At 35.9% G+C, this 72,089-nt stretch overlaps 2 protein-coding genes and 1 long non-coding RNA gene across 3 annotated transcripts; all 3 read left to right on the forward strand.

Annotated features, from left to right (window-relative positions):
• The first annotated feature begins 38,587 nt into the window (after nucleotides 1-38,587).
• LOC127128607 (uncharacterized) lies at nucleotides 38,588-40,629 on the forward strand. The gene is made up of 2 exons (XR_007805978.1): nucleotides 38,588-38,938; nucleotides 39,513-40,629. It is a non-coding gene; the product is annotated as an uncharacterized LOC127128607 (long non-coding RNA).
• Nucleotides 40,630-45,119: 4,490 nt separating this feature from the next.
• Nucleotides 45,120-47,385, forward strand: LOC127130137 (uncharacterized). Its single transcript, XM_051059201.1, has 2 exons — nucleotides 45,120-45,274; nucleotides 45,781-47,385. Exon 2 carries the CDS (start codon nucleotides 45,823-45,825, stop codon nucleotides 47,218-47,220), a length of 1,398 nt encoding a protein of 465 aa, XP_050915158.1. The 5' UTR covers nucleotides 45,120-45,274; nucleotides 45,781-45,822; the 3' UTR covers nucleotides 47,221-47,385.
• Nucleotides 47,386-51,740: 4,355 nt separating this feature from the next.
• Nucleotides 51,741-53,080, forward strand: LOC127131932 (uncharacterized). The gene has a single exon (XM_051060814.1). It carries the CDS (start codon nucleotides 51,741-51,743, stop codon nucleotides 53,052-53,054), a length of 1,314 nt encoding a protein of 437 aa, XP_050916771.1. The 3' UTR covers nucleotides 53,055-53,080.
• Nucleotides 53,081-72,089: the final 19,009 nt, after the last annotated feature.

Genomic DNA, 72,089 nt, shown 5'->3' on the forward strand with positions numbered 1-72,089 from the left:
GTACTTCAGTGTGTACATTAACCGGGGCAACCCCTTACTCCCTTGTGTATGCTATGGAAGTAGTCCTACCTGTTGAAGTGGAGATTCCTTCTCTAAGAGTTCTGTTGGATGTCAAGTTAGACGAAGCTGAATGGATTCGGACAAGGTTCAATGAGTTGAGTCTTATCGAAGAGAAACGAATGGCAGCCATTTGTCATGGGCAGTTGTATCAGAGTCGGATGAAGAGAGCCTTTGATCGGAGAGTGCGTCCTCGATGTTTCCAAGTTGGGGATTTAGTGTTGAAAAGGATCCTTCCTCCTCAGACAGATCACAGGGGCAAGTGGACTCCTAACTATGATGGACCGTATATTGTCACCAAGGTTTTTGATGGTGGAGCCTTAATGCTTGCAACTATGGATGGTGAAAACTTCACTTCCCCTGTGAACTCAGACGCAATTAAAAAATACTTCGCATAAAACAGACCCGCTGGACAATAAAAAGAATAGTCCAGGCAAAAAATGGGCGTCCCGACGAACCAAGAAAATGAAAAAGTTCGGGCAAAAATTAGAGATTTAAAAATGAAAAGATTGTACACCCGGTAAGTTGAAAACCTGAAAGGGCAACTTAGGCAAAAATGGGTATCCCGGTGGATTGAAAACCCGAAAGGGCGATCCAGGCAAAAGTTAGGGATTAAGCGAATGGCTGCGTTCTAAGTAGTTATGAATATCATCTCGTGTCGATAACCGGAAGCTTCTGAAGGATAGGAAACATTCCAATCACTCTTTTCGGAAAGCTGATCATCTGGAGGATCTTGAAGATGAGCGAATCATAGCAGAATTGGAACCCGATAGAAATCCATTTCACATTGCCATTAGATTAATTTCTATTTTTATCTTTTGTGCGATTACCTCTTTCCAAGGATTGCTTCCTGATGTAAATGCCTATTCAGGGGCCACTCAAATCAATAAAACCATGTTATTCAGTACATCTCTGTGGTCATTTTCATTTTACTGTTTTGTGTGCAAAAATGACGTCCGAATTTTTGATAAACATTGCATCATGAAACATAAGAGCTTTAAAGGTACATGCTTAATAAACATTGAAAATTGCTGTAAATTTTAAGTGCTTTGGATCGTCTACTCAGAACAGGTACACTCAGGGCATTTCCTTAAGGCACCCAGCAGATGATCGCATATGTTTTTCCTCAACAGTTGGAGTTTGGTACCTTATCCCTACAGAGCTGGTCCGAACATTGGGTTCTTCAATCCCCAACAGGTTCTCACTACTGTGATTCCCCAAGTTTGTGTTTCAAGACTGTATATCCCCAGCGGAGTTGACAATGACAGACCGTATCTTCCCAGCATAAGCGGCTGCTCCTCAAAGTTCGACGACCTCGACGCCAGATTCCGTGGTCTCTCTCCTTGAAATAGAATCTCGGTACCGTATCGGTTTGCTTCCCCTGCTGAATCATCTCTCGCAGATCATGGTTGCCAAAACCACTGTCGCTTTCCTTAGCAACAAGTTTTCAGTGCCTTTCTCTCCCCAGTCAGAGTCTTGGTATTTTGTTATTGCCAGAACACCGCGTAGTCGGTCATTTCCCCACAGAGTTCATTGTGCTGTATATCTCCAACAGCATTGCCTGGGTCCAGAAGATTGTGATCATTCCCCAGCGGATTTCCTTGCCTCGGCTTGGCATTCTCCCTAGCATTTCGCATCCCTGCATGTAGAATCATATTGCATGCATCCCCCCAAATCGCGCAGCATTTCCATTTTCAGGGAGCATTACGCCATTGGAAAATTCAAACATATGCATGTAAAGCATAAAACATTCTCGGTATCCCAAGTGATAAGCCAGAAGTTGTTTCCAGTGCTCAGACTGAAGGTTGTTCATGACTTATTATCCCCAGCAGGGGTCGTTGGCCCACGCGCCACCTCAATTATCATTTTCCTTATTTCCGCCGATGTTGACAGGCATGAAAGTTTTTCGGTATTCAGACCGAAGTGGTATTCAGGCCAGTTTTCCGGTATTCAGACCGAAGTGGCATTCAGGCCAACTTTCCGATGTTCAGATCGAAGAAGTTTTCGACGTTCAGGTCGACGCAACTTGTGGCATTCAGGCCAGGTTTCCGGTATTCAGACCGAAGTGGCGTTCAGGCCAATTTTCCGGTGTTCAGACCGAAGTGGCATTCAGGCCAGGTTTTCCGGTATTCATACCGAAGTGGCATTCAGGCCAGTTTTCCGGTATTCAAACCGAAGTGGCATTCAGGCCAGTTTTCCGATGTTCAGATCGAAGAAGTTTCCGACGTTCAAGTCGACGCAACTTGTGGCATTCAGGCCAGTTTTCCGGTATTCAGACCGAAGTGGCATTCATGCCAGTCTCTTGGTGTTCAGACCGATATTAATAATCTCATATCTTCCGATGCTCAGATCGAAGTCATTTCCAGTATTCAGACTGATGAGCGGCATTCAGGCCATAGTTATTTCTGTGTTACCATTTATTTTGGTGTTCGAGTTAACATTCTGTTTCGGTATTCAGACCGACTCTCACCGTACCAGACGAATTCTTCTTTCAAGACCACCTCTTTGCCGGTTCTGACAGGCATTGTTACTTCATTCCAGTGTAAATTTCCAGGTTTATTGTATTCAATCCCTTGATACCTCGAAAGTGCAAAAGCCGTTGCTATCTTCTCTTCGGGTCTCTAGTTGATTGAATAGGGGCAGCTGTAATACCCCAAAATTTACCCCCCTCATTCATGCATTCATTTTTAGGTCATTTAGATTTTCATATTGCATTCCATCATGTCAATCAGAATTAGCTCCAAGAAGCTTGAATGTCATCCAAGACACCTTGTGGGTTCTATCTGGGTGATCAGTCAACACAAGAGAATGACTTGAGTTACTTCCAACATGTTCAAATGGGATCTATTCATCATTCAAAACGCTAATCTCGAAGGAGAAAAAAGCAGAGCCTGAGCTGTCATGCTCGCTAGGCGAGCAGCATGGTTCGCTTAGCGAATCTAAACTGTCATGCTCGCTAGGCGAAGCTCACGCATTTTAAAAATATAACAGAAGAATCTTGGACTTGGACCTCTCTCATTTGAGCCCACAAAGCCACGAAAATCAGGTTATAAATTATGGACTTCCAGCTCCCAAAAAATCCTGACCTAACAGAAGAAGAGAGGTAGTTAGAGAAGAAGTTAACAGAATTCAGAGCAACCTCCGGACACTGAAGGGAACTCATCTGTAAAGAACCAGTTCTACCTCATATAAACCCTAAGATTGCTCTGCAAACCCAACCGGGCAATTCAATTTCATTCGATCTCTCCAATCAGGTTTGCCCTATTCCCGTTACTCTATGCTTTCAATTTGAATTTCCTAAATGTATGAGGCATTATGGTTGAATTTGGAAGATTGGGTATCGTTAGGTTTTGTGTGTGGGTTTAGCTATGCATGAATATGTGGAACAATGCCTTGAATGTTTGATCACCTAATTTCTGAAATCGTACTGTTATCAGAGAAAAATCCAAAACCCACAGGCACTCGCTAGCACCTCGCTAGGCGAGCATGTAGCGAAGCTTCGCTAGCACCTCGCTAAACGAAGCAGTAGCGAGCGTGACAGTAATTGATTTTTTTTGTTTGCTCTAATCTATTTTGAGTCTGTCATGGCATGTTTTCTCCTGATTCCATCCTGTTACTCTAACCTGTTTGTTGAGTTTTTTGTGAGGGCTCACATGACTCTTGAAGAGATAGCTTGCTTGGTATTCCACTTTATTTGTGGGATACCATTTGGAGATTTATTCCGATCACCAGTGCTACAAGACCTCCACGAAGAGGCAATTAACGGATAAAAGGGATTAATAGTCAATCCCCCGTTATTCAGTGTGTCGTTCTTTAAGCTCCCACTACGTGTCGATGCTTCAGAACAAAAGCCCAATATCTTTTGTCCGGTCGGTCAGTGGAGAGGGTTCCACCTTTCTGAATCCCCACTTCTTGTCATGAGCTCACCCTGTCCAGGGTTAAGAGCTATGAGGTCTTATCCTCATTACCCCTTTGATCTGCTCACCCTGACGTTCAATGTCAGTGGTTAAGAGCCCGTTTGATTACCCTTCCATGGCTTGTTTGTTGAGGTTGATGTGACCCCTCTTGACTAAAGCCCTACCCATGTATGTTTGAGCCCCTCGTTGGCGAGTTTACTTTATGCATGTTTGTTTTGTATGGTGTGATCGTCTCCCCATAGGATTGCTAGGCTTCGTATATAGTCTCTCGTTTGCATGTCAATTAAGGTAGCACTGTTCCTTCGTCTAGGACTTCCTTTTTGCATGAGCATTCCTAAAACACAAACAAACTCATTGATTTTTCTTCTCCTAAGAATACGTTTACTCCTTCTACTACAGGCGAGTAAGTCTCCAAAGGTCGAGCATCCGGTAGATTGCGTAGTAACGTCGTTCGCCCAAAACAAACCCCTAGTTAGCCGAACTACGGTTCGCTCTGATTCTCATTCCAGATGAGATACGTAGGCATAAGATGCGATGTCTTAGCGAGCACACTCCCCTCTAACCCATAGGTAGCCGAGCTACGAAGACTCTGATTCTCATATGCAGATGAGATACGTATGCAGTGGATGCGACATCCGTGCGAGTCATTTTCTTTTGACCCCTCTTTTAGTAAATAGTACATTAGATAAACCCACACTCTTTAGACAAGAACAACAAGAGTGGATCCCGTAGAGTACTACGGATGTGTAGGGGTGCTAATACCTTCCCTTCGCATAATCGACTCCCGAACCCAAGATTTGGTTGCAAGACCTTGTCTTTTCCTTTCCTTTTTCCAAGTTTACTTTGAGCGTTTCCTCTCCCTCCTTTGGGATAAATAACGCACGGTGGTGACTCTTCTGTCATTTCTTTCTTCGCCAGTTGTTTTTTCGCAGGTTGCGACAGATAGACATACACTTCTTCAGAAATGTAACCATTCAAAAACACGCTTTTGACGTCCATTTAATATAACTTAATAAAATAATTAACAACAAAGGATACTAGGAGACGAATAGATTCTAACCTCGCGACTGGAGAAAAGGTTTTAATGTAGTCAATCCCTTCTTGTTGACTATAACCTTGTGCCACCAGCCATGCTTTGTTTCTGACAACTTCACCCTTTTCATTTAGCTTGTTTCTTTATATCCATTTAGTTTCAATCACATGGGTTCCCTTGGGTCTTGGTACAAGATCCCAAACATCATTTTTGGAAAACTGATCAAGTTCTTCTTTCATTTCCAAAATCCATTCTTTATCTTGAAGAGTTGTTTCACATGATGTTGGCTCTATCAGAGGTATTATTCCCAAAAGTGTTTCTTCAGAAACTTTGAATAATGATCTTGTTTTGACAGGTTCATCCTTGTTTCCCAGAATCAGATCTTCATAAACATTATGCCTAGTTCTTTGTCTTTTCTGATTGATTGTGCTTTCAGGTACTTATGAAGTTACTCTTTCAACTTCTTCAAAATGATTTGTCTTTTCATCAGAATATGCAAATGTGATCTCCAGATCTGCAATTTTTTTAACTAGCTTTGACTTTTCAGAGTCAAGCTTATCATCAAATATGACATGAATTGATTCTTTCACAATTTGTGTTTCTGTATTAAATACTCTATATCTTTATAACGTTATGAGTATCCCAACATAATACACTTTTGTGCCTTAGAGTCAAACTTGTTCAGTTTTTCTTTAGCGTTCAAAATAAAACAAGAACATCCGAAAGGATGAAATAAGCAATGTTGGGTTTTCTTCCTTTGCATAGTTCATAAGGAGTCTTCTCCGGAATAGGTTTGATAGAGATTATATTCTGAATCTAACATGTTGCATTCACAACTTCTGCCCAGAAGTGCTTAGCCACATTAATCTCATTGATCATGGTTCTTCCTTTCTACAACTCCATTTTGTTGTGGAGTTCTAGGACAGGAGAAATCATGGGATACTCCATTAGAGTCAAAAAGTTATTCAAAAAGTTTTTTTTTTCAAATTTGCCACCATGATCACTTCTGACTCTGATAATCTTAGAGTCAAATTCATTTTTCACTTTTGAACAGAAACTGGTGAGCACAGAATGTGACTCATTCTTGTGCCTTAAGAGTTTCACCCATGTCCAACGATTGTAGTCATCAATAATCACAAGTTCATAGTTCTTACCATTGACTAACGTTGTCTTAACAGGTCCAAAAAGATCAATGTGTAGAAGTTCTAGAGTTTTAGAGGTGGAAACAACATTTTTGGTTTTGAAAGTGGTTTTAGAAAATTTCCCTTTCTGACATGCTTCATAAAGGGAATCTTAAGAAAACTTCAACTTAGGTAGGCCTCTAACTAACTCAAGTTTATTTAGATGAGAAATCCTCTTTAAGCTAATGTGACCCAAGCGTTTATGCCACACCCATTTCTCTTCATTAACAGACATCAAGCATTTTACATTTTTGTTTTTCAAATCTGAAAGTTTTATTTTATAAATGTTGTTTTTCCTCTTTCCAGTGAAAATGACTGTGCCATTTTTCTGATTAACAGCTTCGCACGTTTTTTTATTAAAGATAATATCATAACTGTTATCACTTAATTGACTTATGGATAACAAATTATGCATTAATCCTTCAACATAAAGAACATCAGATATAGAGGGAAGTTATTTGTTACCAACTGTTCCAAATCCTATGATTCTTCCTTTTTTATTAACTCCAAAGCCTACGAAACCAGCATCTTTAAGTTCTAGATTTTGGAACATATGCTTTCTTCTTGTCATGTGTCGCGAGCATCCAGAGTCCAGGTACCATGAATGGTGTTTCAACTCTACTACATAGGATATCTGCAACATACACTACTTTATCTTTTGGTACCCAGAATCTTTTGGGTCCTTTAGGATTAGTTCTACCAGAGTTTCTGAAAACTTTGGGTTTTCTAGCGTTACAGAACTTTCGTGTCTGTGCAGGTGTATAATGGTAAGAGAAAAGAGATTCTAGTTTGTTTTCTATAGTAGATTTCTGATCATCGTCATCAGAATCATAACCAATTCCACCTTTTCTATTATGACTTACACCATAGATCATAAAAGCCATTTTGCTTCTGTCTAGGCTGTTGTTCAGAAATTTTTGAAAAGCTTTTTCATATTTGTATATGATAATGTCAGAAGTATGTGGAGCTTTAGAGAGAGTTTCCTCAAGTTTAGAACACTTTTAGTTGAAAATTATTTTTCTCTTTCAAGAATAAAATTATTTTCTTTGAGTCCAGAAACTTCTTTCTCAAGCTTATCACACTCTTCAACAGTTTCTTCATGGACCTTTTTTAGGTTCTTGAATTTCTGCCGAAGCTTCTATTACAAGCTCAGAGATTCTGACAAATAGGCTTCTAGATCAAAATGAGAAAAGTCATAGAATACCTCTTCAGAGTCAGACTCTGTTTCAGATGAACTTCTAGAGGTAGTTGCCATGAATGCTACGTTTGTTTGCTCCTCTTCAGAATTAGATTCTGAAGCTTCAGATTCAGAATCATCCCATGTTGCCATGAGTCCTTCATTCCTGTAGTGTCCAGACTCTTTGCATTCATAACATGTTACTTACTTGTTGGGTCTGCCTCTAGAGATTGAATCTGGACGACCTCCCTTCTGTTTGGGCCTTCTGAAGTTGTTTTGTCTTTTTTCTCCAGAGTTGTTTGATTCTTCTGGAAAGAAGAGATAATTCTTATTCATCATCAGAATCTTCATTCTCAGAGTTATCAGCTTCTTCCTCTTCAGCTTGAAAGGCTTTGTTCCTTTCTGGCTTTCTTCTTTCTGATCTAGACTTTAGAGCCACATATTTTCTTTTCTTATGAGGTTCATCTTCTTCTAGCTCTATTTCATGACTCCTGAGAGAGCTGATAAGTTCTTCAATACTTATGTTGTTCAGATCCTTGGATAACTTCAGAGCAGTAACCATAGGTCTCTACTTCTTGGGAAGACTTCTAATTATCTTCTTGACATGATCTGCTATAGTATATCCTTTGTCCAGAACCTTGAGTCCTGCAACCAAGGTTTGGAACCTTGAGAACATTACTTCAACAACTTTATCATCTTCCATTTTGAAAGCTTCATACTTCTGGATTAAGGCTAAAGCCTTAGTCTTTTTAACTTGATTATTGCCTTCGTGCTTCATTTTCAAAAAGTTAAAAATTTCTTTGGTTGTTTCCCTGTTGGTTATCTTCTCGTATTCATTGTAGTAAATAGTGTTTAATATAATGGTTCTTGCTTTATGGTGATTCTTGAAATCACGCTTCTGGAGGTCACTCATCTTGCTTCTTGGAATAGAAATACCAAGTTCATAAATGGGTGGCTCGTAACCATTTGTAACCATATCCCAGAGATCAGCATCATAGCCTAGGAAGAACCTTTCAATTATGTCCTTCCAGTAGTAAAAATTTTCTCCATAAAAAACTTGAGGTTTTGTGTTGTAGCTATCTCTTTCATTTGTGTTAGCCATGAAGTTTTTCTCACCCTGGGTCTCTCTACATTGTTAAGCTCTGATACCAATTGAAGGTAGAGAAAAACAATAAAGGGGGGTTTGAATTGTTTTTACAGGAATTAAAAACTTTTACAACACCACACACACAAAATAAATGCTAACAACATAAATAGTTTATCCTAGTTCACTTGAAATTCAAAGCTACTCCAGTCCACCCGACCAAGGTGATTTCGCCTTTAATAAAGACTTAATCCAATAATCTCAACAGATTACAAAAACGCCTAAGAGTTTAACAACCTCATATCCCTCTCAAGTTTACAGACTTAAACAAGTCACTTGAGAAATTACAAACAATTTCAAGAATTACAAGTGTTTGATTTAGATGCTTCTAGGTAAGCAAAATAAACAAACTTTTAAGAACTATGAAACACAACCATACAATATTGAGAAACAACTCTTGTATGAAAGTATTTCTTACAACAATGATAGTGAGAGTATTTGAGTATGAGAATATTATCCTAGCAAGGTTGTTTCGATGTATATCAAGTTTCTTTTTCAGCACGTTGTAAGGGGGGATATATATAGCATTTTGATATGATACCGTTTGAGGGAAATTAATGAATATTTCTTGCCAGCTATGGGAGTTAGATGTATTAACTTTCTTGTACTTTCCATAGCAGTCTTGGAACATAATCAATTGTTTCCTTAAAGAGAATTGAATTGCAAGTTGAATACTTCCAACGTAAGTTTTTGATCAAATGATGGGTTACACATGTATTAAAGTGAGCGTGATCATAGTCTTCAGAGTTAGAGTTTAGATATCTTTTATAGTCTTCAGATATTAGAGCTTGAACTTCAGAGTTCAGATTCTTCAGGTGCTTGCTCCTCAGATGTCTTCTTTTTTAGAGTCAAATCTGATTTCTTTTTGCTGGGTCAGCTTTTCTGGACTACATCAGATGCCAGATATTGGTTTCATCAGATTCATTTTAACTTAGAATCTTGCACACTTAAGAAAATTGTTAGGGTACCTAATTGTTTCATTCTTTGTTATCATCAAAACTTAGAGATATATTCCAGAATCAAGATCTTGTTCTAACCGTGTATACCACCCTTCGACCTGAAACCACTATGGACCTTAGATGTAAAGTCGAGTGCTTTATTGATGATCAAACATTTTCCGTAACTGGATGACCATAAAGATAGTTGATGGGTACTCCACGAAGCATGATGAGGGACATGAGTGACCTAGATGGAATTTTCCCATCCCGCGTAACAGGATAAATGTCTAAGGGCCCAGTATATGCCTTGTGTTCAATATAGACATAAGGGCAAAAGGTGTAATTGTACACACAAGTATTATCCCAAAAATGGATTTCTCATATCACATGAAATTTTCATGTCTTGGGTAGCAGTGATGTGTTGCTAGATACTGCTCACTGTTTATTATGTTAAATACGTGATTTAATATAATTTCCAATGTCGCGAAAACCTACAGGGTCACACACAAAAGGATGGATTGACGAGAGACAGAGTAAATAAGGAACATGATAAGGTACGGTGCACTTAAGTGAATTGTAGAACATCTTAAGGTACGGTGCACTTAAGTTAATTGTAGAACATCGTAAGGTACGGTGCACTTAAGTAGAATACAAAATATGGTAAGGTACCATGCGCTTAAGTAATTTTCCTTATACCATAAGATATGGGCCACATACACTTAAATGGGTTTTTTAGCTTGCAGCCCACACAAAGTGGTTCTATAAATAGAACCCTTGTGCATAAGCATTTCACTATATGAAATTTCATTTCTCTCTCTCTCTCTCTCTCTCTCTCTCTCTCTCTCTCTCTCTCTCTCTCTCTCTCCCTCCCCCCCCTCTCTCTCTCTCTCTCTCTCTCTCTCTCTCTCTCTCTCTCTCTCTCTCTCTCTCTCTCTCTCTCTCTCTCTCTCTCTCTCTCTCTCTCTCTCTCTCTCTCTCTCTCTCTCTCTCTCTCTCTCTCTCTCTCTCTCTCTCTCTCTCTCTCTCGAGTCAAGTACATTCTCTCTCTCTCATCTCGTCTTCTTCTCTTCTCTCTCTCTCTCTCTCTCTCTCTCTCTCTCTCTCATCTCCTCTCTCTCTCTCTCTCTCTCTCTTCTCTCTCTCTGAATCGAGTCAAGTAAGTTTTTGTGAATCACATTTAATTCAGGAGTTATGATTTGATTCAAGGTTTTCCATGAATCAATTCATGATTGTTTTTCAATTTTGTTTTTAGTTCTAGAAACGTAACTCAAGTAATGGAATTTTATGCATCGAGTCACAGGACTTGACTCATGACTTGAGTCACAACTTGAAAATATCACTCTTTTTTGTTGCTTGATTCGATTTGTTGCAGACTGTTGACTTGAATCATTAATGATTTTTTTACACTGACTTTGTGCCTTTTCTCAAGAACATATAAAGTCTTTTCTCTTTTTTTTACTATCAGATCAAAAATCAATTGAGTGATTTTCTATAAAATTCATCTTCTCTCTAAAATACAATAAGCTTCATTTTCTGCATGCAAGTTGATTCATCTAGATAGTGTAATCTTGTGCATGCAGGTTGATTCATCTTATGAGGATTCCATTAGAGTGCTAATATGTGATTGAATATTTCTAGTTAGAGTATCTGGCATGGGGTTATATAAATGAATTCCCAAATAAAAAATAAGTGTCTTCTCTAAAAAGTGTTGGAGTTTTTTGCCGCCTTCCTCTATCAAGTATCCGGTTCAAGGATTTAGAGTAGAGTTTTGAAGAAAATATTGTTGAAGTGAACTTTTAAGATCTTGAAGGTTTTAATATGTTGAAGTTATGATCCATAAGAGGATATTAACTTGAAGTTTGGTTAGTTAAGTTGGAGATCGAAGAAGATCAAGAAAGAAAAATAGATTACCTAGGCATTAAGCATTTTCTTAGTGATTTATTTGATATTCATCTTGTAACCAAACAATTGCGTAACCATAAACCAAAATAGTCGAAGATAGACTTTAATGGATCTCCATCATACACTGGATTAAATGACAAGCAAAGACGGGGACATTGAACCAATATAAAATTCGATGCATCATTTCTCTCTCCTTCTATTTAATTTTTGTATTAGATCTTGCACGTGGTAGATTTAATTATTTTTCTAGTTTGTACGATCTAGACTTTATTTTCTTATTTGTTAAATTTAGGTCTCATTAGATTTAGTTTTCGAATTCATCTTATTGGTGATTAATTTGTACTCTTTGTAATATTATATTGTTTGATAAATTGATATCAAGATATTCTAGTTTCTCCATTTGAATCAAAGAATTTTACCGCGACTCTAACTACTTTGACTCAACAAATGGAAAATTTAGCAAATCAAGTAAACAATTCCAACAACAATGGGAATCAACAAAGATACAAGGGTGGAGAACATTTTAGGGTTCCACAAGGTGGAAAGAATCATCGTGCTGTTATTGCTAAAAATTCGAGTTCCGAAGAAGAATAAGGAAAAGGTAGTTGATCATAGGAATCGACATAAACATAATTATCGAGTAAAGGCTGATATTCCATTATTCTTTAGAACAATGGGAGAGGAAGAGTTATGGATTGGGAGATCGGCGTTGACAGGTTCTTCCACATTATGAGCGTCCTTGAGAACAAGCAAGTTAATATGGTGGAGATTAGACAGAATAGTAATGTTGTTGTCTGGTGAGATAAACGTGTTGCTCATAGGCAGAGGCAAAGGAAGAGGCATGTAAGAACTTTGTGAAGAATGAAATAATTCATGTTTGAGCATTTTTTACCGGAGAATTATGAAAAATTTATTTATAAGATGTATATTGAGTGTGTTAAGGGCAAGAGAATTGTGACTAAATACACAATTGAGTGCCTGCATTTTTCTGAGTGCAATAAATTGGAAGAATCAAAGATCCATAAAGCGGCTCGATACATCAATGGCCTAAAGGGATCCTTGCAAGAGTATATGGGTTTACATACTATATGGACTGTAGCTGAGGCATTCAGACTAGCTTTGAAGGAAAAATTAATGGAAAATCCGCTTGAAATTTCTCATCTTTTAGGTATTCCCCCCAAAATATCTTTGAATCAACAAGAGACAATGAAAAGAGTACAACAACCAAGGATTCCAACCTTGAGAATAAGGGGTCTGGAAACCCTATTGGTGTGCAGAAGAGTAAAGCATCAGACCAGAGGAAGAATAATCCATATGTTAAACCCACAAGAGACACATGTTATCATTATAATGGAAGATGTCATAAACTAAATGTTTCTCCAACAATGAGATTCACTACTATTGAGGAAGAAATGGAAGAGGAAAAGGAAAAATAAGGACATGCAATTAAGAATGGTGAATATATAGGGGTTGAGTTTGCAGATGAGGAATCGAATGAGATGATAAATTTTATGTTGCAGAGAATTTTACTAGCATCCGAAGGTGAAGAACATCACACGAATTTGCTTAAAACACATTGTTATTTCAAGAAAATGGTGTGTCATCTGATTGTGGATAGTGACAACACGGAGAATCTTCTATAACAGAAATTGGTAGATTATTTGAAGTTTTCCATGGAATCCCATGAGAAGCCATACACCCCAGGTTGGCTAAGTATGGCTCCTAAGTTTGAGTAACACTAGTCCGCAGAGTTCTTATCTCCGTCGAAAAACAATACAGAGAAGAGGTACTTTGTGAATTTCATGATATGTATGTGTGTCATATTTCACTTGGTAGGACTTGGCAGTTTTATAATGATATCACTTATCGAGAACGGGATAACGTGATGATGTTTACATGAGGCACACATAAAATTTCTATGGCTCCTGTTTTGCACTTTGATAAAATTTCAGAAGGAAAGAAATCTAGTTTCTTGGCGATGACCCAAAGTGAAAATGAGACTGATGAGGCTGTTAAAGAAATTGGATTTTTCTGCCAAGTGGTCAGTAAAGGGCTGATGGATGTTGTAAAGAAGGAAACAACAATTCCAAAAAAACTGATATGGATTCTAGAGAATTTTACGAAATTGACCGTATATGAGCTACCAAACGATTTGCCTCTTCAGCGAGATAAACCCCAGAAAGTTAAAGCATTCAATACGGGAGACAATGTGATAATTTTTCTGCACAAAGAGAGGTTTCCAGTTGGTACTTACAGCAAGTTGCAGCCAGGCAAGTATGACCCATTCAAATTGACCCAAAAGTGCAATGATACTGCTTATGTGGTAGTTCTCCCGAATTTCATGAATATATTCAATACTTTCAATGTCGCTGGCATTCATGAATATCAAGCAAATGAGACTCTTTATCAAGAAGAGAAATCGGGGTCGAGTTCTTTAGAAGTGGATGAGACTGATCTAGGAAGGTTTTTTAAGCCATCTGAATTTTTTTTAGTCCCAAAAATGACATTTTAATATTTTTCGCAATTCTCTATTTTTTTATTAAAAGCCCATAAGGAGTTATTTTTCTGTATTTAAACACCTTTGGGCGTGACCATGAATATTATCTTTTGATATAATAAAATTCATTATATTTGTTATCCAGTGGATTCCCGAAATTACCTTAGAGGTTTTGCGTTTGCAATTATGTATTCTCTTTGTAATGTGAGAGAAGTAATGTATAGAGTAATAATTAAGGAACACAACTGAAATGTTAGCAATCATTTCTACATTAAAAAATAATAATAATATTTATTTTGAAACAAATATTTTGTTTTTCTAAAACGACATTAATTATAATTATGAGCCGGAATAAGGATTATTAAGAATTAAACAAAAGAAAATATATCATATGGTATCTATAGAGTACGGGCTTAATTTTGTCATATGTGTGTTCTCATTTTAAATTTAGTGATTGCTAATCTTTAGTGTTTCTGACTGTGTCAATTAAAAAAATTGAATATTTTTTATTGAGATTAAAGATAATGTAAAATAGTTTTATACTATCATCTAAAAAAAGTCATTAATCTAACATGGCATCAACGTAATTTTAAAATACAAACGTGATTTAATGGGATACACGCCGCTGATTGATTGACAATGTAAAATTATTTTACACAGTCGATATATTTTATTTTTATTTTTTGGATAACTAAAATTTCATAGTTTAAAAATTTGAAAAAATATACGATAATGATTAATTGAAGGTGTAAATTATCAATGAGTCTTATATATTATTATTATTAAGAATTATACAAAAGGACATCTATAGAGTACGAACTTAATTTTGTCATTTGTGAGAGATACCAACTCTAGTTAAATCTATATTCATAAAAAGAAAATGACAGTTGTAAGAATTATGAGTGTTAAACAATTATTAAATAATGAAATCAAAATACTACATAAATAATAAAGAAAGAAAGAGATGCATTAAATTCTCTGAATGTTTCAAAAACAGAAAACGGTTTTCATCTATAAAGTGTCGATTAATATATATATATATATATGTTAGTATAGTTCACGTCAACCATCGAGAATCCTTCAAGAAAATAATCAAGAATCCACCGATGAAGAAAACAATCAGGAATTGTTGCAAAGAAAAATGGGTAATGGTGAACTCAAGGTAAATCCATTGTTTGCGAGAGGAACATGTATCAAGAAGAAAAAGTTGATTTCCATTAGAGTGGTTGGGAGAAAAATAACAAAATCAGAAGAAGAAGATAAAAAGGTTAATGATCCTGAAGTGAAGAAGAGTGATGAGAAGAAACTAGTTGATATTTATGTTGATGATCAAGAAGTGAAGAGAACTCTATCTAATTGGAGAGTTGTGAAACAAGTTACTCAACGCAAGGTTGAGAAGATCCAAAACATTAGAGAAGTTGCTCGACCGAACCTTGACAAGATTCAAAATACTGCTTGTTTCAATGATAACATTGATGCTATGAATGAATTTTACAAGCTTATTGGATATTCCAGCTGATCGCATTTCACATGTCGTTTCGCATGACTGTATGGGAATGGTTATTGTGATTAGGGTTTCTCAAACTTTGTAATCTTTATGTCTAGCCTAGTATTATATTGTGCTTAGGGTTTCTCCATTATTAGTTTTATTCTGACTCAAACTTTGTATTATATTGTGTTATAATGAAGTTTATATTTTTCTAAAGAATCAAATTTTAATTAAAATATTTGTCTTTTTTAGTTTATTGATCTTTATATATTATTTTTATGATTTTTATTATTCAACTCATAAACTATCGGAATTTTCATTTATGGATAAGATGTTTGATCCAACCATCCAATTCTACTTCCATGAGAAGATGACGAAGCTTAATACATAGTTTTTTTTTCGTTTAAATTTGAAAAAGTATTCATTTGGCCTCTATGAAATTGTTAAAAAGCTATATCCTCAATACTTTTTACATACTTAAAGAAATATCAAATGGCGATTTTTTATTATTATAGAAAGTATTTTTTCAGTAAAGAAAGAAAGAACCGATTAGATTCTTGTATATATAATCTTAGTAAAGTTAAATGTAGGCATTTCATTTTAGTTTTTATTTTTGTTATGGATATCCATCCTAAGCACCCGAAAATTATATTCACATTCAACGACTCTTCGCAAATCGCTCATAATAAATAAAAGTTCGTTATTTCCTTTTTTATATATAGGAAGACGCCATACTAAGGCAACAAATTTCAAATTCAATTTTTTTTACTCTTCTCGCTTACTATTAGTTAGGATTTTCGACAAAGGAAAATGCATCAGCAAACAAGTCAGAATAAAGATATATTGATTTTTTGATGACTTGTGCATAGTGCTAGGTCCCAGATGAAGAGAAATTGAGACTTAGCATTTTTTGGGGAATGTTATGGAGACATCTCGAAGGGACCAAATTCCTTCAAAAATTCTCTAAGCATACGAGAATTATCATCCTGATGATTGCAAAGAATATCAACTGCATTCACATCCAACGACTCTCCATAATTCACTCCTAACAAATAGCGAGTTCATTCTCTCTCTCTCTCTCTCTCTCTCTCTCTCTCTCTCTCTCTCTCTCTCTCTCTCTTTTCCCTTTCTCTCACACACATACACACATACACGCACACACACACACATACACACACACATACACACACACACACACACTTAGAGCCTTCATCCGTAGCAGCTAGCACTGAGACTGAAGGAATTTGTTCGTGTGGACTGAGTAGAGGCGTTATCACCATTCAACGCTCGTAATCACTCCTTAGATCTGCATCAAAGGTTTCAATCGCCACAAGAGGTAACAATTTTAATCACTGATCATGCCCATTTGTAAGGATCACTAAAGGAGCTTTTTTTTATTTCCGCTGCATTTTGGATCGCAATTTTCCTTCAGTGGTATCAGAGTCACTTACGAAACCATGCATCTGATAGTTGTTTATTTTCTGTAATTTCTGTATTAATATGATTAAAAGACATAATGAATTAAATAATAAACAGGTAATCAAATTTGGCATCATGTGTGTATGATTTGGATGATTGATGTTGACTATGCTTCGGAATCCAATGTTAGTATGGTGAAGCAGTGATACATCGATTGTCCATAGGTTACACAAATGAGATCGATCAAGTTATATATATGATATAAGTAATTTTGATGCAAAATATGGTATATATGATATATTGTTTCTATTTTGTTCATTCAAACACTTAATGATTGATATTCCTTTGAGCGATCAATGATGATTTGCTTCAGAATCCGACATTAGTATGGTGATGCAATGACGTGTTGATCAATCATATTGAATTATCAATCGAGGTGTGTTTGACGGTATAAAATTGTTGCATTAGGGTTCATGACGGTACAAGGGTTGTGTTGTCAAAGAGTTATGCGATTAGGGTTGTGACTGCATAAGAGTTATGCTTTAAAGTATCAAATGTTAATGCGAAAAACAACATCGGTTTCAAATGAATTGTTCATTAAAATTTTGCGTCGGGCAGCGGAACCCCCGGCTAACTCTGCGTAGTGTGATCAATCGCCGAAATTTAAATTGGTTTATTTAATTAACACAATTTAAATTAATAATAATAATGTGTTTATTATTATTATCTTGTGGTGATCGGTTATGACCTTAGTTTTCCTTTATTTTGTTTTTGGGATTTTAAAATATGGCATGCGTGTCGTGCCTCTCTTTTAATCTCTTAATGTAACTTCTTTTCTCATCTCACTCCCTCGTATGTAAAACGAGCTTATTTTATTTAATGTAATGTTATGAAGAAAGAGAAGAATACAATATAAAAGGAGGACAACCTTGAAGATATTGCTTGGAGAAGCTTAGATCGTTATTAGGTTAACTTAGGTTCTCTCATTGGCTTGGGAGAATAATTGTGCTAGGGGTCATAACTGTTTCATTTTGTATGTATGTTGACACATGTGAATGTATGTTGATGCATGTGAGAGACGATTTATATGATAAATAAGTCGCTGAGATCAAAATAATTGCAAATTCCCTCAAAATTAAATATTAAGTTTATGCTTTCCAAGTTTTAGCACTCATCAAAACTAGTATCGAATAATGTAGGTTTCGCCTACGCGAGGTGCATGTTCTATATTAGTAAGGTGCAATGGAATAATTGTAATATCCAATTGCTAAAATAATGGGTCAAACTTAACTAAACAAATTATAATAAGATTATATATGTTTAGAAGCAAGAGTTGGAAATTATCCATATGATGTATTGTAATAAGGAGTTATTCACCCAACTAAAATATTCGAGAGTTGTATTAGATACACTTGGAAGGAGTTCCTACCTAAATAACCTAGTTTTGTATAATCCGCCTACGCGGACTTAAAACAAAGTGAAATATGGATCTCGACCCACTAGAAAGTCTTCCAACGGGATTTTCCGAATCAAATGGTGAGGGTCATTTGTTTTGAGTAAAATAGTGGGAGCATATTTAATTAAAGGCCTAATTAAATATGTTATTTAATCGATACTTATATTTTCATATTTTTCATATAGATTACTATGACAACAAACACCTCTAACAATATTTTGCGATCAATCCTTGATAAGGAAAAATTGTCTAGATTGACACCGAAATCTGAGGATTATCCTCAAGCATGATAAAAATCTATATGTCTTGGAGAAACCTGTTCCTGAAGAGGAACCTCCTAGTTATGCACCTAAGGCATAAAGAGATACTTATAAGAAGCATGTTGATGATGCCATTGAAGTTGCTTGCCTCATGCTAGCTACCATGAACTCGGAGTTGCAAAAGCAACATGAGAACATGGCAGCATGCGATATGATCAGACACCTGAAGATGCTCTATCAAGAGAAGGCAAGGAATGAAAGGTTTGAAGTTTCAAAAGCCCTTTTTCAAGGAAAGTTAGCTGAGAGAACCCTTGTAGGTCCCCATGTGCTCAATATGTTTGGGCATGTGGAGAAACTTGAGATGTTGGGTTTTCCCCTCGGAAAGGAACTTGTGACTGATTTAATGTTGCAATCATTGCCAGAGAGATTCAGTCAAGTTGTCCTTAATTTCAACATGAATGATATGGACAAAACTCTTCCTGAACTGCTAGGCATGTTAAGAATTGTTGACCAGAATTTAAAGTCAAAAGAGAAGTCTATTTTGATGATCGGAAATAGAAAGAAACATAACAAAAGGCCCACAAAGCAGGGTGGTAAAGGGAAAGGCAAGGAAGTTGCCAAACCCAAACCCACTGCTCCTGCTTTGAATCACAGTGGAGGCATAACAAAGGACGACACTTGCTTCCATTGCGGTAAGACCAAACACTAGAAGAGAAACTGCCCAAAGTACTTGGAAGATAAGAAGAATGGAGTAGAGACTTCAACTTCAGATTTTTTTTATTGAAATTAATCTATCTACTTCTACATCATGGGTATTAGATATTAGATGGGTTCTCACATTTGTACCAATGTGTAGGGGCTAAAAAGGAGTAGAGATTTGGCAAAAGGTGAAGTTGACCTACGAGTTGGCAATGGAGCAAAGGTTGTTGCTTTAGCCGTAGGAACTTATGTATTGACTTTACCTAGTGGTTTAATAATTCATTTAGAGAATTGTTATTATGTACCTGCAATTAGCATGAATATCATTTCCGTTTCTTGTTTGGACAAGTTTGGTTTTTCATTCATAATAAAGAAAAATTGTTGCTCCATTTATTTTAATGATATATTCTATACTACTGCACAAATGAACAATGGACTATATGTCTTTGATCTTGAAATGCCTATTTATAACATTAATACTAAAAGGATGAAACCTAATGAGTTAAATCCAACTTGCCTTTGGCATTGTCGATTAGGCCACATAAATGAGAAACACATTTCCAAACTCCATAAAGATGGACTCTTGGAATCTTTTTATTATGAATCATATGAGACATGCAAATCTTATGTAATTGGAAAGATGACAAAGTCTCCATTCACAGGAAAAGGTGAAAGAGCTAATGATATTTTAGCCCTCATACATACTGATGTATGCGACTGAACATACTAACCAGAGGAGGTTTTAAGTACTTCATCACATTTACTGATGATTTCAGTAGATATGATTATGTGTATTTAATGAAACACAGATCAGAGTACTCTAAAAAGTTCAAGGAATTCAAGAATGAAGTACAAAACCAAGTAGGTAAGAATATTAAAACTCTTCGATCAGATCAAGGTGGTGAGTATTTAAGCCTAGAGTTTGATGACCATATGAAAGAGTGTGGGATTCTATGCCAACTTACTCCTCCTGGAACACCCCAATGGAACGGTGTATCTGAGAGAAGAAATTGAACCTTGTTAGACATGGTCCGATCCATGATGAGTCACGCCGATCATCCAAACTCCTTTTGGGGACATGCACTATTGACAGCGGCTTACACACTTAACCGTGTTCCATCCAAAAAGGTTGAGAAGACACCTATGAGATATGGAGTGGTAAGAAACCACATATGTATTATATGAAGATTTAGGGTTGCGAAGTTTATGTGAAATGACAAATTTCAACTAAGCTTGAGCCCAAATCTGACAAATGCTTATTTGTGGGGTATCCTAAAGAAACAAGATGGTATTACGTATACAATCCTTCTGAGGGCAAAGTGTTTGTCGCTCAAAATGGAGTCTTCCTAGAAATGGATTTTATTTCCAAAGGAAATAGTGGGAGGAAACTAGAGCTTGAAGAAATTCAAGAATCATAAAGCATTGATACACCTATGGAGGAATTAGAGCAGAAAACACAAGTAGTTGTGGAAGAGCAACCTGCTTAAGTAGAACAAGACCAGCGTAGGTCAAGCAGGATACATCACCTACCTGAGATGAAATCCTGGTATTAGATATGAGATGTCGAAGGTAATGTCACGACACTAATATCTAAACAACAAGTGAAATATAAACAGGATAAAAACAAAGAAACAATAGAAACAACAACACAAGCAATTGTTAACCCAGTTCGGTGCAAACACACCTATGTTTGGGGGCTACCAAGATAGGAAGGAAATCCACTAAACAAAATTAGTTCAAAGACACTCAGTAAACAACTTCAAGTTACAGTCTTTTCACCTAATATCTACCCGTGTGACTTCTATCTAAGAACTCTTAGATATGAGACCATACTCACTCCCCCTCAATCACAGTAGTGATACTAAAACAAATAACACAAAGAAATAAGACACACTTCAAGGACACATACTTGATCTTGCTTAAAATCTTCAATCAAGTAAACAAATACACTCGTACTTCAAAGCTTAGAGTGGACAAATTACAACTCAAGATGACATCTTTGGTTTGCTACCAGTGAGACTACAGTCAGGAGAGGATTCATTAAACCCTAGGTCAGTCATGTCTCCTGCCATCTTTCCAGCATGGAGGATTTTGTCTAAGGTGTCAGATCCACTATTTAGCATTCTGACATACTTTGTCATCTCATCCAGTTTGGAATTCAGGAACACGGCTTCAATCTTCAACTTAGAAATGGTTTCTAAGTGTTCTGTCCTCTCAGCCTCTAGATGGGTTATCAGTTTCTTCTGATTCTCCACTTGTTGACACCCTTCTTCACTTCTGAAACACAACTTCCTATAAGAAGTAGCTAATTCATCAAAGGTTAATTCATCATCACTGGAGTCTTCATCAGGATCCCATCTCCCAGTCAAGGAAGTCATAAGATTGGCAGATTCTCCTTCTGTTTCACTCTCAGAATCATCATCAGACCAAGTAGCAGCAAGACTCTTCTTCTGTTTCTTGAGATAGGTCCCACATTCAGCTCTAATGTGACTATACCCTTCACATTCATGGCACCGAATTCCTTTGCCCTGTTTGGATTTTTCTTCAGATTTTGTTCTTCTTCCAGCATCATTGGGCCTAATGATGTCAAATGAGTTGTTCTTGACATTAGACTTTGACCTCACATCCATCCTCTTCAAGATTTTGTTGAATTGTCTTCCAAGTAACGCTAAATCATTTGCCATATCTTCATTAGTATCTTGACTACTTTCTTCCTTTTTATCTTTAGTGTTTGACACAAAGGTTATGCTTTTGACTTTCTTTTCAGATCCATCACTCATTCCCAACTCGAATGTTTGAAGGGATCCAATTAGCTCATCCACTCTCATCTTGTAGATATCTTAAGATTCTTCTATGGGTGTCACTTTCATGGCAAATCTCTTAGGAAGTGATCTGAGAATTTTCCTCACAAGCTTTTCATCTGACATCTCTTACCCAGGGCTCCTGAGGCATTAGTAATTTCAAGGATATTCATATGGAAGTCATGAATACTTTCATCTTCTTTCATCCTCAAATTCTCAAACTTAGTAGTAAGCAGTTGCAATCTAGACATCTTCACTCTAGAGGTACCTTCATGAGTGGTTTTGAGAATATTCCAAGCATCTTTAGCCACCTCACAATTGTTCACCAGTCTGAAGATGTTCTTATCAACCCCATTGAATATAGCATTCAATGCTTTAGAGTTTCCAAGAGCTAGTTCATCCTCCCCCTTGGTCCATTCTTCCTCATGCTTCTTATTAGTTGTAACTTCTCCATCCTTCATAGTGAAGGAATATTCACAGCCTATTAAAACAGCCTTCCAAGCCTTATTATCCAACGATTTTAGGAAGGCTACCATCCAAGGTTTCCAATAGGTATAGTTAGATCCATCCAGAATTGGTGGTCTGTGCACAGATCCTCCGTCTCTATCCATAGTACCAGAAAGTTACGTCCCAAGATCTCTCCTAGAACCAGAGCAGGATGCCTGCTCTGATACCAATTGAAATTCTGGTATCAAATATGAGATGTCGAAGGTAATGTCACGACACTAATATCTGAACAACAAGTGAAATATAAACAGGATAAAAATAGGGAAACAATAGAAACAGCAACACAAGCAATTGCTAACCCAGTTTGGTGCAAACATACCTACGTATGGGGGCTACCAAGCCAGGAAGGAAATCCACTAAACAGAATTAGTTCAAAGACTCTCAGTAAACAACTTCAAGTTACAGTATTTTCACCTAATCTCTACCCGTGTGACTTCTATCTAAGAACTCTTAGATATGAGACCCTACTCACTCCCCCTCAATCACAGCAGTGATACTAAAACAAATAACACAAAGAAAGAAGACACACTTCAAGGACACATACTTGATCTTGCTTAAAAGCTTTAATCAAGTAAACAAATACACTCGTACGTCAAAGCTTAGAGTGGACAAATTACAACTCAAAACTCAGTCCAATTCACACATCAACCAGATGAATGAATGGATCACAATGCACGAACGCGCAATAGGCTAACAACCCTAATACTCACTGACTTCAACGTTCATATCTTCTCTGTACAATCAAACAGGGTTTACATGGTCCTTAAATAGAAGCTTTCTGAATGGGCCTAGGAAACATGTAACCCTAATCCTATTTAACGCGTATTCCCTAGGAATTAGAAACAAATCATTCCTCTTTGGGAACCAAAATATTTTGGCTTTAAATAGAATTACTCCTTGAATAACGCATGCAATCTCCACATAAGCACACAACGACTTGCATGAAAAGTGAAATAACAAAACACATAACATTCAGACTCAATGTTCTGTATGCACATGTCTTAACATCGGGTCCGACATCTTGAATAAATCCTGCACAACCATATTAAACATCCTGCAGGAAGCTGATATCACATGTCAAGACAACAGGCGTGACATCTTGTGATAACACTAAGTTTTACCAAAGTTGATGCCAACACATAGAACTAACAAACTCCCCCTTTGGGCAAATTTTGGCTAAAACAAACAACATATCATACGATCACAAGAAATCAAGCAAAGTATCAGTTCAATAGCAAAAGTAAACATACACACATTACTAGCAACACTAACAACTAGTAAACACATAAGCGTTGGTACTCAGAACACACCATCTCCCCCTTCAGCTAGACCACAACAAGCAGCAACCTGCTCCACACAGACAGAACACTCAGACAGAGAATCCTCCCCCTGTGCCAAAACCAAAACACACCAAAAAGTTTTCCAAACATACTTCTCCCCCTTTTTAGCCAAAAGAGACCAAAAAGACAAAATAAATGTCTATTTAGTCATTAACCGAAATATCAAAAGTTAAAGGGTTACAAAACCAAGTACATAACCAGCTGTAAGCAGGCTGAGATACAAACCAACAAAACAGCAAAACAGAATTGCCAAAAACAAGAAAATCCACCACACCAAAAAAACATCACATCAATAGGGACCAAAGTCAAAGGAGCTACTCAGTAGAGCTTGAGCTTGCATCTTCATCAGCACCAGAAACAGAATTACCACTTGTGTCATTGTTGTTAGCAGACCTCTCACTAGAGGTGTGGGCTTCAACTTCTTCTTCATGGATGACATTAGCATTTTCAATATTTTCACCTTCAACCTGCTCCAAGCTTGCAATCAAGGCTTCCAACGATTGTTTTCTAGCGGTTTCTACCCTTATCCCTTCACCCAGTTCAGTGTAAGTCTCCTTAAGCTCAGCAATTGTTCCAACTTTTGAGGTTGGCTTTTTCATGGCAGATGTCATGACAATATCCTCACATGACTGCCTTCAAATAGTTTATAGTGCACAGATAGAGCAGGTTTTCTTCTACTAGGTAAGTCAGGATACCAGGGTGTTGATTCAAGATAATTCCACAGATCATTGAGGGAAAGGCAATTGGCAGCTTAACTGCATTAGTAGATGTATGCTTGATGATTTGTTCAAACATAATCTACCATAGTCAAATTTCACTTTGGTTCCAACAGCAAAAATAAACCTCCCAAGGGTATTAGCAATAGTGGAAATATGGTTGGTAGGAACCCAATTTGAAACTCCTATTTTATGCAAGATAGCATACTCGACAGTCAACTTCCCAGCAGGAAGATGCTTTTTAACAGGCCAACCTTTCACCTACCTAGCTGTAATCTCTCTATAGACCTCATTGTCTTTAACTTCTAATTCACTTGCACCCTCAATTTTTCTTCCTAGAAAATTATTAATAACAGTAGGAGGGAATGTTATACACTTACCCCTCACAAACACCTTTCAGAACTTCTTGTTGTTCTTATCAGCAGTATCCTCAAGAATGTTGACAATGAATTCCTTAACTAAACCCTCATAGCATTGAGAGAACCCAACCACCGTCTTCAACAACCCAGCAACCTTTATCAGGTCCATGACCTCCTTGACATCAACAACATCTTTTCCCAACCCCCTTTCCACAGCCACCCTTCTTTGAATCACAAATTTCAACTTGGCAGCTCCATCCTCAAGATGGAAAGAGATGTTATCCAAATGAACAGCAGGAACTTTAACAGGAGACTTCCTACCAGTGGTTTTCTTCACAGGCGAGATGTTAGGGACATCTTCCTCAACAAACTCTTCAGACTCAGAATTTTCTCTGACCTTCCTCTTCTTCACTTTAACCTTGCTCCAAGATTTGGAGGGACCAATACCATCAGTCTTCTTAGATTTTCTAGCTGACATAAGTTCAGCCACAAATCTTCCTTTGCGAGTCTTCATGCGTTTAGCCACACTTGGCTTAAGGTGATGAAGTAAGCTTTCTTCTTGATCATCAGAGCTACCATCCTCTAGATCAATCACATCATGCTTCTCAGAGTGGGAAGCATTGGAAGTTTTAGATGCCACAGATTTTCCTTTTTCAGACACGGTTTTCCCTAGAGAGCACAACCCTTCAGCAACCAAGTCTTTCTTAGAACTGGAGGAATCGTCATCCTTACCACTATGTTGTTCAACCTCAGGAGAGGGGTACATTTGAGAAAGGGGAGTAGAAACTCCCTTCACAAAGCGTCCTTCATTAAGGATTCTAGTGACTAGGTTTCTTATAACACGATCAGTGTGGTGTATATCTTCCTTAGAATTAGTGGCAGGAGTTGAACCAGAAGGAATACTAGAGGAGTTACCTTGTTTGGAACATGCAGAAGCTAAGGCATCAATGGGTTGGTTCAAATCAATGGCCTCGTAGGGAATAATAGAGAGAGGAACAACATCCAGAATCTCATCATCGGGAATGCCCATGGAAGGAGCACTAACCTTTTGAGTAGACTTAGTATTTTTAGAAGCAGATGTGTCTTGATGTTGTGATATTTTGGAGTTTTTCTGGAAAAATTACAGTTGCCCTAGCAGAGGTTTGTGAAGAAGGAGTAGGAAGATGGAAGAGTTGGAGTAGGTAGTGAGGTTATGGGGGTAGCGTGGGAAGACGGAATAGATGGTATTTCCAAAACAAGGTGATGATTTACCATAATGGGGGCGCTTTATTTTAGCCACATAGACACTAATTTGCTTACCTTTTCCTCTCCGTATAAATTGCAACAAGTCTTCATAAATGCAAATCCCTAATTTTCCTCTCAGGACTTCAAACTAATTTGCATCCAAAGCCTTTGTAAAAATATCAGCTAACTACATCTCAGTAGCAACATGCTCTAAGACTACAATCTTATCCTCCACAAGTTCTCTAATAAAATGGTGACGTATATCAATATGTTTGGTCTGCTGTGCTGAATAGGATTCTTTGAGATGTTTATGGCACTCAGGTTGTCACAGTATAATGTCATGACATCTTGTGAGACATTGTATTCAGTCAGCATTTGTTTCATCCACACCAGTTGAGAACAACTACTTCCAGCTACTATGTATTCAGCTTCAGTAGTAGACAGAGAAACACAATTTTGCTTCTTATTGAACCATGATATTAAATTGTTCCCCAAGAAGAAGCATCCTTCTGATGTGCTTTTCCTATCATCAGCACTTCCAGCCTGATCAACATCACAATATCCAGACAACACAGATTCAGATCCATGAGTGTATAGCATCCCATAGTCACAAGTGCCATTGACGTATTTCAGGATCCTTTTCACTTGGTTTATATGGCTCACCTTTGGTTCAGTTTGATATTAGTGTCGTGACATTACCTTCGACATCTCATATTTTACACCTACAACAAAAGCAAAGTCAGGTCTGCTTGCTGTAAGATATAGCATACTCCCTATCATGCTTCTGTAGAGACTTTGATCCACACTGACACCATTTTTATCTTTAGACACTTTCAGATGAGTGGGAGCAGGTGTCCTCTTGTGGCTTGCATTCTCCATGCCAAACTTCTTAATAATATTCTTAGCATATTTACTTTGAGATAGAAAGATATAATCTTCCATCTGCTTGACTTGCAGGCCAAGAAAATACGTTAGTTCCCCAACAAGGCTCATTTCAAATTCAGACTGCATTTGCTCAACAAAATGTTGAACACAATATCATCCACATAGATCTGAGCAACCATGAGCTTTCCTCCTTCATCTTTGACAAATAAAGTCTTATCAATGCCTCCTTTTCTATATCCATTACCAATGAGAAACATTGTGAGTCTCTCATACCAAGCTCTAGGAGCTTGTTTCAACCCATAAAGAGCTTTCCTCAACTTACACACATGCTTTGGAAGATTTGGGTATGTGAATCCCTTTGGTTGTTCAACATATACTTCCTCATTCAAGTAGCCATTTTAGAAGTCATTTTTCACATCCATTTGGAACAGTTTAAACTTCAGAATACATGCCACTCCTAGCAATAATCTAATGGACTCCAGGCGAGCTACATGAGCAAATGTTTCATCAAAGTCAACTCCTTCAACTTGAGTGTATACTTGTGCTACCAATATTGCTTTATTTCTAGTAACCACACATTTTTCATCATATTTATTCTTGTAAACCCACTTTGTTCCAATAACATTTATTCCTTCAGGTCTTGGAACCAATTCCCATACTTCATTTCTCTTGAATTGGCCTAACTCTTCCTGTATGGCATTGATTCAGAATTCATCAGTTAAAGCTTCTTTAACATTCTTAGGCTCAATTTTGGACACACCTCAGGCGTGTGAGATCACTTCCCTTGATCTAGTGGTGACCCCTTTATTTGGGTCTCATATAATGAGATCTTTAGGATGATCCTTCTGAATTCTGATAGAGGGTCCCTTATTAACTTTATCAGCTTCAGGTTCAGCTTGAGTGGACTCACTCTCACTACTTTTATCCAGGAGATCAGTCGGGGCATCATTCAAAAATGTTTCAACATCGTCTGTGACATCAGTCTCTTGATCATCAACAATAACATTGATAGATTCCATCATAACTTTTGTTCTGGAATTAAAAACTCTAAATACTATGTTGTTTGTTGAGTAGCCCAGAAATATTCCTTCATCACTCTTGGGGTCCATTTTCCTTCTTTGTTCACGATCAGCCGGGATATATCATTTACTACCAAACACATAAAAGTATTTGACAATAGGTCTTCTTCCCTTCCAGCCTTCATATAAAGTGGTTGAGGTCCCTTTTCTCAAGGTTACTCTGTTGTGAACATAACAGGCCGTGTTCATAGCTTCGGCCCAGAAGTGGTAAGGCAACTTCTTAGCATGAATCATAACTCTAGTAGATTCTTGGAGAGTTCTATTTTTCCTTTCCACCACACCATTTTGCTGAAGGGTAATGGGAGAAGAGAACTCATGACCAATCCCTTCAGATGAACAGAATTCAGCAAATTTACTGTTCTCAAATTCTTTCCCATGATCACTTCTGATTCTGATAACATGACTTTCTCTTTCTATTTGAAGTCTTTGGCAAAGGTCTTTGAACACATCAAACACATCAGATTTTTCCCTTATAAAATTCACCCAGGTATATCTGGAGAAGTCGTCCACCACAATATAAGCATACCTTTTCCCACCAAGACTTTCCACCTGCATAGGTCCCATCAAGTCCATTTGGAGAAGTTCCAGCACTTCAGATGTGGTGTCATGTTTGATCTTCTGATGTGACATCTTTGTCTGCTTTCCAATCTGACATTCACCATATACTCTTCCTTCTTCAATCTTTAATTTTGGGATTCCTATGACAACTTCAACATATATGATCCTCTTCATTCCTTTAAGATGCAGATGACCCAGTTTTTGATGCCATAATTTCACTTCTTCTTCTTTAGCTAGAACGCATATTGATGAATAGCTAGTTTCTTGAGGAATCCACATATAGCAGTTGTCCTTAGATCTGACTCCTCTCATGATCACCTCATTTTTTTGCATTAGTAATCAAGAATTCAGTTTTTGTGAAGTTCACATATAGACCTTGATCACATAGTTGACTGATGTTAATCAGGTTTGTAGTCAATCCTTTAACAAGTAGCACATTATCAAGCTTAGGAACTCCAGGGAAGTTCAGCTTTCCAATCCCCTTGATTTCACCCTTTGCTCCATCACCAAAAGTTACATAGTTGGTGACATGGGATTGAAGGTCAACCGACAGGTTTTTGCTTCCAGTCATGTGTCTGGAACATCCACTATTAAAGTACCAATCTTCTATGGCTGAGACTCTGAAGGAAGTGTGAGCTATCAAGTTAGTAGCACCAGCCCTAGGAACCCACTATTTTCTGGTAGCAGAGATGTATTGTTTGGGTCTAGGTTGATGAGTAGGACTAGGATAACCATACAACCTAAAGCAGAATGGTTTTATGTGACAAAATTTCCCACAGTAATGACATCTCCATCTTTGGTGTTTTCCTTTATATTGTCTTTCCTTGTGATGTTGAGACACCTGATGTGATATCTTTGGTTTGCTACCAGTGAGACTACAGTCAGGAGAGGATTCATTAAACCCTAGGTCAGTCATGTCTCCTGCCATCTTTCCAGCATGGAGGATTTTGTCTAAGGTGTCAGATCCACTATTTAGCATTCTGACATACTTTGTCATCTCATCCAGTTTGGAATTCAGGAACACGGCTTCAATCTTCAACTTAGAAATGGTTTCTAAGTGTTCTGTCCTCTCAGCCTCTAGATGGGTTATCAGTTTCTTCTGATTCTCCACTTGTTGACACCCTTCTTCACTTCTGAAACACAACTTCCTATAAGAAGTAGCTAATTCATCAAAGGTTAATTCATCATCACTGGAGTCTTCATCAGGATCCCATATCCTAGTCAAGGAAGTCATAAGATTGGCAGATTCTCCTTCTGTTTCACTTTCAGAATCATCATCAGACCAAGTAGCAGCAAGACTCTTCTTCTGTTTCTTGAGATAGGTTCCACATTCAGCTCTAATGTGACTATACCCTTCACATTCATGGCACCGAATTCCTTTGCCCTGTTTGGATTTTTCTTCAGATTTTGTTCTTCTTCCAGCATCATTGGGCCTAATGATGTCAAATGAGTTGTTCTTGACATTAGACTTTGACCTCACATCCATCCTCTTCAAGATTTTGTTGAATTGTCTTCCAAGTAACGCTAAATCATTTGCCATATCTTCATCAGTATCTTGACTACTTTCTTCCTTTTTATCTTTAGTGTTTGACACAAAGGTTAAGCTTTTGACTTTCTTTTTAGATCCATCACTCATTCCCAACTCGAATGTTTGAAGGGATCCAATTAGCTCATCCACTCTCATCTTGTAGATATCTTAAGATTCTTCTATGGGTGTCACTTTCATGGCAAATCTCTTAGGAAGTGATCTGAGAATTTTCCTCACAAGCTTTTCATCTGATATCTCTTACCCAGGGCTCCTGAGGCATTAGCAATTTCAAGGATATTCATATGGAAGTCATGAATACTTTCATCTTCTTTCATCCTCAAATTCTCAAACTTAGTAGTAAGCAGTTGCAATCTAGACATCTTCACTCTAGAGGTACCTTCATGAGTGGTTTTGAGAATATTCCAAGCATCTTTAGCCACCTCACAATTGTTCACCAGTCTGAGGATGTTCTTATCAACCCCATTGAATATATCATTCAATGCTTTAGAGTTTCCAAGAGCTAGTTCATCCCCCCCTTGGTCCATTCTTCCTCATGCTTCTTATTAGTTGTAACTTCTCCATCCTTCATAGTGAAGGAATATTCACAGCCTATTAAAACAGCCTTCCAAGCCTTATTATCCAACGAATTTAGGAAGGCTACCATCCAAGGTTTCCAATAGTCATAGTTAGATCCATCCAGAATTGGTGGTCTGTGCACAGATCCTCCGTCTCTATCCATAGTACCAGAAAGTAACGTCCCAAGATCTCACCTAGAACCAGAGCAGGATGCCTGCTCTGATACCAATTGAAATTCTGGTATCAAATATGAGATGTCGAAGGTAATGTCACGACACTAATATCTGAACAACAAGTGAAATATAAACATGATAAAAACAGGGAAACAATAGAAACAGCAACACAAGCAATTGCTAACCCAGTTTGGTGCAAACACACCTACGTATGGGGGCTACCAAGCCAGGAAGGAAATCCACTAAACATAATTAGTTCAAAGACTCTCAGTAAACAACTTCAAGTTACAGTATTTTCACCTAATCTCTACCCGTGTGACTTCTATCTAAGAACTCTTAGATATGAGACCCTACTCACTCCCCCTCAATCACAGCAGTGATACTAAAACAAATAACACAAAGAAAGAAGACACACTTCAAGGACACATACTTGATCTTGCTTAAAAGCTTTAATCAAGTAAACAAATACACTCGTACGTCAAAGCTTAGAGTGGACAAATTACAACTCAAAACTCAGTCCAATTCACACATCAACCAGATGAATGAATGGATCATAATGCACGAACGCGCAATAGGCTAACAACCCTAATACTCACTGACTTCAACGTTCATATCTTCTCTGTACAATCACACAGGGTTTACATGGTCCTTAAATAGAAGCTTTCTGAATGGGCCTAGGAAACATGTAACCCTAATCCTATTTAACGCGTATTCCCTAGGAACTAGAAACAAATCATTCCTCTTTGGGAACCAAAATATTTTGGCTTTAAATAGAATTACTCCTTGAATAACGCATGCAATCTCCACATAAGCACACAACGACTTGCATGAAAAGTGCAATAACAAAACACATAACATTCAGACTCAATGTTCTGTATGCACATGTCTTAACATCGGGTCCGACATCTTGAATAAATCCTGCACAACCATATTAAACATCCTGCAGGAAGCTGATATCACATGTCAAGACAACAGGCGTGACATCTTGTGATAACACTAAGTTTTCCCAAAGTTGATGCCAACACATAGAACCAACATGAGAGATATGTATATCTCATAACTGATCAAGGTGATGTATTACTAATGGATCAAGATGAGCCTGTGACCTACCAAGAGGACAAAACTGGTCCTGAGCCTGAGAAGTGGCTAGAAGCCATGAAATCTGAAATAGATTCCATGTACACAAACCAAGTTTAGACCTTGGTAGAGCCTCATATAGGAGTTAAACCTATAGGATGCAAGTGGGTCTTCAAAAATAAGATTAACATTGTCCGTAACCAGGTGACTATAAAGACAGTTGATGGGTGCTCCACGAAGCATGCTGAGGGACATGAGTGACCTAGATGGAATTTGCCCATCCTGCATAACAGGATAAATGTCTAAGGGATCAATATTGAACTGGACAAGGATGACACAGTGTATGCCTTGTGTTCAATATAGACATAAGGGGAAAAGGGGTAATTGTAAAGACAAATATTATCACAAAAAGGGCTTTGTCATATCACGTGACATTTTCGTGTCTTGGGCAGCAGTGATGTGTTGCTAGATACTGCTTACTGTTTATTATGTTAAATATGTGATTTAATATAATTGTCAATGTCACAAAAACCTACAGGGTCACACAAAAAAGGATGGATTGTTGAGAGACAGAGTAAATAAGGAATACGATAAGGTATGGTGCACTTAAGTGAATTGTAGAACATCGTAAGGTACTATGCATTTAAGTAGAATACAAAATATGGTAAGATACAGTATTATATACGGGTACAATCGCTTCAATTTGGATAGAAAAATTGAAAAACTACTCTTTCTTTGAAAGTTTCTATACATCTGCCCTTTTTTAAAGAATTTTTTTAGAGGTTTTTTTCTCTTTTCGGATGGTAAAATTTTATCAGAGTATAGAGTATATAGAGTGTCATGCAAATCAGTGTCAAGCAAATCGATGTTTGAATCGAAATCCAAATATTTATGCAACTTCTTCCGTTTTGGATCATAGAGATTAATAGCGGAAAGAGGTTGACAAGAAGTTCTTTCAAAATTCACTATTTCTTCCTCTGTTAGAGGTGTTCCAGAAATGTCCGCGATCGAGTAAATAGCTCTAGGAACGCGAGTTGGAAAATGGAAAGATTTGTACAACTCATATCCGTCATCACCACTTTGCGGAAAAGTATTTGCTATCAATATGTTAGAGACCTCTAACTCGCTTGGTGAAATAGTATCTCTGTCCAAAAAAGCATGTTTTTTTTATGCGCTTAAGTGATTTTCGATATACCATAAGATATGAGCCACATACACTTAAGTGGTATTTTTAGCTTGCAGCCCACACAAGTGGTTTTATAAAGAGAACCCTTATGCAGAAGCATTTCACTAGATGAAATTTCGTTTCTCTCTCTCACTCAAATCCTTCATTCGTAGCAGCTAGCACTGAGACTAAAGGAATTCATTCGTGTGGGCTGAGTAGAGGTGTTGTCACCATTCAACGCTCGTGATCACTCCTTAGATCTGCATCAAAGGTTTCAATCGCTACAAGAGGTGACAATTTCTATCACTGATCATGCCCATTCTTAAGGATCACTAAAGTAAATTTGTTAATTTCCGCTGCATTTTGGATCGCAATTTTCCTTCAATATGGGCTTATGTTGAGTAATTGAGGATAAGGTAGGCATTATGGAAAAATATTAAGGTTAAGATGGGGATAATCTAATGAGGGAATTAGGTTTTTGGATAAAAAAGATAAGTGTGAGAGGATAGAGGTTACAGTATGTGTTTTTGGGAGTTGGAGCAAAAGAGGCAAAAGTAGCATTAGAAACTTAGAGCACCAAGAAATTCAGATTTCCTTTTGTTGCTAGGAGAACCAAGGTAAGGGGGGAGATTACTTCTTTAATGGGTGTTTAAGTAGAAGTGGTAGAAGGAGGAGTCCTCGACCTCCAATAGAATTGGGTGTTCTAATACTTGATTATGAAGTTGTTGTTATAATCGTTGTTGTATGATGAATTTGGTGTGAATTTAGTTGCTATCATATGTGCATAAATTATGTTTTGATGAGTTAGAATATGTTTATCAATGTTGAGAGTTTAGAAGGTTTATGGGATTGATGAAGTTATAAAATATATGATTTAATCAATTCCAATATGTGATAAATCGTAAATTTGATGTTTTAATTATTCGATAAGTGTTAAGTTTCGAATTCTGAGATCGATACTTTTTACAAAATCGAAATCGGAGCTCCGGAAGGGATTTAGTGGTGAAAAGGGAATTTTTATGGTTTTTAGGTTCATGGTGGTCGCCATGGGGCCGTGGAGGACGTCATGGCATGGTGGTGGAGGCCGTCACTGAGGTCATTGTGGCCAGGCAGATTTGTGTTCCAATATGGTTTCGGGCATAACTTTTGATATGTAAGTCTAAATCAAGTGCCATTTGAAGCGTTATAAATCTAATGCTTAGAGATATAATATGATAGTGATAGGTGAATTGCTCGAGTATTATTAATATGCCTACTGTGTGGCAGGGCCGACCCTGTGCAAGTGCAGCATGTGCTGCAGCACAGGGTCCCAAATATTAGAGGGGCCCAAAATTTAAAATTTTCATTTTTTTTCATAAATATTAATAAAAATAAATAAAATATTATTAAAAAAACTCAATAATTAAAAAAAATGTTATGATAAAAACTCAATACATACAAAAATCAAGATTGATCAAAACTCAAAATAACTATAATTAAATTTATTTTTAATTAATACATAATTGTATTTTTGATATATTTTTTTAATTATTATAATTGTATTTTTAAAAAAGTTTGGGCCTATTTTTGTAATTAGAACCGGGCCTCCGATATGATTGGGTCGGCCCTGCTGTGTGGATGAATTTTTTTCATGTGTTCAGCTAATGAATTATTGACATATCCCGGTGATTTTGGTCATAACTTTCATTCCGTAAGTCCGATTTAGATGTCGTTCGAAACATTGGAAAGATAACACGTAGAAATACATAGTAGTAGAGAGAGTTAGGATGATTAAACAATGATTATGTATGTACTGTTGTGGTATTATTGATGTTGTTATGAACCATTTAGTGAAACATTGAGTTTTTGTTATTGATAAATTGATGTGGTAAATTTTTAATATAATTGCAGGCTATTTGATTATTGTGTTTTGCTGACAATATGGGTTGTGATGTATGGTTTCGATATGAAACTATCATGTTATTTTTGTACAGGAAATTATGCGATTCGATGTGATAACCTATGTGTTGTTACAATTATTGTGAAATGGTGGATCATTTGAATTGTTTGTTCACTTGTGATTGTGATAATCCAGAAGGGTGGATTATGTTGTGCATGGTTGTAGTTGTGTGATCGATTATGGATCACGACATGAATAATGACAAGTGTGTCAGTTGCATTTTTTTCCATGCCATGCATTCATAAATTATTGAGTTGGTGGAGATAAGTTTAAGTTCGAAGAGGAACGTTAAACTTATCCAGAACTTCGAAGAGGGAGTTCGGGATTCCGAATGGGGAATCAGGTTTGTATGATGAACCATTGATAAATAATTGGTACCACATGCATTGGGTCAATTTATGGAGTCTCATTGCATTTTCATTATATCATTTGGTGTTTAACTGTGATGAGAATGTGGATTGTGAGTGATTATGGTGTATTGTGCATGAATACTAGCCTTAGCATGTTATACACCGATTAATTATATTAATTTATTTCTCACCCCCTTTTGTTTGTTGTGTATGTACTCCTTTGGAGTATAAAAAATTAGGTACCTGAGTAGTTAACGGTGCATAATATGTTGTTATCGATCGAGTCTTCTAGTAGAGTCGCTCTGATACATAACATCAGGGTTGTTTTATCTATGAGGTTGTTTTACCTATGTGTTTTTCATGTTATGCATCTTTAAATAATAAGGATTGTTGTTTTAAACTACTATTATTTGGATGTTTGGGTGAGGCTTTAGATGTCGAACAAAAATTATTTTTAGTTCCGCTGTAACAATGTGATTCATATGAGTTTAAGTAAACTTTTAAACTTCAGATTATATGGATGTGAAATCCTACTTGATTTAATTATTTATATTTTATTTATTTATTTGAATCGAGAAGTAGGGTGTTACACAGACACTGGGTGAAGCTCAAAGAAATAGTGTATTTGGCCCAAAGAGAAAGTATATCACATGGGGTGAATGATTGGTAGAAGATATTGAATGTAGGTAGTGAATAGTGAATAATGGAAATGAATGGAAGGATAGAGAGAAATAATTAAAGTCCTCTCCAAGAATTCGCATCCTCATCCCTACGTATTCTCCTCGTGTAATAAGAAAGTCAGAGCTCCGTAGTTCGTAGAACTAAGACATAAAGAACTAAAACATTTGGCAAAAGTGACGAAAGGTATAATTTGGAACGAAAAGATAAAGGTATTACTGGAATCTATAAAGAAATAAAATTTGAACCACGGAGTAAAGGTGGCATAAACCAATACATGGTATGGCCGAAGCATGAACCAACACATGGTGGGACCGAAAACAAAAGGAATAAATGTTTGGCATCAAGAAAAACATCTCCCGATTCAAAGTTGTGCATTAAGTATATCCTAAAAGGGTATATATGGAATCCCAAAGAAAAATGGTAATTGGTTTCAAAGAAACAGTATATCACTGAGATGAATGGTTATGGATAGACGATATGGATCACAAAAGATATGGATAGAGCCCTAAGGCAGAATAAATAATTAGTATGCTCGCCAAGGATTCGAATCCTTGTGCCTATGTATTCTCATCGTGCTATGAGAAATTCAGAGCTCCGTAGTTCGTGGAACTAATACGAAACAAAGAAAAGAGTTGTAAGCAACATGTATTATCAAGACAAACAAGAAGAGTTAGAAAGTAAGACTGAAGTGATGAGAAGTATAGCTTGGCACCAAAATACAATGGTATTGTATGAACCCATAAAGAAAAATAAAATTTGAACCAAAGAGGAAACAAGCATTAAGCCAGAAAGAAAATAATTAAATGTTTGACATCAAGATCAACAACTCTTGGTTCACAAGGTGGGCACTGGTTATTTTCCCTAAAAGGGTATGCATGGGATCCAAAGGGATATGGCATTTGGTCCAAGGAAAAGGTGTATCACTGTTGGGGAATAGGCAATCTGAAACCAAAAGATAATGGTATATTGAATCCATGAAGGAATAAACTATGAACTAAAAAGTAAATAGGCGTTAAGCTAGAAAACAAAGGAATTAAGTGTTTGACATCAAGACAAATATATCTTGTTTCACGAGGTGGGAACTGGTTATTTTCCCTAAAAGGGTGTACATGGAATCCAAAGGGAAAAGATATTTGGTTCCAAAGATTAGAAAATATAATACTGCTAAGGGATGATAATGATAGATGCACAAGACTTGGTATTCATTGGATTTGAATCACACTAAAGTCTATGAGTAAAGGTGAATACGATGAGAAACAACGTCATTGTTCCTGTACCCAAAGATATTAAGAATGAGGATAGGAATGCTCCACTTTCACCCCTTCTTTACTACTTAAGGCGCATGGCATGTGATACTCATCATAACTAGCAAGTTGCTAAAGAAGACTTTCCTTGCTACTCCTTATGACGAAGCGTTGCTTTGAAGAAGAAGGAGAAGATTTGACAATCATTTGATTCGAATTGCACTAAAGTCTATGAACAAAGGTGAATACCTTGAGAAACTGGGTCATTCGTCCCATATTCAAAGATACTCTAGACAAGTATATAAATTCTCCCTCTCATCATTCTTCATTACTTAAGGCTTATGGAGTGCAACCCTCATCATGATTAACAATTGTTGAAGGAGATTCTGATTGTTGATCCCGATGATACAATGTTGCTTGTGAAGAGATATTTGGCAATAGTTTGATTTCAATTGTGCTAAAGTCTATGAATAGAGGCCAATATGATAAGAATTTGGGTCATTCGACCCGCACCCAAAGATATTCAGAATGAGGATATGAATGACCCACTCTCATGGCACACAACTTGAGTCATAATTGAAAAGTGTTCATACCTTTGTTTTGCTTGAACAATAGTCCACTTTGTCTGTAATGTGAATGCCTCGTGCGGACTTTGAAGTCTTGAATTGTTGGTCTTGATGTCTTGAGCTCCTGAGGTCTAGTACAACGTGAACACAAGGGACTTGTCCTATCAAGTGATCAAGGATCTTTTGATCACTTGAACAAGCTTGGGGAGATGAGCACAGTGCAAAGGATTTGGTTGATTAAAGTAAACTTTGATCAACACAACCAATGGAAAAAAGTTCAGTTGAAATATATATAACCTAATGAATTAATCAATTAATTGTACTAATTGAATATACACAAGCCCTAAACTAAGGAAGCATGCATAACATGAGCTTTCTAAAACCTAGGGGGTAAAATGGTCATTATCCACAATTTGGTTAATATTGAATTAATTTCTAACAATTAAAATCTAATTATAATCAACTAATCCTAATTAATTCTAACTAAGTCTAATCATATAATGTGATAAAAATTAGGCTAATCAAAAATTAACCTACATCTAACATTGGATTATGCAAAAAAATATAGAAAAAAATTAGCAATTAAAAACTAAAATAAATATATAAATAGAAATGAGACAGGGGTGTGGATCATGTACGGAGGTACAATCAGCAAGTTTGGGCCTTAAGCCCAAAATCCAAACACGAGCCTCAGTAATGCGTCAGGGTCATGAATGAAACGCTTCTCCATTCGTGCTCTCTGATCCTCACCCTCTCATCTCACAAATTCAATCAAAACACAAACATAAAATTGAATCTGCTCGAGGTTAACTCATCAAGATCTTGAGTACATCAATCGTATTCATCACTCGCGTTCGAAATCGATCAAAAATGAATCACAATTAGCGCATCAAAGTGAATCGCGACATACAACGAATCAAGGATTGCAATTGAGTCAAGAACATGGAAGAAAGCTTACCGTATTTGAACTCTGGCGCGCTGATTCTCCGGATAATCAACATGTATTGAATCTTCTTGGCTCTGCTTCGCTTTAATCCACTTTTCTTCTTCTTCTGTTTTCCATTTCTGCTGCGTTGAATCGAGAGTGAGAGTTGAAGAACGAGAGTGAGGAGTTTCTGAGCTTGATTCTCTTTCTCTTCTTCTCTTCTTCTGTGATTTCCGCTTCTTCGTGAGAGAGAGAATCGTGTTTCTGAATTTTGCAGTGAAGTGAATTCTGAGTTCTGATCTCAATCGAGAAGAGTGATGAATAATTTAGAGTTTTTCGTTATTTTTCTGTTATGATGAATGAATCTGAGAGAAGATGAAATTGTTGAGTGATGGATTTTATAGAGATTTGATGTTCAAATTATGTTATGAAATGCAATCGAAATGCACATGTTAGTTACAAATGCCAAGTTCTGTTGGAGTTGAATGAGTTAGTTAGTTTGAGTTAGTTGCAAAATCTGAATTTAGCTTAGTAGGGTGATGATTATGTACGTGTTGGCTTGGTTAGCTTATTATGGAATCCATTTAACTGTTACACGAAAATGAAGGGAATGTTGGTTTTCTGACTTGTGTGAGTTGTGGGGTTTGTAGGGCAATGTGCATGGTCTGAAGTAGGGTCGTGGATTATTGTATCAGTTTGAAGGGTAATGATTCAAATTCTATGTGTTCACTTGCTTGGGATGTTTAGATGTGGAGACATGGAAATGCTTGTAGGTTCAGAGTTGGTAACAGTCATGTATTTGGCATGCATGTGTTGTATGGCAATTGAATTGAATTAGAATATTTGAATGGAAAGTGTTGAATGAATGTTATTGAATTGACATTGTAGGGCATGAAATTTGAATGGAAAGTTTATTGGATGATGTATGGAAATGGTTTTGTATTGATTTGTATGGAAAGTTATGAATGGAAAGATGTAATTGATTGTAAGAAATGTGTAATTGTTTGGATGGTTATGGAAATATTTGAATGTGTATTAAATGATATGTTATGGATTGTGAATTGAAATAAACACAGGTTTAGGTTCACCTGGATTTAAAAGTTAGTAGTAACATGAAATGAATTGGCTTGTTAAAAATGAAATGAACAAAATGGCATAGAGAATGGATCAAGACATGGACCATTGAGCATGAGCTTGAAAATGACTTTAGGGAAGATGTATGAAGACCGAATAGTAAATGGGCTAGTAGTGAAGATGTATGAATGGTATAGATAAAAAAGGCTAAATACTCTTTTTGGTTCTGTATCTTTACCCCGGAGTTCATTTTGGTTTCTCAACTTTAAAAAAGACCGGTTTCTTCCCTTATCTCTTCAAGTAGTGCCACATTAGTCCCTTATGTTTGGTTTATTAGTCAGATTTAAAAAAAGGGGGGCCACTTGACATACATTTGGTGTTTATGTTGATTAAACATTATAATAAAGCTATAATGAAAAGGGAATATCACATTTCACCAGGAAAACAAAAACCCTAGCAGAGAAGGGAATAAGAGAGAAAACAAAATCAAAATTAAAGATGAAGCATACAAGTTGAAATCCTGGGTGAAGTCAAACAAGAGAAGAAAACACGCCTTTGAAGACACCATTGTTGACAACAGTTAGTAATTTGTTTTAGGATTTTGTCTTCTAACTGTTAGCTGCTTTAGTTTTTAGGATTTTATCATTTTGAAATGTTATATGTATTAGATGTTAGGATTATATGCATTCAATTGTTAAATGTTTAGGTATTCGTATGCTAGGGTTTATCATTTAATTTTTTAGGAGTTAACATACTATACTGATATTAGCATCCATTATAATTTTGTATATGTTATAAAATAGGTAGAAATGAAAAAATATTTGCATTTGATAATTCATCTTGGTGGTGAATTCATAAATATTGATTTAATTGTGTATGAAGGGGGGAAGGCTCGAGATTTACAAATAGATGTTGACAAGTGGAGTTTTCTAAGTTAGTAGGTGTACTTAAGGAGTTAGGTTATATTGAATTAGATACAATATATTTCAAGGACCCCACAGTTGGGATGAATGTTCTGGTTGATGACAAAGATGAATTAGATATTGTTGATCTTTGTAATGTGCATTTAGGTATTGATATCGATATCCAACACCCCATGTCTTAGCTTGGGTATTATAAGGGTCCTATTGATGATGATGAAGAAGATGTAAATCAGGAAGACATTGTAAATCTTTAGGAACAAGATTTGATTGCTAAAATTTATGAACAAGTATTTAGGGGGAATTATGAGTTGAAAGATGGTAAGGTGAATGTTGATGAGGGGAAACATAGTAATGCGGATGCAGGTGATGTTAATGTTGGTGAAGGTCAACATGGTAATATGAATGTAGATGATGTTATTATTGGTGGGAGGCAACATGGTGATATGCATGATAAAGAGGTGCATAGGGGTGGTGAGGTGCATGATGAATTGAATGATGATGTAAGTAATGATGACAACGAGGATGACAACTTCAATTACGATATTACTTTAGAAATAACATATGATGATGACTCTGATGAGAATGATGATTTTAAGGAAGAGGAAATCAGGAATCTCATTTACTATGACCATGATCAAGATGGAATAAGCAAAAAACAGAAACAAGAGTGAGAAGAATACAAAGGAAAATCAAGCCTTGGCTGATGGTGATGTTTTTACCTAATATTAGAAAGAAACTAGAGAGAACTAACACACATACCAGCTTATAGCTTGTCAGGTGATTATCATGTATATTGATTCATGAGTACATGTTGTAGAATGCCATATATACTAATTCATAAGTACGTGTTATAGAATGTCATATATACTGAGTTATGAGTACATGTTGTAGGAAGCCAGCTAAACATATCTTTGAAGTCAGACACATTGGAAATCTTGTAGAAAAGTTTTCAATAAATTTGAGAGAATATGCATGCTCATGCATAAAATGGGAAATTACAGGTTTTCCTTGTGTGCATGCAATATCATCTATGAAAAGTAGGAATCTTAAGGTTGATGACTATATCCCTGAATATTACAAGAAAATAAGGTATATATCAGTCTACAATCCTATGATATATCCTGTAAATGGATCAAATTTATAGGTTGTGACAGAATATATAGATGTACAACCACAAAAGTATAGAAAAATGCACGAAAGACCAAAGAAGATGAGGAATCTTAAAGAATGAGATATTGATGGCTCTGATTGCCAAATGAGAAGAACATGCCTAACTGTCAAGTGCAGTGGGTGCAAGCAACAAGGTCATAGAAAACCTACTTGTAATATAACCTCAACTACTCATCCAAGTCAAACTAATAAACAAACTCAACAAAGTAAACCAAGTCAAGCTAATAGACAAACTCAACTAAGTCATGGCAATCAACAAACACAAGCTACTCCCACAACTTAGGGAATTCAAGTTTCTCAACCATCACAAACTAACCAATAAAGGGTAAAAAATGTGAGTGTTGGGAGGACATCAACATCAAGTGTAACCCCAGGACCTATAACCTGATTAAGTGCAACAAATGATGTGGTTGGCCTAACTACAAGGAAGAGTACTCAGAGGACCGCTTCTAACAAGAAGACCATTAAGAAAATTTAAGATTTTTCTGATGAATGTTTTATGTTGTATTTTGAACAGCGAGTCCATTTATGTTATGTTAGAACCTACATAGTTCTCTTTGTATGTCTATCTTAATGGTGGCGTAATGTTTGTTAGGACGGTAGAAAATATGTTTATGTATTCTGAAAAGTTATGTCTATTTATGACAAGTTATGCATTTATGGTATAACAAGTTGTGTTGAATTATGTAATTCTGGTATAACATAATATCTATTTAATATTTTTATTGTCTTTTTATGACAAGTAATGTTGAATTATGTTATTCTGGTATAAACAAAACAAATAAAACCATATCAAAACTTGTATGGACAAAATTAATCAAATCATTCAATTTTGTAAATTGGTATACACATAGTTAACATAATGGGTAATAATAACTTATACAGTTGAATTTAACAAAATGGTACCTAATAAACTGGTGTAGAGATAGTTAATATAACTTGTAATAACAACTGATACCATTTAATTTCCTTTGTTAACTATTCCGACCTATATTTTTTCTTCATCAAAAGTTGGTCATTCTCATCTTCCACTTCCTCATAGAACCAATGAAAAAAGCCACACCCAACTTGAGTAGATCCTTGTGTAAATCAAAAAATCAAAGAACAATGTTATACCAGAATTCGTTAACGATGAAGTTTTTTTAGAAATCTTACCTTAAAATGTGGACAACCCCAAAATTATTTTTCAAAATTGCTAACTATTGTTGCCCTGCGAAGAACAATTATGTATCCACAACGACAACTAGGTTTCCATCGTATATTGGAATTTGTGCATACCTTAGAATCAAAACTTTCAGAGCTCTTCTATTTCACAACAGATGAACAATGACCAAAACTCTAGCTTGCTAGAACTCGCGATTTTAAACAATGGCGATGGAAAGCAATGAAGGTTTTATCCTAATTCGATTTAGGGTTCGTTCTATTCTATATAAGTTTTCAGAATTACAAAGACAAAATGAAGAAGATGAAGAATGAAGAATGAATGTCAACTCAGCTGCAACGAGTATAAAAATAGACATTGTTTGAGACAATTTGACAAAAAGAATTATATGGTGTTGTTTGAATTGATAAGGGATAAAATTGGTCTTTTTTAAAGTTAAGGGACCAAGATGGACCCCGAGGTAAAGATATGAAACCAAAAAGGATCTTTAGCACACAAAAAAAATTCTACGAAAATATACTTTTTGACAAAATAAAAGTGTGTCTCAGCTGTATATAAATTTGATATATTTTAAATGCATCCGAAAATATAGTTTCAAATTCGTAGATATAGTTCTAGATTTACATAAGACGCTTCTTTATTATTCTTTAAATTACGATAAGTAATTCCCTACTATTTTAATCATTTAAAAGTTACACAATGGGTTTAGCCTTATTTATAGACCCAACAGAAAATGTGTGTTAGAGAAATACACTCTAAGTAACTGATATTTATAATTAACTAATTCATAATCTTATAATTAAGTAACATAAAGTATAAAAAGTAATAATTTATGTTGCAACAATATTCAAAGAGATTTGGATAAATCAACTATAATCCTAAAAGGTTCAAAGTAAGGTTCACAAAAAGAAAGAACATAAATATCAATTATCTGTATAAATCAAATGTGAAGATCTTTTATAATACTATTTGTTAAAAATATTATGATTGATAATTAAACATACAAAACATTTTTTTCAAATGTTTTATTGCAAAAAATTAATAATTAGTATCTAGAAAAAAATTAATCATGATAATAATTTCTAGAATGTACTATATATTAATTTATCTAAACATTATAATTATTTGAATATGTGAATGTAGGGACGGATCTATAAATTTAAAAACGAAGAGCCAACTTTTTATAACGTAAAATACGTAAAGTTAATTGTTACTTTTTTGTGTTAGATATAAAAATATAAGTACTTTAGACTTTTGTTGAGTATTATAGACGTCCAAGAATTGAATGAAATATTATTTTTATATCTAACTATTTAATATTAAAAAAATTGAATTAATTTTTGAGGACTAAAGAATTTTCTAAAAAATGAATTCAATTTTTATTAACAATAATTCTTTAATTGAAACTTTTTTCACCGTCCAATCCATTTTAATATAAATCACCAAATTCATCTACTTTTAATCATCCATTCGATAATATGTATAAATTTAATCTATACAATTTATTTTTATATTAAATAAACATTTTATCAACCTCCATTAATAATACACAAGAATTAAAAAGATGAAATCTGAAATTAATATTTTTGTATTTTTTGCTATAAAATGTTTGTCATGAGTTTCTTTTAAAATAAAATTACAAATTTTGACAACATGGGACCAACAAAAAGTTACCTTTATCCCAATTCAAATTTAAACTTTATACAAATAATAAAAATGAATCAAAACGGTCCATCCTTGATTTAATCCTTTTGTTTTATTATTAGAAAAAATAATTAATTCATGTACTAAATGATGAAATTTCAGTTTCATTTTTTAAAATATATATATAATTAAAGGTGTAAGAAAATTGTTATAACCGCCAAAAACAATAAAGAAAGTTTCTCTCTCTTGATTTATATATAACAAACGCGCTAGTGATGAAACAAACTCAACGCAACAAAAACCAGAAACAGTTACTTTTTTGAACCTTCGCCTTCATTTCAGATTCTCAATATCCTTCAAAAGCACCTCTCAGTATTCGTTTGTTACATTCTGTTCCTTTTTAATTTCTCTTCTATGAAACTGTGTTGTTATAAATAAGGTATGTCATTTTTTGAAAACTATTCTTCTGAGTTTTTATCGATTTTGATTGAGTTATAAATTAGGGTTTATTGATACCGATAGTGCTTTTTCTTGAACTGGTTTGGTTTTGGTAGGTTTGAATTTCCCTAAGGCGATTTTTTTTATCTCTGTGTTATGTGTATGTTATAGCATGATATTGATGATGCTGTATGGTTCTCAGTGTTTTGCATTCATATTTTTCACCATTCTTATATTAGATTTATGATGAAATTTACCAAATTTAGCTTTTTGAAATGCTTTAGGTTTGAAGTTGATGATTTTCTTTTTTATTGATTTCCATTCTTATAAACTTTTATGTTTGGAGAAAATGTGGTTGGAAACGTCTGTTTCATGTATATTTATTTGAATTTGAATTAGAGATTATAAAATAATTTACAAAACTATTCTGTTTTTGTAATCGACAAAGATTGTGAAATTTTGAATGGGCATTTGTTAATTGAAACTAACTTTCTTATGTTGTTTCAGGATTGTTTCTCTCCAATATTAGTGATTTCTTAAAAAGTAACAATGTCAGGTGTCGGTGAATTACGACGAAGACACTCTTCTGCAAACACAAGTTCTGTAAACAATGAAGAAAAAGTTATTCCTCGTTATCTTCGAGCTTCGAGCGGATCCTGTCACGATTTTTGCAAATATGGGAAGCAACTCGCACTTGAACCAAAGAAAATGAGTTTGATACCTAGAATAGCTGAAAGGACACAACTTCACCAAAGTTTAGAAAAGAACATCAGTGAAGAAGTAGTCGAAGTAACACCATATGTCAAGCGTAGAGCATCAACTGATTTTGAACCAACAAAGATACCATTGTCCAAATGCAGAGAATCAACTGATTCTAATGCCTTTGACACAATCAAGATAGTTAAAATCGAACCAGACCGACCAGTTCAACCTGACAATGAAGTCGTGGTGGTGAACAAGACTAAAACATCATTCGTCAAAGTGAAACAATCACCACTTCTTCCGAAATCCCATTTTTCCTCTACCCTCAAAACAAGGAGGCAAGAAATTTCATCAAGGTCTAAGATAGACATTACACCAAAACCAATTTACAAGAGGGTGAGAGCTTCATCAATGTCATCTTCCAAGAAGGAGGAACCAGTTCATCCAATACCAACTTCTTATTCGGCCAAAACTCCATCGAAATCAACTATCAAGAAGATGGGCAAAATAACTTCACCTTTGTTGCCTTCTTCCTCGTCCAAATCTTCGCGCAGAAGAGTTGTTGGTACTAATATGCATAAGAGCCTGAAAACCACGTCTCGTGTTAAGAATCAACCAAAGCCTAGAAAAGTTGAACATGAGCAACACTGCATTGAGGTTGAGGCTGAAGAAAAAACTCTGTATGTCATCGAGATAGAAAACAAAGACAATACGTTTCAATCGGATCAAAATGAAAACAGGGATATTGAACTTTCCCGCTCTCAATCATTTTCATCATCCAAGTTTTCATCAAAAGAAGAAGATCAAGAGGAATCTGAATATGCAGCAAGTGAATTCGAGGAGGATTCTTGTTTCGCAAGCAACAGAGAAGTAAATAAGGAAAGTTTGGAGACTTTGGACTTGAAAGTTGAGGAGAATGAGAAACCGCAAAAGGAAGAGATTGTGATTTGGGTTGAAACTCAAATTGAGGAAAGTGGAAAGAAGAAGCTTAAGTTCAAAAGAGGCAAAGTGTTGAGGGAGAATGATGCAGATTCTGATGAAAACGGTGATGGTGATGATATGACCGGTTGCGAGAAATTTGTTTTGAAACATCAAGATGTGAATGGGAAGAAATGTGAGCAAGGATTGTTGAATAATGTGATTGAGGAAGCAACAAGTAAACTGGTTGAAATTAAGAGGAGTAAGGTGAAAGCTTTGGTTGGTGCATTTGAGACTTTGATCTCTCTCAATGAGAAAAAGTCTTAAGCAAACACTAGTGTTTGTTTAGATTGTAGAAGAGTTTGACAAAATCATGTTACATTTACTTTGATTTTGATAAAAGTTACGGTTTGAAACTTTAACGAAATCAAAGTGTAACCGTGAATTTGTCAAACTCTGCTTATTTCAAAGTTAGAGTTGCCTTGTTATATGCTAAGGTTGAGTTAGAGTAAACATTAATCTTTGTTAACAATGTTATCATTCATCATAAACTGCATTGTTGAGTTTGAGTAAACATGAATGTGTTATATTTATGGATTATTATCTTTTGAATAAAACGGTGATTCTTATTGATTATCAAGATGTCAAATTATTCCAATAAATTAATGTTTGTTCATGGTTCAACCAAGTAAGTGTCACAATTAAAATAAGAATTAAGCTCAATACACTATATAACCTAGTTTAAATAGTTTAAATTTAAATTAATCCTACAAATTAATTAAAATGATGGTTAAATATCATTCAAATTATTTGGGATCTACCTAGTTATGGAATATTTTACTAAATCAATGGAAGATTTGAAAGTGTAGGCATGAAAAATTACAATAAATCTAGAAAAATGAATTCACCAACTAGAAAACTTCCATGGATTTATAGCATGTATTTTCGTTTGAGGACTCAGATTATGAGCTCAAAATAATTTCTCTTAAGGCATTTTTATTTATATTTGATTTGAATAATTTGTATATCCTTACTTCTAAAAATGATTATGTCCTTTCTTTCCTACTCAACAAAACAAAGGAGGAATCTAAAATATAAAACAACCGTTTTTCCTTTCTTTGATCCTAAAATATTTCAATTCAATTTATAGAATGGTGTAATAACCTATATAATATACATCTAAAAAATACATTATACGAAATATTAATTGGTATTGATATACAAGTGTCTAATGACATCATTATATACATGTCCATAACAAAAAAAATATATAAAGTATGACACATGACATGCAATAGTGCCTAAATAAAACACAATAATCCAAAAGTCTTTGAAACATCAACATACAACTTCTCTTACACTTAATCTGCAAATAAAACCTGAAAAACAACAATAATATTGGGGTGAGATAAAATATTTGTCATGAGTTTCTTTTAAAGTAAAATCAAACCGGTCCATCCTTAATTTAATCCTTTTGTCATATTGCTAAAAAAATAAAAATAAATCTAGTATATTAAATGATGAAATTTCAGTTTCATTTTAATAATTAATTTTTCGTGAGTCAAAGCTAAAGATTTTATATCTTTTAATCACCCGGTTACAAAATTAATTTTCAATTCATTATTTCAAAATTTGAAATTCAAACGCATATGAAAAGAAATTCAAAGTTCACAATTCATATCAATGATATTTAGAAAATATCTCCACCCCTTTTAGAGATTAATAATTAAATACTATAATAATTTTTTACATATATATTCAACTAAACCACATTATATAAGTATTTAAAAATTAATTTATAAAAATAACGTTTTAATATAATTTTATAATGGAATTGGATTCTCTCCAATTTTTTCTCTCATGCACTCTCTCTCACGTGTAATTATGTACCGTTGGATTAATAATAATTAAAAAAAATAAAAAATATATCATTTAAAGAAGAGATAGAAATATATATGTTTAATTTTCTTTAATTTTTTTATTTATAATTAAAGAATACAAAATACCATCAAAAAGACCACAACATTCATATAATTTGTTGTTGCATACGTTGTTTTTTTTCTCTTTATTTTAATATCTTTTATTAAATAAATAATTTTATTTGGTAATAATTAATATATATATATATATATATATATATAATATATATATATATATATATATATATATATATATATATATATATATATATATATATATATATATATATATATATATATATATATATATATATATATATATATATATATATATATATATATATATATATAATCAATTAATTAAAATAATCTTTATATTTAATAAAAATGAAAATAATAAAAATAAAAATAATTTATTTTAAAAACCATAGGATAAATGTATGTAAGTAAAAAATAATTAAATTAAATATTTTATAATATTGTAAAATTAAAATAATTATTATTATAAATCAGTTATAATTACCATACTTTATTGTTTAAACATTATTTTTTCTGAAAATGTGTGGCTAAGATAGATATTAAAGAGTATATTTTATATATGGGAAAACCAATTAGTTAATTTAACTTTTTTTCTATTTTTTAAATAAAAACAATTATAATTATAATATTATAAAAACTATATATAAATTGCATAGGTTAAAGAATAAAATTAATGTCTTTATTTCATATTGTCAACATAAAAATAAAACAAAAACTTATAATATATCAAATATTATTTTTCACACTTTAAATTTTTAGCGCTCTTTTATTTGAAAATGAGTTATTATAGAAATCATTTAAGCATACAACTCATAAAATGGATAAAAATGGGATACCATAATTTTTTATAGTATTAAAGATAGATTTTAATTTTTATTAAAATTTTAATTTTTATTAATAGCAAAGAAGATTATTATTTTGATCTTCTTTAATTAATTTTAAAATATTTTTCATTTAGCCACAGTTAGTGTAAGATGATTATGGTAGAATTAATACCACAAAAGTTAAAGAAAATTAACAGTTTCATTTTTAGATACATAATCATTTTTTATCTTAAATATTAGATTAATAAATAAAAATAAAAGACAATTAACATTGATACATATTTCTCTCTTCTTTAAATAACATTTGTTTTTCTTTGTTATCTTTTAATTGTTGAATTAATCTAACTATACATATTTGTACATTAGAGAAAAAATTGGAGAGAAAACCTATTAGTGCATAATTATTAGTGCATAATTATTAGTGCATAATTATTAAATTCTTTTTTCTAAACACGCCCAAAATAATAATGCATATAATATTTTAAATTAAAAAACCATTAATAAATTTCTTATATCAAATTTGAATGAGATCCCCTCAAAACATCTGCCAATTAACAAATAAAATTATATCCCCAAATGAATTTTAATACACTTTTTTTATAATTTCTTTGTAAATATACACAAATATAATCTTAAAAATTAATTTCTCCACACTAACATCATATTCCTTTCTACACAATCATTCATCAAATCACACTAATATTATTTTCTAAAACATCATCACAAAAATTATATTTATTAATTAAAGTTTTAATACATTTATTTTTTCTATGGATCAAACATCTATAATTTTATATATATATATATATATATATATATATATATATATACCGGCCAAAAACAATAACGAAAGTTTCTCTCTCTTGATTTGTATTATAATAAACGCGCTAGTGATGAAACAAACTCAACGAAAAAAACACCAGAAACAGTTACTTTTTTGAACCTTCGCCTTCATTTTAGATTCTCAATATCCTACAAAAGCATTGTTTCAGTGTTAGTTCGTTACATTTTGTTCCTTTTTAATCACTTTTCTGTGAAACTGTATTGTTATAAATAAGGTACGTGATTTTCGAAAACTATTATTTGAGTTTTGGTCGAGTTTGATTGAGTTTTGAATTAGGGTTTCAAAGTGTGTACGATTATTGAGATCGATAGTGCTTTTTCTTGAACTGGTTTGGTTTTGGTAGGTTTGAATTTCCCTATGGTTTGTGTACTTTTCTGATGCGTGATTGTGCTGAGGAATTAGTATAAGGTGATTTTTTATTTATATATGTGTATGTTATAGCATGATATTGATGATGCTGTATGGATCTCAGGTTTGTTTTGGATTCATATTTTCACCACTTTATTAACATTCTTATATTAGATTTATGATGAAAACTACCTCATTTAGTTTTTTGAAATGGTTTAGCTTTGAAGTTGATGATTTTCTTCTTTATGGATTTCCTTCTACGTAGCACCGTCTAGATTTTAAATTAGTTGCAGTCGCGTCGTGAATTATACTCTAAAATTTTATATTTGGAGAAAATGTGGCCGGTAACGTCGAAATAACTATATAGTTATGATCTCTGTAACACTGACACCTATAAATAGAAAATATATGTTTGTGTAAGTGTTTGTGTCCGAAATCAACACACTGACACTTGATTATTGCGTTTAAATTATTATCGATGTCTATGTTTTAAATGTCCGTGTTGTGTTTCCGGAGTCTTATAGGTTATGATACAATTGTGAGGTCTCAAAATCCTTTATTTGATATTGCTTAGTTTAAAATTATAGACATTTTAGATTTGTTTCTTCTATGTTATGCATATATTCAATCTTTTCAATTTTTTGATAATTGTATTTTATTTTCTGAGCGGTTCTAATTGCATTTATTGTTTCAGGTAAATGATTTGAATTTGAATTAGAGGTCATAACATCATTTACAAAACTATTATGTTTTTGTAACGGACAAAGATTATGAAATTTTGAATAAAAATAACATTTGTTAATTGAAACTAACTTTCTTATGATATTTTAGGATTGTTTCTCTCCAAAACCAATGATTTCTGAAAAATTAACAATGTCATGTGTCGGTGAATTACGACGAAGACACTCTTCTGCAAATACAAGTTCTAGAAACAACGAAGAAAAAGTTTTTCCTCGTTATCTTCGAGCTTCGAGCGGATCATGTCACGATTTTTGCAAATATGGGAAGCAACTTGCACTTGAACCAAAGAAAATGAGTTTGATACCTAGAATAGCTGAAAGGACACAACTTCACCGAAGTTTAGAAAAGAACATTGGTGAAGAAGTAGTCGAAGTAACACCAGATGTCAAGCGTAGAGCATCAACTGATTCTGAACCAACAAAGATGTCGTTGGTCAAACACAGAGAATCAACATATCCTAATGCCTCTGACACAATCAAGATAGCTAAAATTGAACCAGACCGGCCAATTCAACATGACAATGAAATTTCATGGTCTAAGATGGACATTACACCAAAACCAATTTCCAAGAGGGTGGGAGCTTCATCAATATCATCTTCCAAGAAGGAGGAACCTTTATCGAAATCAATCTTTCAAAAGGCAAAAGTTCGTCCAATATCAACTTCTTATTTGGCCAAAACTCCATCGAAATCAACTATCAAGAAGATGGGAAATATAGTTTCACATTTGTTGCCTTCTTCCTCGTCCGAATCTTCACGCAGAAGAGTTGTTGGTACTACTATGCACAAGGGCCTGAAAACCGCGTCCCGTGTTAAGAATCAACCAAAGCCTAGAAAAGTTGAACCTGAGGAACACTGCATTGAGGCTGAGGTTGAAGAAAAGACTTTGTATGTCATCGAGATAGAAAATGAAGATAATACGTTTCAATCGGATCAAAATGCAAACAAGGATATTGAACTTTCTCGCTCTCAATCATTTTCATCATCCAAGTTTTCATCACAAGAAGAAGATCAAGAGGAATCTGGATATGCAACAAGTGAATTCGAGGAGGATTCTTGTTTCGCAAGCAACGGAGAAGTAAACAAGGAAAGTTTGGAGACTTTGGACTTGAAATTTGAGGAGAATGAGAAACCGCAAAAGGACGAGACTGTGATTTGGGTTGAAACTCAAATTGAGGAAAGTGGAAAGAAGAAGCTTAAGTTCAAAAGAGGCAAAGTGTTGAGGGAGAATGATGCAGATTCTGACGAAAGCGATGATGATATGTCTGGTTGCGAGAAAGTTGTTTTGAAACATCAAGATGTGAAGGGGAAGAAAGGTGAGCAAGGATTGTTGAATAATGTGATTGAGGAAGCAGCAAGTAAAATGGTTGAAATTCAAATGAGTAAGGTGAAGGCTTTGGTTGGTGCATTTGAGAATTTGATCTTTCTCAATGAGAAAAGGCCCTAAGCAAGCACTAGTGCTTGTTTAGATTGTAGCAGAGTTTGATAAGATCACGCCACATTTCCTTTGATTTTGATAGAAGTTACGGTTTGAAACTTTAACAAAATCAAAGAGTAACTGTGAATTTGTCAAACTCGGTGTTATTTCGAAGTTAGAGTTCCCTTGTTATCTGTTAAGGTTGAGTTAGAGTAAACATGAATCTTTGTTAACAATGTTATCATTCATCATAAAATTGCATTGTTGAGTTTGAGTAAACATGAATCTGTTATGTTTATGGATTGTTATCTTTTGAATAAAATAGTGATTCTTGTCAATTATCAAGATGTCAAATTATTCAAATAAATGAATATTTGTTCATGGCTCAACTAATTAAGTGTCACAATTAAAATAAGAATTAAGCTCAATACACTATATAACTTTTTTAATTAGTTAAAATTTAAGTTATTTCTACAAATTAATTAAAATAATAGTTAAATATCATTCAAATTATTTGGGATCTACGTAGTTATGGAATATTTTACTAAATCAATGGAAGATTTTAAAGTGTATGCATGAAAAATTGCAATAAATCTAGAAAAATAAATTCACCAACTAGAAAACTTCCATGGATTTATAACATGTATTTTGGTTTGAGGACTCGGATTCTAAGCTCAAAATGATTTCTCTTAAGACATTTTTATCATATCATTTTTATTTATATTGATTTGAATAATTTGTATATCCTTACTTCTAAAAATGATTATGTCCTTTCTTTCATACTCAACATAACAAAGAAGGAACCTAAAATATAAAACAACCTGTTTTCCCTTTCTTTGAACCTAAAATATTTCAATTCAATTTATAGAATAGTGTAATACCCCGTATAATATACATCTAAACAATATATTATACGAAATATTAATTGATACTGATACAACACAAGTGTTTAATGACATCATTATATACATGTCCGTAACAATTTTTTTTATAAAGTATGGCACATGAGATACAATAATGCCTAAATAAAAACTAAGATCTATATGCAATATCTTCATTGCACACAACCCACATTGAAAGATAACGATAATCCAAAAGTCTTCGAAACATCATCATACATATTCTCTTGCACTTAACCTGCAAATAACACTTGAAAACAACAATAATATTGGGGTGAGATAATAAACTCAGTGAATTCCCCTATCCTATAGGTCCACTCTGCTCTACAGGGTTTCAAATCGATTTCTACCTCAAGTCTTCATCTTTCGTTACTTGTGCATGTTAGACGACAGACTTCGATATAGAGGGGGGAGGGGTGAATAGATCAAAAGTTAAAAACTTTATCAAAAAACTGTTTTGAAAAATTTATGGCGAGCGGAAGTAACCTGGATCGAATTGTCTAACTGAACCTCTATAAAAAAACTCGGATATGCGTAGTTGCAACCAATGTATGATAATGAATATAAATTGATCAAAGACTTTTAATCATTACCAATTTAATGTTATGCTACAACTATAGTCTATTCCAATGATAAATCACAAAAAAAAATCTATTGAGACAAATCATCGAACAACTTGTGCGCAATCAATTTTGTTTGGAAATTTATGTGGTTTTGTTGATCTTCAAATCCAACCACAATCTAAAAGATTGTGATCAACTCAATAAAACCTTTTTCAAAAGGTTATAATTTTTTTTCTCCAAACATAATAATCGCACAATCGATAAATTTAACAATTTGCAATTGAAAAATAAAAGAGATATATAGAGAGAGAGTACACAAGGATTTGTTTAGGAAGTTTCTCAATTGACCTCTCTTTGGGTACGTCTGCCCTCAATTCGAACTCGAATGGAGATAATAAAATTAAACTTACTTTGCAAAAGTATGTATATAAGAGAAATGTAGCAATCGAAGCCTACAAACCCTAAGTTTGGTGTTGGCTCTGAAACTTTCTCTTCCCTTGATCAAGCAACTCATCAATGCCAATTTGATTCACCGTCTCATGCTACTTCTTTGCAAGAAACTACTTGTTCTTCAAAGCTTTCACTCGATCGAATCCAAACTGTGAATTATTATAACCTAAGATTTATCAATATGATCCACTGTCCCACACTACTCCTTTACAAGAACCTCCCGTTCTTCAAAACCTTCACTCGATCGGATCCAAATTGCATAATATTGTCCAAAACCTTAAAATCCCAAATTGATATTGAAGTAAAACCCCAACTCAGTTTTTTTACTTAAAACCCTCAAAGAAATCAACCTAATTTACAATTCAATAACCTAAATTAGACGTTATCAACCCTAATTCTATATGACACCCAAACAAAGAATGAATGTGTGTAGTTTGTTTGTGTGTATGCATAGAATGAGATTGAAGATGATGAAAACTCTTTAAAATCCCGGTTTTGTGTAGGTTTACTCTAGAACCTTACTAGAAATGATGCATGTATGAAGTATTTATGTGCATGCATGTTTGGAGGCAAAAGGAATGCAAAAGATTTGAAAAAGCTATGAATTTTTGGAAAAATACGTTGAATGTGTCGACCTATTTGATGCATGTGTCGACTTGTATAGGTCATGAGTCGACTTGTATAGGTCATGAGTTGACACATGTAGTCAAAACAATAAACAGAAGCTATAGACTTTAAAAATGGGGTATATGAGCCGACCTGGAAAATCGGATGTGTCGACACATAGAAAAAAATTTCTTCTATGTGTCGACCTAAAGCATGTATGTGTCGACACATAGTTTTTCTTGCCCATAAAGAAATGTTTATTGATGCATGAAACCTTTTCCAACTCATTTCAAAAAAAAATTATACTTCATAATGCTAAGATGCATATTTATACTCAGAGGATATCGTCCAATATACATAAATGCTAAAGTATCCTAGTTTTTAGGTCATAGAAAATACATCTAAGGGAAAGTTGCACTCACATACTCCCATTTTTTTATGATGGCAAAAGTTGAGACGATGCGTTTCGTGTCTTCATGAAAGCTCCCCCCAGAGTGTATGCATCCCAACTTCATCTTGCAGATGCTTCTCCCCCTTTGACAACATCAAAAAGAGACAAAGCAATCCAAGAAAATTATCTTATATCACACATATACCAATATAACACACAAAGGCGTTTGCAAAGATAATATCATCAATAAAACAACACTCACATAGAATGATTTAATATTGAAAAATGCCTAAACATAAATAGAAGCATTTAAAGCAACAACGTAACATGGTTGCCACAACTTATTCCAAATAACATATACAATAAACATGAAATATGAAGGATACAATGCAATAAAAAACTCTTGAGTTGCTACAAAAGCGACACGATTAGGTGACATATACTTTTGGTGCTCCTGAATGTTGTACACGCATGTTCTCTAACAAGGGGATATATAGATTTACCACAATCCAAACCAAAAATAGAGATGTTATCATAACAATGACACACAATAAGAATTTTGCTAACATTATAACATGTTTAAACATATTTCATGCCAGAATAGATAACATGCTTATGCACTAAGAACATATTTCAAGTATGGAAGATGAATAACATTAAGTCATTATAAGCATATGAATCGAAATACATCAATTGAAATTTTTGGAAGTGAACATTCATGAATTAGTTCATACATCAAGCATATCAAGTATTTGGAAAGTAAAAGCTTACTTTCAAATAAGGAAAATGAAACAATATTACCTCGCTCATGAATTGATGAAGGATGCACTCATATGTGATTGAACTTCCAAGTAAAGTTAGAGCAAAAGTATATAAAGTGCATGCAAAAAATCATATTTTGGGAAATATTTGAGATATCAAGTATCCCCAATTCCCTTCGAATATTGAAAAACAGTTCAGTTGCAAGAGGTTTTCTAAAGATATATGCAAGTTGATTTTTGATATCAACATGCTCAAATACGGCGTCTCCTTTTCCAACATGGTCATGTAAGAAGTGGTGAGGGATCTCAATATGCTTAGTGTGAGAGTGTAACACCGAAATTTTGTTTAGATTAATAGCACTAGTGTTGTCGCACATGATAGGAATATGATTAAATAGGGGCAACTGTCATACCCCAAAATTCGCCCTACTTCTTTTCACTTTTCATCTGACTTTTTGTCTTTGGTTCATCTGCATTTTCTTAGGCACCTAGGTCATTCTTACATTTCATTTTTATAAGCATCATTTATTCAAAGGTTTATCAATTATAATACAAGTGTTTGGATCATGACAAGTGCTTTTCAAGCTTCATGAGCCAGGGTTTCTTCTATGGCATATTTGGGAAACAAAACCTATGAGATTAGGTTACATTGGCTTAAGATGCCCATCTCTTAGATCAAGCCCTTGTGGAATCCTAATTATGGCCTATGATGCTTGTGGAACACTAGGGGAGGTTGCCATTTTATTGACCATCATTTGTTGGATGTCCTACATGGCTTGTGGCTTGTTTTTCTGGTTTTGTTACTGTGATTCAAGGCATTGCAGTTTTAAGCTTATTCAAGAGTCAAGATTCATGATCAAAATCAATTAAGATTCAAGTTCATTCAACATCCAAGGTTCAATAAAGGTTCAGATTCAAACTTTGGAGGGAACTATCTTACCTGATATACAATACATAATTCATTCAAAAAGGGGCCATCTTTCTCATTACAAGGCATCAAAACATTCATTACACCAACCATAGTCAAATTCCATACAAAAATACATGTTTTGTCTAGAGTGGATTTTTGGTCAACTATTGACTTTTTGGTTAAATAGTTGACCAAAGTCAACTACCTAAACCTAGCTTCATTCACAAAGACATCCCTCCAAAATCTTCAAGTCTCCAAGGTATCTTCAAGAAATAACCTTGATTCTTACCTTGCCCCAAACTTTCATGCCTTGACCTAATTCTTCATGGGCATATCCTTATTCCAATCCTACATCAATCCTGCAATAAACACACCAACAAACACATGTACATAATCAGTATGCCATTTACATACACACACTCATTATATTTATAACATATTAACACATAAAAATCAAACCAAACTCACATACTAACAACTAGCATAACATGACATACTTACAACTTAGGCTAACAATCTAACATAGTTATATTACTAACATCCATTGTTCTTTGGTTCAATTCACTAACCATCAATATAGCCAATAACATAACACAACAAGATAATTTCAGTTTACTAACCATGACAATCCCTATTTCTAACTGTCAACCTAACTTTAGCTAATTTCATATCTTGCTTCAATTGATTCCAAACTAACCTAGTTGATTCTTGTTCACATCCAATTCATCTAAATATCTAGCACATCCCTAACAATTAACATACTGCACTTCTGTTATGGCATAATTGTTTGTCATAACAATAATAATCTTACTAATCCAAACATTCTAACAATCACTAACAAATAGATAGTTATAAATAATCATAATGCTCACTTCAACAACAATTTAACTGATGCATTCATGATAGTCAACATAACTAGTTCGTCATTTTTTCTTCTTTTCATAACCTAATAACTTTAGAATGCCATGATAGTTCCAACAAATAGCACTCACTGTAACTCATTTCCAATTCAAATTACAATTGAAAACTTCCATAACACATTTAATAATCACTAACAACCATGCTAACACTTTAACCATAATTGTAAGCTAGTCTGTTCAATTCATACAACAACATATGTTAACTTACTAACTCATTCTTCACTAACAACTAACTCTAAATAATTGTACTAACAGTTCAACCAATTTTCTAACTAACTCTCAATTACAAAATTAACCTAACTATTTTAACAGAGAGGTAACAATTCTACTAATCCCAATCCCTCACTAACTGAATTCAAAACTAACTCAAACTAGAAATTAACAATCTTAACATAATATTTTAACAGTGTGAATCATCCTAAAAAAAATTCTCTCTAACATAAAGGATGTTTCAGCTATAGAATCTCAGGGACACCTTTGAGATTTCTTACCAAAGAGGAAAGGTGTAGGCATCATTCTAAATTCATGTGCCCATGTCTTCTCAGACGCTGATTCAGATACCAACTCATATGCCATTCCAGATACCAGCTCAGATATCAGCAAAGTCAAAATACCTTATTGTCTTCCATGTTCCGACGATGTTTCCTTATACAAATACTAAGTTTGTACTCTGTAATTACATCTCTACAACATATGTGGGAGAGAAGCCTCTAGTGGTTGGACCAACAGTCACTAACATAGCTGGTGTTGGAGGCATGACTCGAAGTGGAAGGGTATTCGCTCCATAACAACCATCAAAGAAGGATACTTTTGAAAACTCAAAAGGCAAAGAAGCGGTAGGCTCAGAGGAAGGACCTTCTAAGAAGAGTGTGCCCCAAGAAGAAGCTGAAGAATTATTGAGACTAATAAGAAAAAATGATTATAAGGTGGTGGACCAGCTAAACCAAACACCTTCTAAGATCTACATACTTCCTCTTTTGTTTAGTTCAGAGGCTCATAGAGGAACTCTGTTGAAGATCTTGAATGAGGCACATGTTACCCACGACATAACCGTGAACTAGTTTGATGAAGTAGTGGCTAACATCACTGCTAGCAGCTGCTTGGAGTTCAACAATGATCAGTTACCACCAGAGGGGCAGGCTCACAATAAGGCCTTGCATATATCAGTCAAGTTTCAGGATAACCTTATCTCAAGGGTACTGGTACATACATGATCATACTTGAATGTCCTACCTAAGAACACTCTTGGGAAGCTGAATATTGTGATGACATCCATGAAAGTTAGCACGTTGGTAGTCAGAGCTTTTGATGGCTCGAAGAGAATGGTGATCGGGGAAGTTGACCTACCCATAATGGTGGGGCCACATACATTTCTAATTACTTTCCAAGTGATGGACATTAATCGATCATACAATTGTCTTCTAGGACGACCTTAGATCCATGCAGCGGGATCTGTCACCTCCACTATTCACCAAAGTTTGATGTTTATATTAGATGGTGAACTAATAATCGTCGAAAGGGGAAGAGGACATGTTCATTATTCACCTCTCGTCATTCAGATACATAAAGGCGGATGGAGAAACATTGGAGATACCTTTCCAAGGTTTGGAGATAGTAGCAGTCAGCAGAAGAAAAGAAGTTCCCAAGGAAAAGTTAGCCTTGCCATATGAGAAAATGTCAAAATTAATCAAAGGTAGAGATGTGTTGGGCTGGGGCAAGCTGTTAGAGATTCCTGAAAAGAAGAATCGGTTTGGGCTGGGTTACAAACCGGTTTATATAGGGTCTCAGAAGAATAATCAAAGGAAGTTATATGCTCTCCAAGACGTTTTCCACAGTGTTGGGTACATGATGAAGATCGTGTGGCCGAAATTGAGGAAAAAGATGAAAGGATACCCGACTTGGTATGTCATTGTTCACCAGATACCATTCTCTACAATTGGAAGGCCACTAAGATTCTGGAGATGATTTTGATTTCAAATTAATTTACTACTTTTTCAATAATAAGGACTTTGCTCTGCCCAAGGAAAATGCACAAGCTTTGTAGGGCATCCCTTTATTTTTACGACATTATTTATGAATGAAATTGCATTTTTTGTTTTCAATTAAGATCATTTTTCTTTTAAGTTTTCCTTTTTCCAAAAATGGCAATAAATCATCCATACACTTTCATTCTCAGCACGTCATCCCTAAAAAATAATAATAAAACAAACCTTCCTCGTGCAGATTAGTAAATGAACCGATTGAAAACGACACTGCTATAATCCCTTACGACTTCAAATTCCCGATTAACCAAGAGGAAGAAGGAGATGAGGACGATTGTGAGCTTCCTGAAGAATTGGCCAGACTTTTGAAGCAAGAGGACAAAGAAATTCAACATCATCAGGAACCAGTGAATATAATCAATCTGGTGTCATACCCCAAAATTTGCCCGTTAATATTACAAGACATTTTTTAGGCACCCTAACTTATTTTCCAAAGCATTGACCTTAAAGGAACCAAGACCCAGCTCACAGATGGCCAAATCCAGAAAATGGCCCAAACTGGCATGCTCGCTAGACGAGCAACTCCTTCGCCTAGCGAACCCTTCGCTACGCCACTCGCCTAGCGAAGCTTGCGAATACCAGAAAATTCTGGGCTTCATTCTGAGCCCATTAGGTCACAAAAACTATTATAAATACCAAGGACTTCATTCAGAAAAGGGGAACGGAAACGGAACGAAAACCGGAGATAGAAAGAAGGCACAACAAACCCTGGAGGCTAACCCAGAGAATTCAAAGCAACCCTGAAGGAAACCCTGAAAGAAACTCACCCGTATCGAGGTTACCGCCGCCCAACTCAATCCGCCGCCCAACTCAATCTGACTTGCCAATTCAAGGTTGCAATTCAATTGCAAACAGGTTTGCATTACTATTACCGCTTTATGTTCTTAATTTGCATGTGATATTATAATTGAATTCATAAACATATTTGAGGTTTTGCATGTGAATTTAAGTGTGCCTGAATATCTTGAATGCTGAACCATGTAATTTCTGTATTGGATGCCATAGGGCGTGCAGCATGCTGAGGTCGTACTGTTCTGAAATTCAAAACCCGCAGCCGCTCGCTAGCACATCGCTAAGCGAGCATGTAGCGAGTATTCGCTAAGCCTTCGCTAGGCGAGGCAGAGGCGAACGTGACAGTCGCTAATATTTTGGTTGTTCTGTTCTATGCTTATCTGATCTGTTCTATTTTAATCATGCGTTATTTTGCCTGACATTCCTACTGCTGTGTTTCTTTTGCGGTGTAATCCTCGATTGCACCCCCATTTGGTATTCTGACCTGTTTGCTGAATATTGTAAGGACTCACATACTCCCGAAGAGGGTAGCTTGCTAGGTATCCCACTTTATTTGTGGGATACCCTTGTGGAGATTCATCTTAATTACTTAATTGATTTTAATGTGGAGATCCCTCTTAATTACTTAATTGATTATAATATGGACCTAATTACCTAATTGATTACAACTACCTAATTGATTGTAAAACATTGCCTTTGAATATGTGATCTTTGACCTCTCTTTGTTGCCTTACGATATTACGGTATTACGGTCATGTCCCGCGAATGTGGGGATACACTTAGCAAAGGCCCTTCGATTAAATCATCATGTCCCTATAAAATAAATCATAGTCCCTCGGATGTTGCCTTCGAATATATGATTTTGTCCCTCGATGACCCTTCGGTGTAGCCTACGGTTAAATGATGATCGTCCCTTCGAATGCTAAGGTATCCTTACAAATGTTGCCTTCAATGACCAATCGATGACCCTACGATGACCCTTTTACATCCAAAGGATAAAACTACTTACTTCTCAATAGTAAGGACAGTTTTACCCCCATAAGGATAGGAAATACTTATAAAGACCTCGGGTAGGTATAACCCTTAATTGCTTACTCACGACTTGAAATACTTTTCACACCTCACACCTTTCAAAACCTCTTTTAGAAAATCACCACTTGGTATACATTCATACTAGAATCATTACCGAGTTATATTTTTCTAAACAACTTTCAAAACTAAACGAGATAACCACTTTGTATACATTCATACAAGAATCATTACAAAGTTAAATTCTCTTTTCAAAACATTTTCTAAACAATTCACAAACACTTTTTTCAGACAAGAAAGAATAACATAAGTGATCAAGCAATTAAGAGCCCATGGATAACCATGGATACAAAGGGTGCTAACACCTTCCCTTTGTATAATGTACCTCCCGAACCCAAAATCTAATTAAGGTCTTTCCTGTTCTTTTCCACCTTTCCTTACTGGATAAAAGAAAAGTCGGTGGCGACTCTTGCTATCCGCGACATTTGCTTTCCAAAGTAAAACACACAAAGTCAGTTCACCGTATGACAGAACTGGCGACTCTGCTGGGGACCCTTAAAAAGAGAGGTTACCTTAAAAACAAGATCACTTATTTAAATTGTCTGATTTACTTTTAAGGGATTGCTTGGGTATTTTATGCTTGAGTGAAAGATCCTACACCCGGATCTAGTGTACCTTAGGTAAGTAGCAAAAGATCATCGCGACTATCCGGCGTATACTGGAATGGTCAAAGTGATAGCTATGGTTAATGTGACACTTTGGATGTCCTGATGTTCCTCATGTTTACTTGAGGAAAAATTTGGCTTCCGCGTGGTGTCATCAAAGCATTAACCAGACCTTTAGAACCCTAATTGACTCATCCTAGCCATTAGAAAGTAGTGAGATAACTGACTTCGGTTCCGACTGGGGTTGGTTGAGACTCGATACTACACTATTTGAGATTGGACTTTGGGGAAGCTTTGGTCAACCACTTGGTGTTGCACTGAAGTGGACTTAAGGAAAGGTCAATGATTTGAGATCCTTCTAGAACCCGGTTACTATTCTAGGACAGGTTGAACCAACCAAACTTCAGTGGGGAGGGTACTTACCTATGGAACTCATGCAAGCCTTACTATTCTTAAAGGTTATGAATGTCCATGCTTTCGAAGACGTCCTAGCATTACTAATCTATGGTTTGGAGTTATTTCCTAATCCAAACCAATTCGTAGATATGAATGCTATTAAGATATTTCTCACTCATAACCCTGTGCCTACCTTGCTTGGAGACATTTTGCATTCCCTTCACACCCGTACTATGAAAAGGCAAGGGACTCTCATGTGCTGCATACCTTTATTGTCTAGGTGGTTTATTTCGCACCTTCCTCAATCAGCCTTGAAGAATAAGCAGAATTTGAAATGGTCTCAAAGGATAATGTCGCTCTCCCATTCAGACATCCGTTGGTGTCCTCATCTCAAAGAAAATGTTATCCTCATCGACCGTTGTGGAGAATTCTCTAACGTACCCCTCCTGGGGATAAGAGGAGGTATTACTTATAACCCAGCTTTAGCCCTACGTTAGTTTGGTTATGCTCGAAGAGATGGTCCACATGAAAGAATTATTCAAGGCACTGTGTTTGACTATGACACCGATTCCCAAGGTCTCCGTCAGAGATTTGTACGAGCCTGGGGCATGGTGAAAAGAAGCACTTTAGGACAGAAAAACTCTATTCCTATGGAACCTTATCTCAGATGGGTACGCGCCAGAGCTCGTGAACTTGTCATGCCATACCTTGCAGTCGGACCGCTGATTGTTGAACCAGAAGTTGAAGGAGGTACTCCTCAGATCATTCCTTATCCAGATATGCCTACCGATGTTGAAGAATTAAAGAGATCCTGGATCCAGTTGAGAGAGGAAAGGGATACTTTTGAGACTCAGTTCGTTGCAGAAAGGAAGAAAGTATTAGAGCTCACCAGCCAGCTTAATGAGGAACGAAGACTCAATACATATCTTCGCCCAAAAAGAAGCCGTCCCTGGGAGACTTGAGCTTTCATTGTATTTTTATTATTTCCTTTTTGTAATGAACATTGATTAAAGAAATTATTAATAAAAGTTTCCCTATTTTTGATGGTTTACGCAAAGTTAAATTCCAGGAGTCCTTGAAAACATTTCATACATTGCATAGCATAACATAACATTGCATAACAGGTATCCTAAAAGATCAATATTCTCACGGTCTTCCTTCTAAACAGAAAAATGGCTCTCGAACAAACTGTCAAAGATCTCCAGGCTCAGAATGCTCAATTCCAGGAGATGATGCTGAGCTTATCCAAGGGGCAGGAAGAACTGAAGGCTCTCTTGCTCGAGAAGAAGAAAGACAAGAAACCTGTGAGTTACATCAACCCGGGAAGAAGGCTCAAAGGACAGGCTGCAGGAGTCAAGATTAGACTTCTGAAGGATCAAGAAGAGGAGACAGAAAATGATTCAGGAGAGGAGGATGTTGATCTCTTCAACTCTGAGGACGACGATGAAGATTATGAGAATGAACAGTACTCTCCAAGAGATGGCAAGTACAAGTTGCTGGAAGAACGTATGCTAGCTATGGAGGGTCAGAAGGCGCCCGGTCTGGATTTCGAAAGCTTGGGACTGGTCTCTGATGTGGTCATTCCTCGCAAATTCAAGATCCCCACTTTCACTAAGTACGATGGTGCATCTTGTCCTCAGATGCATCTGAGAGCTTATGTGAGAAAGATTCAGACGTATACCACTGATAGGAAGCTATGGATCCATTTCTTCCAAGAGAGTCTATCTGGCACACAGTTGGAATGGTATTATCAGCTCGAAAGCTCTAACATCCGCACCTGGACTGATTTAGCGACAACTTTCTACAAACACTACCAGTATAATTCTGAATTGGCGCCTACTCGGCTACAGTTGCAGAATATGACTATGGGATCTAAAGAAAGCTTCAAAGAGTATGCTCAAAAATGGAGAGATTTGGCTGGCAGAGTCAAACCCCCTATGACTGATCGAGAATTAGTAGACATGTTCATGAGTACATTGACTGGTCCGTTCTACAGCCATCTACTGGGAAGTTCTTCATCGGGTTTCACTGAACTTATATTGACAGGTGAACGTGTTGAAAGCGGCATTCGAAGTGGAAAGATACAGACGACTACCTCTGTAAGCACCAAAAGGTCCTACCAGGGGAGGAACGAATCAAATGCTGTGTACGGTCAAAGGGGTCGTAACAAGAAAAATCGTGACCATACCATTGGAGCAGTTACGATTGCAGCACCGCCATCTCAAAACTTCCAGCACAGACAAGACAGGCCAAGAAGGCAGTTTACCAAGATCAATATGACTTTAGCACAGGCACTGCAGGGTATGCTAAAAGCAAATTTGATTACCCTCAGAGATCCTCCTACGAATCCCAACACTACTTCTTCTCGTTATAATCCCAATGTCAGGTGTGCATATCACTCCGATAGCCCCGGGCATGATACAAACGATTGTTGGTCATTGAAGAATAAGATTCAGGATATGATCGACGCTGGTGAAATTGAATTTGATCCTCCAGGGACTCCTAATGTCATCACTGCACCTATGCCTAACCATGACAAGACTGTTAATGCTGTGGATGACAATTCTCACATTTCTAATGTGGTTGATTTAACATCTCCTCTCCTGATCATCAAGAAGAATTTATTGCAAGCTGGTTTATTTCCAGGTTGTGCTGAAAATTGCGATCGCTGTATACTCCGACCCAACGAGTGCTTGAAGTTGAGGAATGGTATTCAACGGCTGATGGATGATCGCACAATTCTCTTCGAAAAGGTTCCTAAGGTGGAAAACCCTACTGAAGAAATATCTGTGATTGCTAGGTCCAAAGTTCCAGTGAAGATTACCGCTACTAGAGTGCCTGTGAAGATTACTGCCGAGCCCAAGGTAGCTCCCCTAATCATTACTGCACCTGGCCCAGTACCGTATTCCTCCAGCAAAGTCATTCCGTGGGATTATGGAGGTGATGTCTACATCCATGGCGTAAAGCAAATTGGTAATTCTGCTAATCCTAATGACATTGTTGGGACTAGTAAAGTTACTCGAAGTGGAAGGATCTTCTCTCCAGAAATCTCACCTCCCGCCCCTGAAACTCGAGGAAAGGAACCAGTAACCAACCCTTCTCAGTCAAAGACACCGGTCGAAGTTACTACTGAAGATGTTGCCAAGCAGGAAGTGGAGGAAATGCTGAAAATCATCCGTAAGAGTGATTTTGATGTGGTAGAACAGTTGGGGCATACTCCGTCTAAAATTTCGATGTTATCCTTGTTATTATCTTCTGAATCTCATGCCAATGCATTGATCAAATTCTTGAAGACCGCCCATGTACCTCAGGAGACATCTGTCGATCAGTTCGAAAACTATGTTGCTAACCTGACTGTTGATAATGGCCTAGGCTTTTCCGATGCTGATCTGACACCAGCAGGAAAGAATCATAACAAAGCTCTGCACATCTCCATTGAGTGTAAGGGGATTACCTTGGCTCATGTGTTGATCGATAATGGCTCTTCTTTGAATGTGCTACCGAAAGCTGTACTCGATAAGCTTGACTGTAAGGGCATCGAATTGAAACCTAGTGATACTGTGGTGCGTGCGTACGACGGTGCAAAAAGTGTTGTCCATGGTGAAGGACGCTCAAGCCGTGGTTGAAAATGGTGGTCGTACTGGTTGGGGTCAACTGATCAACGTATCATACAAGTCTGACAAGTCTGGTCTAGGATTTAACTCTGAAAGGATGGTCAAAGATCAGGTTAATGCTGTAGAAGATGCTGATAGCGATTGCGACCTGGATAGCTGGATTTTCCCAACAATTGGTGACGGACTCAATAATTGGAGGGCTGAAGACACTATCCCGATTTCCTTTAGTCAGGAGTAATTGTTATTGTCTATCTTAGTGTTGCAAATTTTTTTAGTTTTTACAATTGAACTTCTTAAAGCATTGTGTCTACGCCCGGGGCATAATAGCTAATTTGTTAAGGGTTTTGTCATTTTCATAAGCATATTCACATTCAATAAATCAATGGACTTTTTGCATTCAAATATTGCGCTCTTTATCTTTCCTGTCATCTTCCAAACAAGCTACGTTTTCTTACACACACTCACGTAACGAATTGCAGATCCATACCCACTCTGGATCCTGTTGATAATAGTTCTACTACTGTTCATTATGACTTTGAAAATCCGATCTACCAAGCCGAGGATGGAAGTGAGGAAGATTGTGAAGTACCTGGAGAACTTGCCAGACTGTTACTGCAAGAAGAAAGGACTATACAGCCGCATGAAGAGTCAATCGAAATTGTAAACCTGGGTACTGAAGTGGACAAGAGAGAAGTCAAAATAGGAGCAGGCTTGGGAGACAGTGTCAAGGAAAGATTGATTCAGATGTTACATGACTATATGGAGATTTTTGCTTGGTCGTATGAAGACATGCCAGGGCTGGATACCGATATAGTAGTGCATCGTTTGCCAATGAAGGAAGATTGTCATCCTGTTAAGCAAAAGGTTCGTCGCATGCGTCCTGAGATGTCCGAGAAAATCAAAGCCGAGGTTATAAAACAATTTAACGCCGGTTTCCTAGCCGTTACTTCTTATCCTCAATGGGTTGCTAATGTGGTACCGGTACCGAAGAAGGATGGTAAGGTGCGAATGTGCGTCGATTACAGAGATCTGAATAAAGCGAGTCCCAAAGATGACTTTCCACTCCCGCACATTGATGTTCTGGTAGACAATACCGCTCAACACAAAGTATTCTCCTTCATGGATGGATTCTCGGGTTATAACCAGATTAAGATGGCACCTGAAGACAGGGAGAAAACTACGTTTGTGACGCAATGGGGCACTTTCTGTTACAAAGTAATGCCATTCGGTTTAAAGAACGTCGGGGCAACGTACCAGCGTGCTATGGTGGTTTTGTTCCATGATATGATTCATCATGAAATAGAAGTATATGTGGATGACATGATAGCCAGATCTCATACCGAAGAAGAACATCTCGATCATTTGTACAAATTGTTTGAGAGGTTGAAGAAATACAAGCTGAGATTGAACCCGAACAAATGCACCTTTGGAGTAAGATCCGGTAAACTCTTGGGATTTGTTGTCAGTGGTAAAGGAATTGAGGTCGACCCGGCTAAGGTGAGAGCTATTCAAGAAATGCCCGTTCCCCGTACAGATAAGGAAGTCAGAGGTTTCTTAGGACGCTTGAATTACATTGCCCGGTTTATCTCCCATTTGACCGCTACCTGCAAACCCATCTTCAAGTTACTGAGGAAAAATCAAGAGATGATATGGAATGACGAATGTCAAGAAGCTTTTGACAAAATCAAGAAGTATCTCCAGGAACCTCTGATCCTGATACCACCAGTTGAAGGAAGACCTCTAATCATGTATTTGACCGTGTTAGAAAATTCAATGGGGTGCGTGTTGGGGCAACATGACGAGTCTGGTCGAAAAGAGCATGCCATATACTACCTTAGCAAAAAGTTTACCGACTGTGAAACAAGATACTCACTGCTCGAGAGAACTTGCTGTGCTTTGGCCTGGGCTGCTCGCCGACTAAGACAGTATATGTTGAATCATACCACTTTGTTGATTTCTAAGATGGATCCCATCAAATACATATTTGAGAAACCTGCCCTCTCCGGAAGAATAGCAAGATGGCAGATGATTTTAACAGAGTATGACATCCAGTATACTACCCAGAAAGCAATCAAAGGAAGCGTGCTGGCCGATCATTTGGCTCATCAAGCAGTGGATGATTACCAATCTATGAATTTTGAGTTCCCAGATGAGGATGTCATGCTTGTTACTGATTATGAAGAACCTGGACCGGATGAAGGACCCGAACCGGGATCCCAATGGACTATGGTTTTCGATGGATCTTCTAATGCATTGGGCAATGGTGTTGGTGTTGTAATCATTTCCCCCAAGGGTTGTCATACGCCTTTCACTGCTAGACTATGTTTCGATTGTACCAATAATATGGCTGAGTATGAAGCATGTATTTTGGGACTCAGAGCTGCTATAGACCTGAGAATCAAGTTTTTGAGTGTGTACGGAGACTCAGCTTTGGTAATCAGTCAGATCAAAGGAGCATGGGACACTAAACATCCGAATCTCATCCCTTATCGAGAGCGGGTGTTGACATTAATCAGTCAGATCAAAGGAGCATGGGACACTAAACATCCGAATCTCATCCCTTATGGCAGACGCCTTGGCCACCATGTCATCTATGTTCAGAGTCAGATGGGACAATGAAGCTCCCAGGATCACCATTGAACGACTAGATGAACCAGCATATTGTTATGAACTTAACGCTGCTGAAGTAGAAGAGAAACCTTGGTTCCACGAAGTAAAAAGATATTTAGAAGCTCAGGAATACCCTGAAGGGGCGTCCATCAATGACAGAAAATTCCTGAGGAAGTTCTCCGCTAAATTCTTTTTGAGTAATGGAATATTATACAAACGTAATCATGATTCGACTTTGCTTCGTTGTGTGGATAAAAAGGAAGCAAAAAAGATTATGGAAGACATGCATGACGGTATTTTTGGGACTCACTCTAGTGGACATACAATGGCCAAGAAGATTCTGAGATCAGGGTATTATTGGTCTACCATGGAAGCTGATTGCCACCATCACTCCAGAACTTGTCACAAGTGCCAGATCTATGCGGACAAAGTACATGTGCCTCCTGCTCCATTAAACGTGTTGACAGCCCCTTGGCCTTTTGCAATGTGGGGCATTGATATGATTGGAGAGATTAAACCTACTGCTTCCAACGGACATCGTTTCATCCTCGTGGCTATTGATTACTTTACAAAGTGGGTAGAGGCAGCCTCATTTGCTTCTGTCACCAAGAATGTGGTGGCACGGTTCATCAAGAATAGTCTTATTTGTCGATATGGCGTCCCTGAAAGAGTTATCACTGATAATGGCACCAATTTGAACAACAAGATGATTACTGAACTCTGCACGCAGTTCAAGATAAAACACCATAACTCTTCTCCGTACCGGCCAAAGATGAACGGCGCCGTGGAGGCTGCTAATAAGAATATCAAGAAGATCATACAAAAGATGACAGTAACGTACAAAGACTGGCATGAGATGTTACCATTTTCTCTTCATGGGTATCGCACTTCAGTACGCACTTCGACAGGGGCAACTCCTTTCTCTTTAGTCTACGGAATGGAAGCCGTCTTACCGGTGGAAGTTCAGATTCCCTCTCTAAGAATCATGAAAGAGACAGGTTTAGACGAGGATGAATGGATTCAAACTCAACTCGATCAGATAAATTTGATTGATGAAAAGAGACTTGCGGCTGTTTGTCATGGGCAGATATATCAGAAGCGCATGACCCAGGCATTTAACAAAAAGGTCAAGAGACAGGTGTATCAAATTGGCGACTTGGTAATCAAGCGTATCATTCTACCACAAGGTGATCCCAGGGGCAAATGGACTCCCACATACGAAGGGCCATTTGTAGTTAAGAAGGTATTCTCTGGTGGAGCCATGATACTTGCTACGATGGATGGCGAAGACTTCCCACATCCCGTAAACGCAGACATAGTCAAAAAATACTACGCATAAAAGAGACCCGCTAGGTCGACGTACCTAGGCAAAAGTAAGGGCATCCCGGCGAACCAAAAGGGTTCGGGCAAAAATTAGGGATAAACGTATAAAAATGTACACCCGACGAGTCGAAAACCTGAAAAGGCGGCTTGGGCAAAAAAGGGTATCCTGGTGGACTGAAAACCTGAAAAGGTGGTCCAGGCAAAAATTAGGGATTAAAAGCGTATGACTATGTCCCGTTCTCAGTCAGCTTCACCCAAGTCAAAGGGACTGAACAAGCCAATCACTTCTATCCGACAGCAGGAGATGAGATGCTTGAAGACATAATGACAGTAGCAGAATTAAAATCGATAGGACTTTTCCTTCATAGCTTTTTCTTTATGTTCTCGACAATTTCCTCTTACTAGGATTTCTGTCTCCTTGTACGCAAATTGCCTGTTTATAGGCCCTCTTTCAAAATCAATACAATTTTGTTTCCAAAAAAAAATGCTTTTGTTTTACTTCCTCTGTTTTGTTTGCATAAACGTCCATTGATTTAATTTGAATTGATATATGCATTTGAATATGATCGATGTTTATCAAAATACATGCATAAAACGGAAATAGCAATTACAAAAGACTTCAGGATCAAGGAGAAGGTCTAACCATGCTTTCCAGTGAATCCGTTGCTAATTCTATTCCCCAACAAAAACCAGCTATTTCCCAGAAGAGGTTGGCATCACCAGACAGACTGGTCATCTCTTCCATCCCCAGCCAGGCTCTGTTGAGTGTTTCCACCATCAGACAGAAATCAAGTATCCCCAGCTAAGAAAGGGTCATCAATACAAGTATCTCCAACCAGAAGAGGGGGATTTATTTTCCCCAGGGAGCTGCCAGGAAAAACTTTTCAGATGCATAATTCATTCATTTCATCATTTCATAGCATACGCATGCATACATTGTTCGCATTTATTTTCATAAGCGTAAAACATCTCATGCATCATGACATGGCATGAAGCTAACTTTATTTTTCAGGTTAATTATCCTCCTGATACAGTCAAAACAAATGTCCATTCAGACGGACATCTTTATCAATTACATTCAAGATTCAACTACA

Source organism: Lathyrus oleraceus, chromosome 3 (genome assembly GCF_024323335.1).
Source record: "Lathyrus oleraceus cultivar Zhongwan6 chromosome 3, CAAS_Psat_ZW6_1.0, whole genome shotgun sequence".
Lineage (NCBI taxonomy): Eukaryota > Viridiplantae > Streptophyta > Magnoliopsida > Fabales > Fabaceae > Lathyrus > Lathyrus oleraceus.

What these genes read in the sequence shown, in the direction of transcription:
- LOC127130137 (XM_051059201.1), top strand. Translation starts at nt 45,823, where the DNA reads ATGTCAGGTGTCGGTGAATTACGACGAAGACACTCTTCTGCAAACACA.
- LOC127131932 (XM_051060814.1), top strand. Translation starts at nt 51,741, where the DNA reads ATGTCATGTGTCGGTGAATTACGACGAAGACACTCTTCTGCAAATACA.